This window comes from Balaenoptera ricei, chromosome 3 (assembly GCF_028023285.1).
Source record: "Balaenoptera ricei isolate mBalRic1 chromosome 3, mBalRic1.hap2, whole genome shotgun sequence".
In the NCBI taxonomy this organism is placed as follows: Eukaryota; Metazoa; Chordata; class Mammalia; order Artiodactyla; family Balaenopteridae; genus Balaenoptera; species Balaenoptera ricei.
The window spans coordinates 179,032,651-179,093,598 of NC_082641.1; the positions used below are offsets into that span (position 1 = coordinate 179,032,651).

The 60,948-nt window shown below is 56.3% G+C and overlaps 1 protein-coding gene and 1 non-coding gene across 5 annotated transcripts; one reads left to right on the forward strand and one right to left on the reverse strand.

Moving 5' to 3' along the window:
• Window positions 1-19,058: 19,058 nt before the first annotated feature.
• Window positions 19,059-19,130, reverse strand: TRNAG-UCC (transfer RNA glycine (anticodon UCC)). Its single transcript has one exon. It is a non-coding gene; the product is annotated as a tRNA-Gly (tRNA).
• Window positions 19,131-19,367: 237 nt separating this feature from the next.
• On the forward strand, window positions 19,368-60,262 carry DPP9 (dipeptidyl peptidase 9). Of its 4 annotated transcripts, XM_059918702.1 has the most exons (22): window positions 19,369-19,552; window positions 20,541-20,593; window positions 23,183-23,270; window positions 26,942-27,195; window positions 32,782-32,894; window positions 34,096-34,269; window positions 34,353-34,521; window positions 35,277-35,390; window positions 38,425-38,553; window positions 39,840-39,901; window positions 41,507-41,607; window positions 42,275-42,452; window positions 42,673-42,835; window positions 46,334-46,413; window positions 49,205-49,357; window positions 49,759-49,894; window positions 51,889-52,034; window positions 52,977-53,123; window positions 54,065-54,217; window positions 54,844-54,986; window positions 56,323-56,434; window positions 59,122-60,262. In XM_059918702.1, exons 3-22 carry the CDS (start codon window positions 23,215-23,217, stop codon window positions 59,212-59,214), a joined length of 2,676 nt encoding a protein of 891 aa, XP_059774685.1. In that variant the 5' UTR covers window positions 19,369-19,552; window positions 20,541-20,593; window positions 23,183-23,214; the 3' UTR covers window positions 59,215-60,262. The 4 variants fall into 4 exon arrangements, with proteins under 4 accessions (XP_059774687.1, XP_059774685.1, XP_059774686.1 ...); XM_059918704.1 differs by lacking the exons at window positions 56,323-56,434; window positions 59,122-60,262 and adding an exon at window positions 54,343-54,474 and having other exon boundaries at window positions 19,368-19,552; window positions 54,844-54,932; XM_059918703.1 differs by lacking the exons at window positions 56,323-56,434; window positions 59,122-60,262 and adding an exon at window positions 54,340-54,474 and having other exon boundaries at window positions 54,844-54,932.
• Window positions 60,263-60,948: the final 686 nt, after the last annotated feature.

The following is a 60,948-nucleotide window of genomic DNA, read 5'->3' on the forward strand; positions in this document are numbered from 1 at the left end:
AGAGCCCCATAGAGGAGGGGGTTGAGGGTGTGGGCCCTGGATTGGTTGGTTGGTTTTTGAAAAGTACACTCATGGTCAAGTTGTTAACTATCTCTAGGAATTAGCTAGCCCTGGGAGGGGCCATTTTCCAGGGTCTGTGAGGCCCCAGATGTCAAAGCATCAGAAATAAAAAGGCATGGTTAATACAGTGTCCCTAGAGGGGACGTCTGGGTCCTGGGGAGAATGGCTTTCCAATTGGGAAGAATGTTTCCAGGTTTCCTCCCAAGCCACTGTTCTTTTAGGCCACTCCAGGTCTCTCTTGTGTGCTAATAAAGTCCCTGGGGGGGTGGGGCAGGTAAGGCCTGGGAAACACAGTTCTTTTTAAGAACTTAACTCTTTCTGGGCCGAATTTAAAACCAGCCACTCCGCTCAATATTATGTAACAACCTAAATGGGAAAAGAACTTGAAAAAGATTAGATACAGGTACATGTATCATTGAATCACTTTGCTGTACACCTGAAACTACCACAACATTTCTTTTTTTTTTTTAATTTATTTATTTAATTTTTGGCTGCATTGGGTCTTCGTTGCTGCACGCGGGCTTTCTCTAGTTGCAGTGAGCAGGGGCTACTCTTTGTTGTGGGGCGCAGGCTTTGCATGTGGTGGCTTCTCTTGTTGCAGAGCACAGGCTCTAGGCGCGTGGGCTTCAGTAGTTGTGGCACACGGGCTTCAGTAGTTGTGGCTCGCGGGCTCTAGAGCGCAGGCTCAGTGGTTGTGACGCACGGGCTTAGTTGCTCCGTGGCATGTGGGATCTTCCCGGACCAGGGCTCGAACCCTTGTCCCCTGCATTGGCAGGCGGATTCTTAACCACTGCGCCAGCAGGGAAGCCCTACCACAACATTTCTAATCAACTACACTCCAATATAAAATAAAAAGTTTACAAAATAAAATAAAACCAGCCACTGATGTGACTGCCCAAGTTCAGGGGCCATTAGGGGAACCAGGAGCTCTGCTGAGATGAGACCAACAACCACCATTTTATCATCCAACCTCCTGTGAGTGGAATCATACAATATTTGTCCTCTCTGTCTGGCTTATTTCACTCAGCATCATGTCCTCAAGGTTCATCAATGTTGTAGCAGGTGTCAGAATTTCCTTCCTTTTTAAGCTGAATTACATTCCATTCTTGTGTATATACTGTGTTTTGTTTATCCATTCATCTGTCAATGGACACTTGGGTTGATTCCGCCTCTTGGCTATTGTGAATTATGCTGCTATGAATATGGGTGTGCAAATATCTGTTTGAGCCCTTCTTTCCAATTCCTTGGGGGTACATGCTCAGGAGTGGGATTACTGCATCATACAGTTTAATCTTTTGAGGAACTGCCATACTGTTGTCTACAGTGGCTTAGCACGAGAGATGTTTGGTGTGATAAATCTTCCTTTGACAAATAGCTAAATTTGAAAACAAATCTCGGTGGCCCTGTATTGACATGAGAGTATGTTTCTCCTACATTAAGGGAAGAAGCAGATTCCAAAAGAGTGTGTACAGTGATTTTTTTGATGTGTGTTTGAAACACACATACATCCCTCAGGGCCTTTGCCTTTCCTCAGAGACCCACACGATTCACTCATCCCCTCTACTCAGGTCTCTGCACAAATGTATCTTCCCTGAAACCTTCTAAAAAGCATCTCCCCCCTTGCCCCACTTAATTTTTCTTCCTTCACTTACTCCTTCCTGTTGTATTATACTTGATTCTACTTATTCATAGGGGTTCTGTTCTATAAAGTTGCCACAAACACGGACCTAGCCAATGCTGGACCACTGCTCCTGGGGGAAGTACGAGGTTAGGTTCCTGGGAGCCTCTGGGTCACAAGATTTTCATCAACCAGTCAATACATAGCCTTGTTTTATGTGTGTTTCTGTTTAGGGACACCTCATTTAATATATATTGTTGATTCATTAGCATTGAACTCCCAACCAGTAGCACTATAATTCATGCCTGAATGAAGCTCATCTAACACACGTATTTTCCCCATAAGCTTAGGACACTGGGCGGCACTTCAGCACGACGCTTGGGGCCACTTTAGAGAGCCAAATCACCACCACCACTGCCACCAACACAAAAAACACAACACAACACTCAGATCACTCAGAAAAGGACACTTGTCCACAATCTGAGCTGAAATCAGAAGACGGGCATTGCCTGGTTCAACCTCAGCAGGGAAAATGCGTGGTGGGTGACACATTTTTTCACCATTCTGCACATGTCCACGAATGATTGTGAAAGTCAGACGTATTCATTTTGGAGTTACAAATAAATGTTTAGCAACGAGGTGATTTTGCATATACCAAACCTGAAAATAATGAGGACTGACTATATAAAGAATGTGTATTTAGGGACTTGCCCGGCGGTCCAGTGGTTGGGACTCCACGCTTCCACTGCAGGGGGCACAAGTTTGATCCCTGGTCAGAGAAATGGGATCCTGCATGCCATGTGGCGTAGCCAAAAAAAAAAAAAAAAAAAAGAATGTGTATTTAAATTTCATTATTGTTGTCTGTATTCCCCTGCTAAACTATCACATGGGCAGGGGTCTTGATCTCTCTTGTTCACAGCTGTGTCCCCTAGCACCAAAAAGAGAGACTGGCACACAGTAGGTGCTCAGTAAATATTTACTGATAGACAAAAAAGAACAGATAGATACATTTAAAAACAGCTATCTTGTGGTATAATTGACATCGAATGAGCTGCATTTAAAGTGTACAATTTGCTAGGTATTGACATCCATGAAGCCGTCACCACCATCAAGATAGTGAACACATATGTCACTCCCAAAACTTTCCTCCTGTCCCTTTGTCATCCCTCCCTCCTACCCCTCCCCATCCCCAGGCAAGCACTGACCTGTTATCTGTCACTATAGATGAGTTAGCACTTTCTGGAGTCTTCTATAAATGGAATCTAACCGTATGTACTCTTTCTGGCTTATTTCCCTAAGCATAATTGTATGTGATTCATCCGTGCTGTTGTGTGGATGTATAGTTCGTTCCTTTTCCTTGGTGAGTAGTATTCCACTGTGTGGATGTAGCACAGTCTATCCATTCACCTGGAATGACATCTGGCTTTTCCAGGCTTTTTGTGATACAATACAATGCAATTCTGACACTAACCACCTGGAGTTAAGGCAGACCCCACAAGTTAAGGGCATAGTCGCCAACAAGATTGTCTTCACTTCAGATGCATTCACTGACCAACAAGCTCTGCTGAGCCTTGGTGCTCAGAGTTTTTACTGGAGTTTCATTATATAGGTATGATTGATCAAATCATTGGCTATGAGATTGAACTTAATCTGCAGCCACCCTCCACCCCATCCCTTAAGGTCAGGTTGACATCTTAAGGTTGGTGTTTCCTGCATGACCAGTCCCCATCCTGAGTCATCTCATTTGCATAAACTCAGGTGTGGTCACGCCCCACCATGAACAACCAACACTCCTATTGCTCAAGGAAAATCCAAGGATTTAGAAGTTATCTTTCAGGAACCTGGGACAAAGACCAGATACTTTCTTTACAATACAACAGTTGATTACAAATAAAGCTGCTGTGAACATGCAGGTACAACAAGTCTGCATATGAATATAAATTCCCTTTTCTCTTAGGTAAATACATAGGAGTAGAAAGAGTGGGTCATGGCATCTTAAAAGCATTTGATTATGGGAACTTTCAAAGACACACAAAGGGAAGAAGACAGAATAGTGAGTTCCCATCCCCTGTCTCAATTTTGTAGCCATTCCCAGACATTACGTATCATTCACAAATATTTTAATGGTCTCTCAAAGATATGGACTCTTTTTAAAAAGTATAATCCCAATATCATCACCACTCTTTTAAAAACTAGCAATAATCTTTAATAAGCTTAATATCATGGAGTAGTAAGTAGCCTGTCAGGACGCATAACGTTTTTGCACAATTGGTTTCTTCAAATAGCCCACATGTGGTGCTGGAGTACATTTTTTTTTTTCATCTAAAAGAATATTCACCAAAAAGTTACCAGTGGGGAAAGGAATTAGGAGTGGCTGCTATTTTCTTCTGGTTGTAGATGGTAATAATGATTGTTAAAATTTATTTTAAAAATGTGCTTACCTCAGTGTCTGTCACCTGTGGACTTTCAACTTTTACTGTCTGAGCATTTGCTGTGTCCTCAGCACCAAGTCCTTTAGAACATGGTTTATCTTATTTAATCTGAACAGCTGCCCTCTGCAGCAGGCTTGGTTATTCTATTTTGCAGATGAGGAAACTGAGGCTCAGAGAGGTGGAATGACTTGCCCTCGGGAGCACCCAGCTAGTTAGAGACGGGGGTCAGCCTGGAAGCCCAGGTGTGCCCAACTATAATTTCTTTTTTTTTTTTTTTTTTTTTTTTCAAAGCTTGGGATGGGACCCAAGCCTGAGTATTTTTTTCTTTTTTTTTTTTTAAATTTATTTATTTATTTATTTATTTATTTTTGGCTGTGTTGGGTCTTCGCTTCTGTGCAAGGGCTTTCTCTAGTTGCGGCAAGCGGGGGCCACTCTTCATCGCGGTGCGCGGGCCTCTCACTATCGTGGCCTCTCCTGTTGCGGAGCACAGGCTCCAGACGCGCAGGCTCAGTAGTTGTGGCTCACGGGCCTAGTTGCTCCGTGGCATGTGGGATCTTCCCAGACCAGGGCTCGAACCCGTGTCCCCCGCATTAGCAGGCAGATTCTCAACCACTGCACCACCAGGGAAGCCCCCCAACTATAATTTCTAAATCGAATCTATATTTTCTAAAGATTCTACAACAAATATCTACAACTTTGGGGAAAACAGGGTGTATTCATCTCCTGTGGCTTCTGTAACAAATTATCCCAAACTCGGTGGCTTTACAACAATAGAAATTTCTCCTGTCACAGTTCCGGAGACCAGAAGTCCTAAATCAAGGTGTCGGCAGGGTTGGTTCCTTCTGGAGGGTGTCGGGGAGAAACTGTCCCATGCCTTCCTCCTAGCTTCTGGTGGTTGCCCGAAATCCTTGGTGTTCCTTGGTGTGTAGATGTATCTCTCAAATCTCTGTCTCCATCTTACCATCATCTTCTCCTCTGTGTCTCCCTGGAGGTCCCCCTCCTCTTACAAGGACACCACTCATTGGATCTAGGGGCCTCCCCAAATCCAGCATGACCTCATCTTAACTAATTACATCTGCAAAGACCCTATTTCCAAATAAGGTCACACTTGGAGGTTCCAGGTGGCTGTGAATTTTGGGGGGGACACACTGAAGCCAGTACATAAGGTTAGCTTTTTAGACACAAAAAGGCAGAAAGGAGGACCCTTCACCTACTCTCCATAGCCTGGTGCCCCAAGAGCTCTGTGCCTGGGTCCTCTGGCTGGGATGGGGCCGAGTGCAGAGCCAGCAGCGAGATGGGGAGTGTGGACCGATCGCCCCAAATCATCGGTGACACAGCCAGGGAAGGAGCCAGTCGTCGCGGCTCCAGGCTTCCAGGGCCCTGCACTGTGGGTTTACTGACACTTCCAACCCCCAGCCAAGCTCAGGATGGGGACACAAAAGTGGCCAAGCAGGGCAGGGACATTGGGGTTCTAGAGACACTTGTCCCACCTCCTCCCTGCTGCCCCCCACCTGTCGTTGTATGAAGTCGCCAGAGGGACCTCTTATGGTATTTCTTCTACTTTTGATGGAGACATCACCTGCACACGTGAAGCAGACAAATCTTGTGTGTTCAGCACACTGAGATCATACATGTGTGTTCAGCACACTGAGATCATACATGTGTGTAGACAGTGGAACCACCATCCAGCTGCTTGTATGGAACACTCTGGGCTCCCCAGAGGGGGCTCCAAGGAAGTCTTTCAAACGGTAAATCTGGTCCTGTTCTCCCTCACCTAAAATCTTTCCACGAGTCCCATCACCGTGAGAATCAAACTCACAATAATCATAATGATGACAGCAGTGTGGTGGGTGCTCAGTGTACACCATAGAGCTTGTCTGCACGGACTACCTTTCCCTCCTGACATCCTTTAGACGCAGGTACTCTTACTATGCCCATTTTATAGATGGGGAAGGTAAGGCATGGAGTGTTGAATTCATTTGGGCTAAATTTGAAGCCACGTCGTCTGGCTCCATCCCCACCTCCAGATGGTCACGCGGCTTCTCCTTGTTACACAGGTGTGTGCTTGAATGTCACCTCCTCTGACCCCTAGCACCTAGCAGTCCGGGGTTAGGGGCTCAGGCCAGAGATGGGGAGAGACAGAGATAGGGTAGGAGTAAAAAGACAGAGAGAAAGAGGGACTTCCCTGGTGGTCCAGTGGTTAGGACTCTGCGCTTTCACTGCAGGGGGCGAGGGCTCAATCCCTGGTCCAGGGGGTTCGATCCCTGGTCAGGGAACTAAGATCCTGCATGCCGCGCGGTGCACGGCCAAAAACAAACAAACGAAGGCAGAGAGAGAGACAAAAAGAAGCAGAGACGGAGAGAGAGTGCAGAGAAAGGGAGAGAAATAGGCATAAAGGGGAAGCAATCATTGGAGACAAACAGAAGAGCTGATGCTCCTAGCAGGACCTTCCTATATGTGCATGGCTGGGGGCCGCTGATGAGATCGACAGGCACCGATGCCAATGGGGGCAGGGGAGAAAGCGGCAAGACCCCAAGCCCAGGCACCTGGGCATGGAACACGGTGAGAGGGGGCGGCGATGCACCAGCGTGTGTGCACATGAGCGTGAGGGAGAGCCTGCGTGGGTGCAGCTCTTTGGCCTTATGGCCAGGCTAGCGTCCTCTCTCCTCTCTCCCCGTCTCTCTCCCCTATCCCGGGTCTCCCAGCTTTTCCCCATGACTCTCTGTCTCTTGTCATTGAGTCTCTGTCTCTGGGTCTCCCTGGCAGCCAGTGCTGTGGGTGAAGGGGCGTGTGTCGGTACAGAAGGCAGCTCCTGGGGGTGGGGTCACCATGGCAGCGGCTGACGCCTTGCACGCCATCATTCACGTTGAAGTGGACCCACCCACGGCTGACAGTCACCTCGTGGTCCCAAATGGCAGCCTCCACCCCATCTCACCCACCCAGTGTGGACTGCAGACCCACAAGCAGCCTGCTCTGACACTGAGAAGGGGAAATGGATGGGAGCCCCCTTCCCCCCAAATCCCAAAAACCCGGCCAAGGAAGAATCATGGGGCCTCTCAAGCCAGGCCCAGCTGAGGACTTCCATCCCCAGGTCCCCAGGGAGGCAGGCTGGTGGTGGGGGGGCTCAAGAGGAGGAGGAAGGGGGGGAAAGGAGCTCAGGGAGGAGAGGGGGCTCAGAGTGGGTAAGGGGGCTCACAGAGAGGGAGCGAAGTCAGAGAGTGGCTCAGCGAAGGGGAGGGGGCTCCAAAGGTGAGGGGGTCTCAGAGGTGGGCTCCAAGAGGGGGAAAGCTCCAAGAGGGGTGGGGCACCTGGGATTGAGGACTCCCCAGAGAGGGCCTGCAGCAATCCTGGAGGGCTTCCAGGAGGCCTGGCCTGCTTCCCCCTGGGAGAGTCCTTCCCACCGCCACCTCCCAACCTGGAGGAGTGGACCCTGGACCCCACGAGTAGATGGCCAAAGGGACTGACCAGCTGACCCTGGTTTACCAAAGAAAGCTGGCCGCCAGTTCAGGTTCTGAGTGGCACACGGGCGTGTGTGTGTGTGTGTGTGTGTGTGTGTGTGTGTGAATCTCCATCTTCCTAATGAGGTCTGGGGGGAACAGGCATGGTGATGGACAGAACTCAACCCCTTCTGTGCTTTGGGGGGGGTTTCAGCTGCCCCCACTGGTACAGGTCCCCATGGGCCTGGGAGCCACAGCCTAGGTGCCCCGACCCTGCCCCACCCTGGATCACGTGGTCCCCTCCCTTCCCCCCTCTTCTTCCCTCCTCCTTCCTCAGCCCACTGGGCCCCCTGCCGACTTTAATTGGCTTTCGTGGAGCTGAATTCATTGGGACTCTGCACAGCCCTGTGAGGTGCGGCCGGGCTGCAGCTCTCCCGCCTCCCTGCCTGGCTAATTGGGGGGCTTCATTGTCGAGAGAAGGCCCCCCCAGCCCCGCCCCCCCGCTCCCCACCGCCGCCTGCTCGCTCCCGCAGACAATGCTGGGAGCCCGCTGTCCTTAAGGGCGGGCTGCTGTAATTTGGTCTAATTCAGCCGGGGAGACAGCGATTAGAGCTAATAAATGGACCCCAACCCTGTTTTGTCTCACCCGCACCCCCGGCCCGCTTCCATCCTCCCACAGCGGCCCAGCTCCTCTCCCCTCCCCCAGCCAGGAGAGGGCCGGAAAACAGAAAGGCCCTCCAAGCCTCAGTTTTGCCATCTAGGAAATGGTTATAGCGTTGGTCCCCAGGAGCTGGGGCCCACCTGTCTTCGCCGCAACTTGGAGGCGGGGGCAGCAGCGGGCTCAGATCGGCGCCCCTCCCCCATGTCCTGGAGGCACCAGTGGGCCCCATTCCTTAATGGAATCTCTCTTACTCCACCCCCCAAATTCAAGGTCATGGTTTGTGAATCTAGCAAAGGGCTGTGGGCCCACCAGACTGGGCACACCTCCCCTCACAACATAGATTAACCCTGACATAAAGCCACTCTTTTTTTTTTTTTGGCTGTGTTGGATCTTCGTTGCTGCGCTTGGGCTTTCTTTAGTTGTGGTGAGCAGGGGCTACTCTTCGTTGCCTTGCGCGGGCTTCTCATTGCGGTGGCTTCTCTTGTTGCCGAGCATGGGCTCTAGGCATGCGGGCTTCAGTAGTTGTGGCACGTGGGCTCAGTAGTTGTGGCTCGCGGGCTCTAGAGCTCAGGCTCAGTAGTTGTGGCGCACAGGCTTAGTTGCTCCGCGGCACGTAGGATCTTCCCGGACCAGGGCTCGAACCTGTGTCCCCTGCATTGGCAGGTGGATTCTTAACCACTGCGCCACCAGGGAATTCCCATAAAACCACTCTTGATGGTGGCTTGAAGCACCGAGAGGGTCAGTAGCATATCCGATGTCACACAGCAATTAAGGGGCAAGGTTGAGGGAATTCCCTGGTGGTCCAGTGTCCAGTGGTTAGGATTCCACGCTCCCACTGCAAGGGGCATGGATTCGATCCCTGGTCGGGAGCTAAGATCCTGCAAGCCGTGCAGCATGGCCAAAAAAAAAAAAAAAAAAAAAAGGCTGGGGCAAGGTTCAGATTTGAACCAAGGCTTCAGGGGTCCAGTGCCTGTGTTCCTAACCACTAAGATATAGTAGCTTAGGGGATGAACTTAGCTTAGGGGATGAATTAACTTAGGGGATGAACTTTGAATGTAGTAGACTCATGGGCAAGTTGGCCTTACTTCCTCAAACAAAGGAAAGAGATTCCTAGAAGGAAGACAGGAAACATTCATTCATTCATTCACACAATTAATGTCTTTCCTGAACACAACAGGCTGTGTACTGTGGACAGAGCAGTGGCTAAGACAGGTGGGCATGGCTTGGGGAAAAGCAGAAACGGCAAGGAGACATCTGAAGGGACAATCTGGAGACCACGGTGTTTCCCTGCCTGAGTGGGGACAGGTCAGGGCACAACTGGGGAGGGGGCTGGGCTGAGCAACAGGGGAAAGGGCACCACTGACTCCCTGGGGACCGGGGGCCTGCGATGGGAAACCCTTCCTGCGTGTCACTGCCGTGAGCCGTTCAGTGCTTGAGACAACCCCAGGGGGCAGGTGCTATGGTCACCCCCATTTTTCAGATGAGAACACTGAGGTCGTCACAGGACCCTCCTTGCCCAGCATCACAGGCAGGGCCCAGCAAGCATCAGGTGCGCTCGTTGGCACATCCGTGCTTTAGCCTCTCCAGCCGTGTCAGGGGTGGGGGTGAGGAGCAGGCCTGGTGCACACAGAGAGGGCAGTAAAGGAGCTGGAAAATTCAGCTGAAGATTCATGGTGGGAGTTGTCACATGATGGTCCCACCTGGTCGACGGATGGGGTGGCGGATTCTTTCTCATTGTGGGCTCCAGACGGCGTCAGGGATGAGGATCCCTATGTTGGATCTGAGGCACTGACAAGTGTCCGTGTGATGACACTCCCAGTCAATAGCAGTATTCATACCAGTGTCCCCACCCGGAGGGGCCCTGGGCCAAATAAAAATCGCCACAGATGCTATGTATCAAGGACCTACTTTGTGCCAACCCCATAGTTAGCCTTTATTTTATTTAATCCTCCCATCACCCTCCATGAGAGAGCGTTATTATCACCCCCATTTCACAGATGAAGAAGTTGAGGCTCAGAGAGGGAAAGCCACCTGCCCAGTATCACACAGTGAGGCTGAGTTCACCAGGATACCCAAGAGTGAGTGAGACAGAAACGCAGTCCTGGGGAAATTCCAGTGGGGTGTGTGTGTGTGTGTGTGTGTGTGTGTCGGGGTGGGGGAGACAGATATGGGGGATGAGAAAAGCTTTCTCACGTCCCTCCATCACCGTCCCCCCCCCCCCGCCACATCCCATCTCCCCCCACATTTAGCCTTCAGACAGTGACGGTTTGATTGTGCGGAGCTAAGAATAACCCTCAACGGCAAAGTGCCCTGGAGATGCAGGGAGGTGAGAGGCAGAGATGAGGGGAAGGAAGTAGGGAGGCAAGTCTCATCCACGCATTCCCCCCACCCCCGCGCCCAGACTCCCTGCTCTGTAGCTTCTGTCAACAGCCCAGGGCTGCTTCTTCTCTTATCTACCATTCCGGCAGCCCCATAAAAAAAAATAACAAGCCGACTTTGTCATCATCTCTTGATTAGGAGGGCCCTTTCTATATTTATAGGTACTGGGCTAGCTGCGGACAGGTTTCGAGACTTGCGTTCCGGAGTCAGAATGCCAGGGTTAGAATCGCCACTCCCCGGCTGGCTGACAGGTGACTTCATCTCTTTCAGCCTCAGTTTCCCTATGTATAAAATGGTATTAATGATCACACTTCACAGCGTCGCTGGAGGATGAAATATGTTAGAAGGGCACCCACGAGGTCTTTGATTAATGTTATCTGCAGTTATGGTTGTGGTGATGGTGGTGTGTGAGATAGAATTTAGGGACCCCTAAACACCAGGGATTGTGTGTTGGCGGGGGGACTCCACATGGGCTGCGGAGGAAAAGGCATCATTTCATAAATCGATGAAAATTGCAAAGATAAGGTGAGCAGTGGAGTTCCCAGCTACTGCAAACCTCCCCAGGTAATCAGTCAAAGAGTTGATTCATTCAAACATGATCATTGTGGTTCCAACACCCAGGGAACAAATAGTTTAAAAGTATTTCTCAACAGCAAAAAAGGAGTGAGCGAGGTTGTTTATGAAATTAATCTCTCTCTCTCTCTCTCTCTCTCTCCCCTTCTCCCTCCCTCCCTTCCTCCCCTCCCCCCATACACTGCTTTTTGTGTAACTTAAGTTGCCAAGACTCAGTTTCCCCACCTGTAAAATGGGCATAATGAGAGTCCCGACCCCCATAAATGTGGGTTCTGATAAGGAAGTGATTAAAACAACTAGTTCAGGACCTGGCACCTTAACTATCATTATTTAACTACTAGTTAACCAGTTCATTAGCTAGGAGTTAACTATCATGATTTTCTTAATTAATATTTAATTAAAAAGGTGATCCCAGCTCACAGAGGACATCAACTGTATCAGAAATGACTTATTTATTGATTTCAAAAGACTCACAGCAGGGCTTCCCTGGTGGCGCAGTGGTTGAGAATCTGCCTGCCAATGCAGGGGACACGGGTTCAAGCCCTGGTCTGGGAGGATCCCACATGCCACGGAGCAACTGGGCCGGTGAGCCACAACTACTGAGCCTGCGCGTCTGGAGTCTGTGCTCCGCAACAAGAGAGGCCGCGATAGTGAGAGGCCTGCGCACCGCGATGAAGAGTTGCCCCCGCTTGCCGCAACTAGAGAAAGCCCTCGCACAGAAACGAAGACCCGACACAGCCAAAAATAAATAAATAAATAAATAAACTTGAAAAAATAAACTTTTTTTTGGCCACAAGCCAAAAAAAAAAAAAAAAAACGACTCAGAGCAAATATCCTATATTCTTACCATTTTAATGGGTTTTAATTATGACACGTGGCTCATCAAAATTCAACAGTGCATAAGGGTGTGGCATGAAAAACGAGGCTCTCTCCCACCTTGTGAAAAAGATTCGATGGCCTTTTATTTTGTGTTTCGTTATCTTGATGACCTTGAATTTTATCTATATAGAAGGCCGTCTAGTTTAGTTACTGCCAGAAATTACTTTCCTCGGTGTCTCCTATTCGATTCTAGCAATTTCCAAAGCACGTCTATTTTCACGCGTCTGCCCATGCAAAGGGGAGACCCATCTGTTGTTTGCTCTTTTTAATTGTAAATGTCTCGAGGTTGCTGGGGGAGGGGGGGTTGTCTTTCTACATCAGCACATCCCCTCTGCTCCTTCCCTAACTCCACTGAAATCGGGGACGCGGGGGGAGGGGGGGGGCGGGGTACCATTCTTTATTTAATTTAATTTATTTATTTGGCCGCGCTGCGCGGCTTGCGGGATCCTAGTTCCTGACCAGAGAGCCGACTCACGCCCTGGGCAGTGAAAGCACAGAGTCCCAAGCACTGGACGACCGCCTGGGAATTCCCCGGGGCGGGGTGGGGTGGTGCCATTCTTTAAATGAGCTGTTGAAGAGAATAGGTTTTTGCATTAGAGCCGTGATTCTACTGTCCCACAAGCTTTTCTGTATGTTTGGAATGGTTTCCACTACGGAATCTCAATTTGTATACAAGTTGAGGAGTAGAAAGTCAGTCTTGCCCAACCTCCCAGCCCCCAGCCTCCAGGAGCCTCACCCAAAGGTCATGGCCAGCCACCCCTGCTGCCCATTTCATGGATTCCTTCCAGGGATATTCCGTGGATACACCCGACTGTGTTCATATACATTTGTATCCTTTCTGGATCGTGATTATTCTGATAAATGGTGGTGTAGGACATACACCTCCCCAAACTGTCCCAGCTCAGAACACAAAGGGCCTCTTAATTCATTTTATGGCTGTGAGTGGACAATTGGGCTGTTTCTGTTCTTTTGCCCAGAAAGCTCTTGGGCTACACTGTCTTAATATACTCATGAATGACCCTGGTACGGCCCAGGCTGAATGTTCCAATGGCTGGTTCTGATGCAATGACTTTTATTTTATTTTTAGTTATCTTGATTACCTTGAACTTCAACTATGTAGTACACAATCTAGTCTTGTGCCATGGACTTTGGAGCAAGACCATCTGGCTTCGAATCTCTAGTCTGCTACTTATAAGCTGTGTGACCTTGGGCAAGTTATTTAACCCTTCTGTGTCTCCTTGAGCGTGTTACTAACTTCTCCATGCCTGGGTCTCTTCACCCATTAAAAGGGGGCTGCTGCTGATGATAGCGCCAGTATCACGGGGTTGTTGGGAGGACTAAATGAGTTTAAAATGTGACATTTTCTCACATTTCCATTATTCTATGCATGCTATTCCCAGACATACAAAGGGATCTGTTGCAGCCAGCATTTGCAAGCAATGTTTCCCAGACTGGAAACATTAAACCCTTACCCCCTTCCCTTCTTTCTTTCCTCTTCCTTTTCTTCCCCCCAACCTTCCTGAAGGCTCCTGGAAAGCTAGACACTTTGGTAGGACAGGCCAGCAACCCTGCCTGCTGAGGCCACCTGCTTCGGGACAAGGACACTTCTGCAAATACTGGGGGGCGGGGGGGTGTAATATTAGGGGTGTCTGACTCTGAGATGCTGAGGTCTGGGGCTCAGAGTGGCGCTGGAAGGGAAGATGGGGTGGATGGCAGTCAGGGGATAATGTTGGGTGGGTGGCGGAGATACTGTGTGATGCCCGGGGTCTGAGCTCCTGCTGCCACCTAGTGGAATGACAGAATTATCTTCTTTTTTTATCCAAGGAACCTGAGTTTGTAGTCTCCCCAGGAAGATGTACCTGACCTCACACAGGCAAACACAGGCTCAGAGAAGGGGAGCAACTTTCTGGGCATCACACAGTGCACTGGCTGCCTTGAGTGGGTTGGAAGGACACAAGAGATAATTTTAAAGGAAGTTTTTGTTTTGTTTTGTTTTGCAGGTAAGTGAGCTCTCAGGCCTCGATGGGGCTCATGGGGGAGAGAACATGTTTTCGGAGGTTCTCCCCCTCCACCAGGAAGCCCACCTGCATTACTCCATCCCCACTCCCAGGCATTTTCTCTCCACTGGCCAGCTGTTCATTTGTTCATAATTTCAATAAATGTTTACTGAGCCCGTAGTGACACATAGAGAACAAAATAGATTCAAACAAACAACAAAAACCCTGAGCTGGTGGAGCTCACAGCCCAGTGGGGTAGGCAAAGGAGAAACAAGTAAACAAATCTACAAATGGGATTGTTTCAGAGACTGATAAGTCATTGAAAGAACAATGAACTGATAGGCACTGAATTTATGGGTGCCAAGGTTGGGGGAGAAGATTAAAGTTAGCGGGGCTCAGGGAAGTCACCTCTGAGGAGGTAACATTCAAACCAAGACTTGGAGGAGAGGGAGTGAGCCCTGGAAATAACTGGGAGAAGCCAGCAGGCACAGCATGTGCAAAGGCCCTGGAGCAAGACCATGCCTGGTGTGTTGGAGGAACAGCCAGGAGGCCTGTGTGTCTGGAGCAGAGTGAGTGAGGGGGAGAGAGGGAGGAGGGGAGGGCAGGTCGTGCAGAGCCTTGTGGGCTTCGGGGAGGATTTGGGCTTTTACCTCGAAGGAGGTGGGAGCCCTGGAGGGCTGTGGGCAGAGGAGGGGAGAGAACCTGAGTCCGGTGCTCACAGGTGCAGTGGCTGCTGTGGGAAACAACAGGCTGTGGGTGGGAAACAAGAGGTGACTACACTTGTCCAGGTGGGCCATGATGGGGAGGACCAGGGAGATGTCCATCAAAGAGGGAAGAAGTGATCAGATTCTGGGTATATTTTGAAAGCAGCACCAGTTCGATTTGCTAAGGGTTTGGGTGGGGGTGGGAGAGCAGGTTCTGGCTGAGTGCCTGGAAGGAAGGAGCTGTCCTCCACTGGGGCAGGAGATGGAGGGAGAAGCAGTTTCATAGTTCGTCTGGGCTACTGTTACAAACCACCATAGGCTGGGTGGCTTATACACGGGAGACATTTATTTCTCACAATTCTGGATTGCTGGAAGTCCAGGATCAAGGTGACGGCAGATTCAGTGTCTGGTGAGGGTTTTCTTCCTGGTTCACACATGATGTCTTCTTGCTGTGTCCTCATTGGAGGAAGGGGTGAGGGAGCTCCCTGGGGTCTCTTTTATAAGGGCACTAATCCCATTCATGAGAACTCCACCCTCATGAGCAAATCACCTCCCAAAGGCCCCACCTCCTCAGACATCACATAGGGGGTCAGGTTTAACATATGAACTTTAGGGGGAGACAAACATTAAGTCCTTAGCAAGCAGGTTGGGGAAGATAGGAGCTCAGTTAGGGCCACGGTAAGTGTGAGTCCCCCATGAGCCCTCCAAGGGCAGACATCCAGGGGCAGTCGGATCCCGAGTCTGGAGCTCAGGGGAGGCCTCGGTGTCATCGGGGTATAGATGGGGTTAACGTCCTAGGAGTGGAGGAGGAGAAGGCTGCCAGTGGGGAGGGGAAAGACCTGAGGACCCAGCCCTGGGCCAACAAGGGAGAGAGAAGGAAACCAATGGGGCCATTGAGGAGAGGAGGGTCCCTGAGGATTTCCCAGGAGGAGGGGGCAGTTGGATCAGATGCTGAACTTAACATGAAGTCACCAATACATTTCCCCTTTTTATGGCTGAATAATATTCCATTTTGTGATGGACCACATTTTGGGTATCCATTCATCCATTGATGGACCCTTGGGTTGTTTCCACATTTTGGCTATTGTGAATCATGCTGCTATGAACATGTGTGTACAGGTTTTTACATGGATGTGTTTTCACTTCTCTTGGGTAGATACCTAGGAGTGGGATTGCTGGCTCAGATGATAATTGTTTAACCTTTTGAGGAACTGCCAGAACATTTCCCACAGCAGCTGCCCCATTTTTCACTCCCACCAAGCAAAGTCCAAGGGGTCCAGTTTCTCCACATCCTCAGCAACACTTGTTATTGGTTTTCTTTTTCCTGTATGTACATATGTATTTCTGGCCAGGGAATTGAACCCACGCCCTCGCAGTGAAAGCTCGGAGTCCTAATCAGTGGACCGCCATGGAATTCCCTGTTATTGTTTTTCTTGATTACAGCCCTCTTAGTAGGGGTGAATTGGTAAGTCTGGTCAACATTAGGTTCCAGATATCCCTCAGGAAAAAAAAAAAAAGGAACTCCCTGGCAGTCCAGTGGTTAGGACTCCGCAGTTCCACTGCAGGGGACTGGGTTTGATCCCTGGTCAGGGAACTAGATCCCGCATGCCCCGCGGTGCAGCCAAAAAAAAAAAAAATCCATCAGATCAGCCCACTCATCACCAGCTCCGGGTCAGCTTGACTTCTGCCTTACCCACTCCACTTTCCCCAGTTCACATAATACGTGTCAGTAAATACTTGTTGAATGAATGAATGAATGAATAGATGGAATACTATGCAGCCGTCAAAAAGGATGTCACAGAAGAATGTTTAATGATGGGGGAAGGTGTGGCCGCTAGAATAATGCCCCCCACAATGTCCACATCCTACTCCCCAGAACCTGTGAAGATGCTCCCTTCCATAGCACAAGGGACTTTGCAGGTGGGATTAAGTTAAAGATCTTGAGATGGGGAGATTATTTTGCATTATCTGGGTGGGTCTGATGTAACAAAGGGGTCTTTGTAAGAAGGAGGCAAGAAAGTCAAAATCAAAGAAGGAAATGTGACAACAGAACCAGAAGTTGGAGTGATGTGGGACCATGAACCCAGAAGTGTGGGCAGCCTCTAGAAGCTGGAAAAGGCAAGGAATGGATTCTCCTGGATTCTCAAGGAACAGCGCCTCCGGAAGGAATGCAGCCCTGTGGACACCTTGATTTTAGCCCCTTTGGACCACTTTTTGGACTTCTGACTTCCAGAACTGTCAGATGATAAATTTGTGTTGTTTTCAGCCAGTGTTTATGGTAATTTGTCGCAGCAGCAGTAGAAAACTAAAACAGAAGATCCTCAAGATATATTACTGTGTCACAGCGCCCTGCTGAGCCATATTGGGATCTGATGCAAAAGGGAAACTGTGTGCTTCTTGGTATGTTTTATGTGATTTTTAGTAGTTAATTCCTCCCCCCAAAAACATATGTTGAGAATGTTATCGATATGTTTGCTTCCATTAAACACAGAAAAGTAAAATTATTAAAAAAAAGAAAAGTAAAATTGTAAGTTCTTAATGTTGTGAATTCTAATATACCTATTTTAAAGTTTCAATATTTTCAACGATGTCCTGGGGGAAAATGACCATTAAAAATGCGTAAAAACAGACATATGGGACTTCCCTTGTGGCCCAGTGGTTAAGACTCCACCTTCCGGCCTTCCCTGGTGATGCAATGGTTAAGAATCCGCCTGCCAATAGAAGGAACACGGGTTCGATACCTGGTTAGGGAATTAAGATGCTGCCTTCTGTGGGGCGGGGCCTGTCCTGTGTCTGTGCGTCTGTCCTTCCGCAATGATTCCTGCTCTGTGGTCAGACACCTCCCTACAAAAAGATCCTACTTTCTTTAAATAGTCGTGGACTTTTAAGGTTTCCTTTAAAATGTTTACCATTGTTATTTCACATCTAACTGTAGAAAAGTTTCACTATTGTATCAGAACTTCTCCAGAAAAGTGTCACAGACATTTTCTCCTTTGGGAAATTACGCCTAAATCATGGTCTCTATTAAAAAGCAGATCTTAGTTGCTGCAGGGCAACTAAGCCCAGTGCAACGCAACTCAGACCGGATGCAGCCAAGTAAATAAATTAAAAAAACAAAAAATAAAACAAACCAGACGTAGAGGGGCACACGTTTTTGCTCTTGCCTCAGACTCCAATATGGCTTGGTAAGACACTGTCAGAACCTGTCTTGCTTTAAGATTTTGATATTTTGTTCAGCATGGGGTTGCTTTTTGCCATTAATTTGATATTTTAGAATAATGCATTAAAATATTATTTATATTGATTATTGAGTTTTTTAGAGCCACCTTAATTTTTGCACTTGAGGTCATTGCCTCACTCACCTTCTAATCCTGGCCCTGCAAGGGGAAAAAACAAACAAAACAGATTTTACAGCAATCTGATCCTAACTCCTTACCATTACCTCCCTTCCTTCTACTATCTCTCTTAAAAAAAAAAAAAGAAAGAAAAAAAGAAAAAAGAAAAAAGATTGGTCCAAAATGAGTTAACTCTGGGTTATAAGATGAGAAGTCATTTAAATTATCTTCTTTCCATGTCCGGCTTGTTTTGGTTTTGTTTTGTTTGTTTTTTTTTTCCCTTCGCAATTTGCTGCACCTGACGTCCTTCAGAGGTCTTACAGAAAGTTCTTGCAGAAAGTGGTTTGGGCTGAAGCAACAACGTCAACATTTGTAGACAGGCAAGAGTTTAAAATCTATCTATGAGACGAAGTAATGAAACATTGTTGGGCTTCAGGGTGGGTTTGAGAGCAGTTTCTCTCTTGGATTGTTTTAATAGTGTGTTTGTGCGTGTTGCGAAGGGGGTTATTGGATTTTTTTTATTCTGTACTTTCCTCCTTCCAGCTTCCATTGCATCAAGCAGAGTGATGGATATTCAGGAAGAGCGGAAACCACCGTGAAGGAAGGAAAGAAAGAATGTTCATTTCAGGAGCTACAATGTAACAATCTCCGTAACATTGTTTATGATAAGCTTAAGAAGGGCGACCCTCACCTGTTTCCCTAGTGCTGCGGTTATCACGTTCTCCTCACAAGTGAAAGGGCCCCGGTTCGATCCCCAGCGGAAACATTTCTAAATCTTTACTGTAGAATTTTAAAACTTGCTTCAAAGTAATTTCAATAGAAATTCAGCGTCGGTGCCTTTTTCTTTTTTCTTATTTCTCTGGTCTTTTTTAGATATTATGGAATTTAAAATGTTATTGCGAAATAATACAAATTCTAGGTCGATGTTTGACGAGAAAGTTTTAGGTGGACGGTAAAACTAAGAGAAAGCCGTAAAAGGTAATTGCGTTGGCCGGGAATCGAACCCGGGTCAACTGCTTGGAAGGCAGCTATGCTAACCACTATACCACCAACGCCCAGGCAATGCAAGTTTTCTCTCAGAGCCTTTAGTAGAAGTATTATCGGTTAGGCCGGGCGATACCAAGTTACCGGGGGTGTCTCTCCCAACGTCCCTGCTCGCACAGGAAGACGCCACGTTTGGGACGTTTCACCCCACTTGCCGCGGGGGCCGTGCTGGCGCGTCCCGCCCCCCCAGCGCCCCGGACTCCTTGGTGCCGGCCGGGAGGTGGCCAATCCCAGGCCGCCGCCTGGGCCGCTCGACTTCCGGGTCAAAGGGGCCTGAGCTGCCGGGTATCCCGTGTCCGCTGCTGCCGCTGTTCCCTGCGCCCGCCACTTCCTGGGCCGCAGTCCCGGGCATGGAGTCGCGAGCTTGAGGCGCCGCTGGCCCCGGGACGCCCTGCCCAGCCCGGCCCTCGCCCCGCGCTGGCCCCGATCCCCGGTGAGCAGTGCCCGCGCGCCCCGTCCGGCCTCGGCCGCGACCCTGAACCCGCCATTGACCGGCCCCACCTCAGTCCCGACTCTGGATCCTCCACTGACCGGCCTCCCCGGTGCCCTCCGTCCCGGCCTCCGCGCACCCCGGCCCCGCCATTGCCCAGACTCGCGGTTCCTCCAGTCCCCGCCTCCGTTTCCCCTCCGCCCCGGCCTCTCCTCACTCCTTCCCCGCCCGTCCCCTCCGCCGGCAGGGCCACCTCTCAGCCTCTCCAACGCCCGGTCTGTCCCGACCTCCTCTCCCATCCCGTTGCTGCCCAGACCACCTGGCTCTGACCCCTTCCGGGGGTGGCCGCACCCAGTAACGCCTTCCCTTCCTTGTCGGTTCTGGAGGTCCCTACCTTCTCCTCCTCCCCATGTAAACACGCTATCTATATGAGACCAGAGCCCACTTCCTTGACCTGCTCCCACCCCTTCACCCCTCCCCAGCGCTCGGCTTCCCCGCCACCCGCATCCCCACAGGTCCAGCCCCTTCCCTCAGCTTCGCTCCCAGGCCAGTCCAGCCACCCACCTTCTTCGCACAGAGGCTCCGACCAGCCTTGACAACTTCCCCATCCATGGGGCAGCTGAGCCTTCAGAAGTGGCCCGTTCCCTTTGAGCCCATCCCTGTCCCCCTCCCCCCCACCGCGAGGAAGTCACTTGCCTCAGCGGCAAGAACAAACCTTTCCAGGAGCTGGGACTAAAGCCCAGGAGGGGTGCCCTGTGGCCACCAATCCCTGTCGTCCCTTGCTGGATCCTGGGCGAGTTGGGCCCCGTGGCAGGACTTTCCTCCCTGGTGTGGTTCAGACAGCGCTTCAGGGCTGTGAGGCATCCTTAGGAACTACTGGGTACAGAAAATCAGGCCCGACCATCAGGGACTCCCCGAGTGGCAGGAAAATGAGTAGTTAGCCGGTCCTTCCATTAAATCGCCGCGTTAATAAGACATTTACTCTGTCAAGGTCTGTGTTCCACGTCCGCGGCTGGAATGGAGGCTCTCTGGACCCTTTAGAAGGTCAGTGGTGCTGGGCTGGGGTGGCCGGGAAGGCTGGGTGTGTGCTGGTGGGATTCATTTGCCTGCTCCTGGATACAGAATTTGGCAGGAAGTGGTTTTCTGCAGCCCTGGGGTCACTGGTCTTGGGGACAGTTAGCCAGGCCCCAGGCCAGGGGCTGCAGCTTCGTGTGCTCTTGCTGGAGACTTTTCTTTCTATCCAGCATCGTATGCTAGATGTCCATGGACAGACGCCCTGGAAGGACTGGGGGAGAAAAAGGAGGGAGCACTGATTCCAGCTGGATTTGGTGGATGTGTGGCTGCATCTCCCCCCCCCCCCCCCCCCCCCGCCACACACACACCTTATACGGTGCCTGGCGCTCAGTCTGTAAATGGTGTGGATTCTGGCTCTGAAAGGAACTTGAGTCCAGTTCTCCCCGTGGTGTAATTTTAAGTAACTTGGTTAGATGACAGTACTAGCTGGCCCGTAGTTTCTGCTATGTCAGCTACTTTACCAGTGCAATCTCATTTAATCCTCTCAGTAGTCCTAGGCGTAGGCACTGCAGTCCCACTTTTTTTTTTTTTTTAAATTTATTTATTTATTTGTTTATTTTTGGCTGAGTTGGGTCTTTGTTGCTGCACGCAGGCTTTCTCTAGTTGCGGCAAGCAGGGACTGCTTCTCGTTGCAGTGGTTTCTCTTGTTGCGGAGCACGGGCTCTAGGCACGCGGGCTCAGCAGTTGTGGCTCACGGGCTCCAGAGCGCAGGTTCAGTAGTTGTGGCGCACGGGCTTAGTTGCTCTGCGGCATGTGGGATCTTCCCGGACCAGGACTTGAACCCATGTTCCCTGCGTTGACAGGTAGATTCTTAACCATTGCGCCACCAGGGAAGCCCTTCAGTCCCATTTGTAGCTGGGGAAATTGAAGCACAGAGAGGTTAGGCGGCTTCTCCAAGGTCACATAACCCAGTAGTGGCAGAGTCAGGATTTGAACCTAAACCTCTCTGACACCAGAGCCCACAGTTTTCACCACTGGACTGAGGTGAAATCAGTGCTTCTTTATGGTGACATTTTGCTTCACTTCTTCCATGGGATCTCTGTCCTGGGACCAGGCGCTGCTTTCTTTTCCTTTAACCATCAGGGCACCTGTCTCGTCAAGAAGGGGGTGGGATGCCCACCAAACCAGGGGTCCCTTTGACTTTGTTCAGCGTTCAAGTGAGGACAGGGACACTCGTTCATTCAACCTGAGATGTTTGCTGTACTGAGTGCTTCCTGTGTGCCGGGGCCACAGCAGGAACAGGACAGATGGGGGCCTGCCTCCATGGGACTGACGTCCTGGTGCGGGGTGCTCACCCACCCAGAGAGGGCTTCTCAGCCTCAGCACTAGCGATATCTGGGGCCAGATTATTCTTTCTGGCGGGGGAAGGGCATCCTGCTAATTGTGGGGGACTTAACAGCATCCCTGGTCTCCACCAGCCGGATGCCAGCAGCATGCCTCCCAGTCGTGACAACCAAAAACGTCTCCTGGGAACACCAGCCCTCCTCAAGACCCCCTGGCTTAGGGGATTCACTGACCCCCCAAGAGACTCTGCGCTCCATGACCATCTGACCCTCAGAGGTCCTAGGATGCTGCACCCATTTAAACACACAAACCAAGAGTGAGGGACAGGAGGTGACTCACAGACGCCGGGGGCCACCCTGATTTATACCGTCTGAACCATTGGGGATTTATTTTGGTGTCTAGTGTGAGCCTAAGGATCTAACTCCATTTCTTTCCCCCAAACAATGAATACAGAGCTTCTCCCCTTGGGCACTGTGGACGCTGGGACCAGATCATTCTCTGGGGTGGGCCGTCACGGCCACGGTAGGGTGATGAGCGGCGTCCCTCGCCCCACCCACTGGATGCCGTGGCACCACTCCCCCAATCAGGGGTAACAGCCAAAAGTGTCTACAGACATCACCAAGGGTCCCCTGGGCAGGGGGGCGGGGAGAGGGGGAAAATCACCCCCAACGAGAACTACCATTTTAGAATGAGTGCTTACAGAAAGGCCCAGGTGTTGAGATGGGGATAACAAGGTAGCACCTTTGGACTTCGTGCCAGGAAAGACCCCTGAAGAGGTGATACTGGGACCCAAAGGATAAGAGGGAGCACGTCATACAAAAAGCAGGGCAAGGGTGTTGTAGGCAGAGGGACTGGTAAGTGCAAAGGCCCTGAGGTAGGACTGAGCGTGTTTAGGGGAGATTAAGGCCAGCGTGTCTGGAGATCATGGTCAAGGAGGTGGGGTCAGGAAGGTCATCAGGGAGCAACCACAGTGGAGAATTTGGGTTTATTTGATTTCCAGCAAGTGCCGTGGGTGGCGGCCCCCGAATCGTTTGAAACTCTCATCTTCTCAGGGACTCTCATCTTAGGAGAACCACCCGGTTTCTGGCAAACTCCCGGACAGGTGTTTGAATTTCGAATTTCAGGACAGGGCCTGCACCATCTGCCTCATGAGGAGGCCCTTGGCATTGGGTGTTCCCCGCAGACAGGAGGGCGGCCTCGAGGAATGGGGGCGGGGAGGGGGGCCCACAACCCCACACTGCCAGAGTTGCAGCCCCTCGGTCTGCCCCCTCACAGGCTCACCCACCCTGAGGTCAGCCGAGTGGTTAATGCGGAAGGTTAAGAAGGTGCGGCTGGACAACACAAACACAGGACGTTGGAGAAGGTAAGGGGCGTGCCATGGGAGCCGTGGTCGGTGGGGACGTGGTAGAGGTTCCCGAATTTCCAGCGGAGTCTTAGGTCTGGGAAGGCACCTTGGCCACCCCGACGTTTCTGCATTTCCCCGGGGTGCGCGTCTGGCTGTTCTGCGTGGGCGGCAGTGTGGGCTAGGGAGGGGTTGTTCAGCCTTGGCATTTTTGACACTGGGGCTGGGTCATTCAGTGCCCGCGCTGGCATTGTAGGGTGTGGAGCGTCACCCACCTGTCACAACAGCCACAGATGTCCCCAGACATCACCCCGTGTCCCCTGGGGACGGGATCAGCCCCAGGTGAGAACCGCTGGCCAGACGGTCAGGATGTGGGTTTGGGGTCCAACAGACTTGGGCTCCTGCCCTTCCTCGTGGGTTTCTTTGGGCGAGCCACATGACCTCTGAGCCTACTTTCCAGTCCAAATGAGGACGAGCCCAGAACTCACTAACCGGGGTTGCAGCGAGGATTAAACGTAATCATCCACACAAGGCCCAGGCGCTTGTAAGTTCCACGTGTGGGGCCCGGCACGGGAGGAAGGGACCACAGGAATTCCGCAACCTAGCCGACCTCTCTCACTATCAGTTTTCTGATCCTCAGGCTCATCTGCTTTTAGGGAGCGCAAGGCTCGGGGAGGCAGGAAGGGGACGGGAGACGGTTCTGGAAGACAGGGCTGACGTTAAGCGCGGTCACTCGTTTCCCGGATGTGGGCTCTGAAAGCGGGTGGTGTGCGTGCATTCCGGTGTCGGTTAGTGATGGGACCCCGAGTCTCGTCTCTCATGTGCGCTAGGTACCACGTGGGCACGGGCTGGGCTGCACACTGACTTGAAGAAGCTGAAGGCCCGGGCAGTGCCAGGGCATGGCCTTCATAGGGCAGAGGATGGCCTGCTGCTTCCAGGGAACCCGCAGCACCCGCAGGCATGCGCGAGTTCCCTGAGGGCCACTCTGAGGCATTTCCGGAGTGTGGCGGGCCCCGCCCCTCCCCTCCCCTCCCCTTGTGCCTTATGAGAATCTGCTTTCCTCATCACCGGCCCCGCCTGGGTCTCCACCAGGTGCCCCTGTGGGCGGGTGGTCCCAGCCCGTGAAGCACTGGCTCAAACAGATCACAAAATGCCATCGGGCCTCGACTGTGACCGCACCAGCGGGTCCCGAGCCGTGCGCTGGCGGTGTCGCGGGCTGTGAGGCGTTCTGCCGATTGGCAGAAGGAGAGCGTAGGTGGACCTGGCCTAAGTGGCTTAGAATCCACTTTCATTTCCCCAGCTGTGTAAACTCTTGAGTCAAGAAGCCGAGCCCCAGCTGGCACTGAATGAGATGGGGCCGGCACAGGCTTGCTTCCTATGGGCTGCATTGCATTCACCTGTTCCCCCTCCGAGGCTCCCTCTGCGTCTGGGGAGGAGAGGGGCGAGCGGAGGGCCGGGGTGTAGCAGCAAGCCTTAGCCTGGGAGCTCAGGCTGCCTGGCCACATCTAGAAGATTCCTAGAACTTTCTCCCGATGTTTCATCTCGTTTCTCATCTCCTGGATCGTGTTTTTGCTTCCTGGGCTCTCTGCGCGGATCGGAGGCAAGATCATTTTTATCGTTTTTTGCTGCGGAAGGAAGCCATGAGATTCCGGGAGTGCTTCCGCCAGCCTCTCCGCTTCTGGGGTTCCCCGTGGGAGCCCTGGAGGCCACGGTCTGTTCTTGTGCCGTGAGCGGGGCTTGAATTGTGGCAGCCGAGTCGGTGGGGGGGCTTGGCGGGTGAGAGGACATCCCCTGCCTTGGTTTTCTGGGCTTGGTGCCAGCAGCGCTTGGGGCCGTGTGGGCTCCGCAGCGCTCAGCCGGTCCTGGCCCGGCCCCTGCCCAGCACCGCCCGTGGCCCCTGCCGCCCTCGAGGTGAACCGCAGCTCTGGGCAGGCCGGGACGGGCCATGCGTGCCCCTTGGCAAGGCTTCCGTCCTTCCAGAGTTTGCTTTATTTGACCCGAGGGCCCCGAAGGCTCTGACGGCCTGTGGTCCGTGTCTCCAAAGCCGCCATGGGAGGAGCTGAAGTGTCTGGGGGACAGGACACGCCAGCTCGTTGCCCCGCCACCGCTCTTCCCCGAGCCCGGCTGGGTCAGGGAGGACTGAACAGGGGGCGCGGTTGGAAAGGGCACTCTGATAATCAGCCCGCAGTGGGTGCTCAGGAGCCAGGGGAACCGCCTCGTGTCTCTTTCTCCCCTTGCCTCTCAGAGCGGGCAGGGGTCCTTTGTCCTGTGGTGGTCACTGCAGGGTCTCGTATTGGCAAGGGGCAAAGCCTTCTGGGAGTCTTAAGGCTCCCACTGGAAGGGGGAGCACCAGCTCTGTCCATGACTTCTCTAAAGCCATCCCCTCCTACAAGGGAACACCGACTTGTGCCCGCAAAGCCGCTAATCCCAGAGGATAAGGAATCCCAGCGTCTGGCGAGGCCTTCAGCCATTCGGTGCCCTCGCAGGAAATCGAGCCTGGCCCGCTCACATTGGCTGGCCTCGCTAGACGACCCTGGCTCTTCCAGAACCGGGTCACCGTGGCCATGTTTAGATTTCCCTAAAACAAATATTTGTCTGGCCAGTCCTGTTCAGTCAAGAAGTGTGCTGAGCAGCGGGGGTGGGGGTGGGGGTGGGGGGAGCCCTTGCACAGCAGCCGCTGCCCCTGGAGGGGGAGGAGAGAGTGGGATGGCCTCTGGGGGAGGGTTGCACATCCATCCTCTCATGTGGAGCTCCCCCGATGTCCAGCGAATATCTGCCTGGGCCTCTGAGCACCTCTGGTGAGGCGCGAGAGGTTCCCCCGCTGGCCAGCAAGCTGACGGCACCAGTGAGGAGGTTTGCAGACCCATTGCTTACGCTCAGTTCTTGGTGCGGGAGCGAGCGTGTCTCCCAGCGGGCTGTAGGGGAGACCATGATTCTGTGGCTCTCCAAGGAATGCCTCCTGTGTGCCGGGGCCGTGTGAGGTGCTGGGATGCTGCTGTGAACGGGACAGACGTGGGGGAGACAGGAAGGGGACCTGTGAACAGCCACTGTGACGAATGCTCGGAGGGCAGGGCGACCAGGTGGCAGGTGGAAGGTGAACGGAGAGACAGGTTTCGGTGCAGGTGTTCATCTGAGGACCCGACAGGTACTTAAGCTGAGATCTGATGAGACGTTAGTCCAGTGGAAAGAGGGAAAAAAGTGTTCCAGGCAGAAAGGATAGCACATGCAAAGGCCCCGGGGCAGGAAGCAGTCTGGCCTGTTTGGGGAGCTGAGAGAAGGCCAGTTTGCCCGAGGCCTAGTGATGAAGCGGGGTGAGGTGTGAGGGCCTGGCAGAGGTCAGAGGGCAGAAACCATCGAAGGCCGTGGTGAGCGCTGGTTTTTAACCCTGGAGGGTGTGGAAAACCAAGGAAGGGTTTTAAGTTAGGGGATCAGATTTGCAGTGCGTGTGCAGTCAAGCTGAGAGACGGTTGCAGTCATTCATCTGAGAGGTGATGGTGGCCTGGATCTCAGGATTCGTGGATGGAGAGAAGATGAACGATTTGAGAAATACTTAGGGGGGCGGGGAAGGTTGCACGGGGCTGGGGCCCTGCCAGGGGAGTCGGAGAGTCTGATGGGAGGCAGCTCGTAAGTGGAACCTGGGTACCACCCCCCCCCTTCTCATTGTCTTCCCGCCTGTCCCTCCCTCCTCGTAGCTTCTCGCTGAATTCCGAGGGGGCGGAGAGGATGGCCACCGGGGCGCCGACATCCGACCGGGGCGACGCCGTGGAGATGGAGGACCCAGCCTCCCGCTTCCAGGTGCAGAAGCACTCGTGGGACGGGCTCCGGGGCATCATCCACGGCAGCCGCAAGAACTCGGGCCTCATCGTCAACAAAGCTCCACACGACTTCCAGTTTGTGCAGAAGACGGACGAGTCGGGCCCCCACTCCCACCGCCTCTACTACCTGGGTAAGCCCCCGGGCTCCCCTCGGACCCCCCAGGCTGCCCTCGAGCCGGGCAGCATTTCTGGGACAGCTGTTACTAAGTCCTCTAGTCTCCAGATGTTGGCCGCTCCAGTTAGTTAGACGGTCCCAATAGAGGGCCTGGCCCTGGGCAAACTGTCCCACGAATGACGCAGTGCTGCCCATGTTGTGATGCCACCCGTGGGTGACATGTGTTTACAGTGAAAGTCTGGGGCAGGCGTCCCCCACGGGGCTCAGATGTGTATGTGACCAGAGCAGAGGGCAGTCCTGCCCCATCTGTGTTACAGCAGCACCATGGTTCGGGCCTGGCCTGTGGGTCTGAGGCCCTGAGATTGTTTCCAGCCCTCGTCAGCGGGGCCCGCCCCCTGAGTCACTTCCCCACCACCTGGGCTGGGCTGGGCCTGGCTAGTGAACAATTTGACTTCCCCCCAGTGGGAGTTGAAAGTAACTCCAGTAGATGCTTGCCGGCTAGCAACGCGTTAAGAAGGAACCTGAGGCTCAAGGAAAGGTGCCACGGTGGCATAACCGTGTGCGTCGTGGGCTGACAGTTGGGGTTTGCTCTCCCTGCCCGAGATCCCTGGCGGCTAAGCACGTTAATGGCTAATCACGTCTGCCTCCTGGTATGTGCCTTGCGAGCAGCACTTTCTACGTCATTGGCAATTATTTATGTGTTTGTGTTCCCTGCCGGCCTTTGGGGCACGGATGAGGCCTCGTGTACACCTGTGGCCTCAGCAGCTGGGCCAGGGCCTGGCTCCTGGTAGGGGGACAGCAAATATCTGTTGAGCAAATGAATTTCGCCTAAAGGTCTTCCAAGGCAGGAAGGAACAGTGCCAAGCATGTCCCTTTGTAAGTAGCCTGACACGTTATTGTTGATCCAGGGCAGGTTTTTAACCTCAGCACTGGACGTTTGAGGCCAGCGCTTTCTCTGTGTATCCTCAGCCTGCCCCCAGTCAGCCCTCAGTCAGTACTGGAAGCGAGTGATGGAGTGAACGAATGAGTGAAGGTCATCCCCTGCCTGAGGCTGACCCCACGCCGAGGACCGTGAGAGTGACTGAGATGGACGCCAGATGGCTCTCCCTTTCCCACAGTCCATGCCGTCTCTCCTCCTAGAGGCCCATGTGGAAACCAGATGGCGGTTTGGCAAGCAGAGGCAGAGAGGGGAATGGCCTAGAAGGGTCAGCAAGCGACGGCTGTCTGTTTTTAGCAATCTAGTTTTGCCGGTGCACAGCCATGCCCACTGGTTTACCGACCGTCTATGGCTGCTTTCGAGCATAATTGCAACAGAGGTCATGTGGTCCGCAAAGCCAAAAATACTTACTGTCTCTGGCCCCTTGCAGGAAAATGCTTGCCAACTCTAGCCTAGGAGAGATTAGGGCATGCTTCAAGTTTCATTTACCCAAGGGAGAGTTGGCTGTTAGGACCGAAAGTGGCCAAGGCCCTGGGACAGTGGTGAGCTGCTGCCTCTCTCTTCTTTTTTCCTGTGGTTCCGTGGCCCCCAGTCCCTTTCTCCCAACGCAGTCTCTCTTGGGCCTCTCGCTCTCTCAAGTTCAAGGTGCCGTCCTGGTCACGGTACTTATATGCGTTTCCTGGGGCTGCTACTGAAACAAATGCCCACCGACTCAGTGGTTTAAAACAACAGAAACGTATTCTCTCTCAGTTCCGGAAGCCAGAAGTCTGAAATCCTTTTCTCTGGGCCAGTCAAGGTGTCCGCAGGGCCAGTCTTCTTCCGGAGGCTCTAGGGGAGAATCCGTTCTTTGCCTCTTGAGGCTTCCGGTGGCCACCGGCATTCCTTGGCTTGTGGCCGCGTCACTGCAGTCTTTGCGTCCATGGTCTCATCGCCTCCTCCTCTCCTGTGTGTCTGTAATCTCTCTGTCTCCCTCTGATAAGGCACGAGATTACATTCAGGGCCCACCGAGATAATACAGACTAATCTCCCCAGCTAGAGGTCTTTAACGTAATCCCATCTGCAAAGGCCCTTTTGCCAGGAAGGTAACATACAGTTTCCAGGGATTAGGACATGAGCGTAGCCATTGTTAAGCCAACCACAGAGCTGCCGAAAGGGACAGAAATGCTCCGAGCTACTTTGAGCCACCAAGGACCCCTCATAGTAAGGACACGGGTGTGTCAGGGAGCCCCCCAGCCTCATGAGCAGCACTGAGAAGCCCAACCATGTGGAGTCCAGGCATCTGCCCTCGTATGTTTCTCTCCGTGGATCCACCCTCACTGCCCACCTACCTTCCACTGCCACACTCCCGGGATTGCACGTCTGGTTCTGGCCACCAGCAGAAACGGACCAGCTTTCTCTGAATTTCTGGGAGAGTGAGTATGATTGGCTCAGACATCCACTCAGCCAGTCATCCTTGGCCTGGGGCGGGCGGTCCCTGCCGTCTATAGCAGGTGCTGAGGGCCCACTCTTGTAGGGGGCGGCTCCAGACAAGGAGTGTGGACCCACTGCAGCTCCAAAAAGTGCCTAGAACAGCCCAAAGCCATCCTGCTTCTCTTGGGGTGACGTTGCTCACCCTTCAGCTGATGCAGTCTGCATCACTCAACACCCTCGGGGTACCCTTGACCTCACTCCATGTCCAAGTTCCTGGGGCAGGTCTCCCCAGAACCCCCGTATATTTATAACCTGTCTGCACTAGCCTGGTGCTGGGGGAATGCTGGCAGCCAGAAGCATTTATGGATTGAACAGAAAGGACCTCTAGGGGCAATGCCCAGCCCGCCCCCTGCTCCCCTGGGAACCTGCCTCCTGGGCGGGCCCCAGGCTTGCCAGTCACCGTCCCCTGGGAAGGCTCATTGGGAGCCCAGTGCACGTGGGATGCAGCAGAACAGGGAACACGCCTGCCGCTCGGGCGCGTCCCCGGAAGACGGTCCCAGGGCTCAACTGCTCCTAGCGGGTCAGCTCCTCCCCCCCCCTGCAGACGGGTGTCCTGCATTCGGTGGAGGAGGGCACGGGGCCCCAGACAGCACTGGGGGTCCCTTAGGGGGTCCCTCCTGTCCTGTGTCCAGGTCCAGGGTCACACACCCCACGTGGCCCCTCATCCAGGCCACGCGGTGTTTGCCCAGGCCCCTGGGCCACCTGCCATGCTGGTGGGCTTTGGGGTGGGGTGCTGTCCCCAGAGATGGAGTGGAGCTGGTAAGAGGAGGCATGGGAGGGACCGTGACAGCAGAAGTCCGCGGCCGTGGTCAGCCGTCCCAGACCCTCACCGTGCGCACCGTCGCAGGTGCCGAGGGCAGCTCCTCCAGGGAATGTGCCGTTTCGTGTCACTGCTCATGAATCGCTGGCGGGGGGAGGCGGCGCTGATGTCCTTGGCGAGGCCGCACCGTTGATTTCCTGTTTGGGAGGCTCCGGCTCCCAGAGAGCCTGCGGACACGGGCTGTGCAGAGCCCACGGCGCTCGGCCGAGAGCGGCCACCCGCGCCCTCCCAGCCACCACGCTGGGTGGTGTTTGCTTTTTTTTTAAATTGAGATGTAATTCACATCCCATAAAATTCTCTCTCTTAAAGGTGGAGAGCTCGGTGGCTTTGGGTACAGTCACAGCATTGTGCAACCGTCACCACAGTCAAATTCCAGAACGTTCCATCACCCCAGAAAGCAGCGCTGTGCCCATTAGCAGTCACTCCCTATCCCCCTCCCCCAGCCCGTAGCAACCACTGACATGCTTCCTGTCTCTGGATTTGCCTGTTCTGGACGTTTCACAGAAATGGAATCACAGGGAATTCCCTGCTGGTCCAGTGGTTAAGCCTCCGCGCTTCCGCTGCAGGGGGCGCGGGTGCCATCCCTGGTCTGGGAACTAAGATCCCACAAGCCGTGTGGCCAAAAAAAAAAAAAAGAAATGGAATCATGCACCGCACGATTCCCGTCCCAACTTGTCTTGTGAACTTAGGAAGATGGCCCCGTGGGCAACTCGGACGGGCGGCGTCACATCCGTGCCTCTAGCTGGGAATGAGTCCAGCTGTGGCAGCTTAGAGAGTCCTTAGAAGTCGAATTGTGAATGCTTCCCACTTGTAGCTTTGCGTTTTCACTCTCTTTTTGCTAACTATACTTCACGAGGAAACTTTGTCATGAGTGGAAGACGCGAGTCGCTTGCCATGTTGAGAAGCTACCCGTAAGAGTTACTGTGGTGGAATAGGTATTATTTATGAAGCTATATCTAGCTCTGGAGGCGCCGAGCTTGGGGTGCGGCCCTCCTGTTCTCCCTCTCTTAGAAGTGAGAGCGCCTACGAGGAAGAGAGGCCAGCACCAAACCGAGCCTTCCTCCTGGAGGAATTGGGGTTGAGAGGGGTCAAAGCAGCGCGCCTGCTTTCTGTGACCTGCTGTCGGTCACAGTGCATTCCCGGGCCCCCGCAGAGCATCCCGCCTGCTGCCGGGGGGCTCTGCCCCAGTCCCTCACCTCGTTGCCCAGAGCGTGGGGAACCCGAAGCTTCCCAAGAGAACCATTCTGCTCCCGCCATTAACTTTGTTAACAGCCGTAGTACCGTCATCCATCGAGGCAAAGGCACTTCCAGTTGGGACTTCCCTGGCAGTCCAGTGGTTAGGACTTGGCGCTTCCACTGCAGGGGGCATGGGTTTGATCCCTGGTCGGGGGAACTAGGATCCCACACACGGTGTGGCGTGGCCAAAAAAAGCCTAGTTAGAAGATAACGTCCTTGTTTTATTTGCCACTGTTTGTGCTGAGTGCTTTTTATCTCTTACCTCACTTAATCCACACAGAGGTCTCACTAGGCAGCTACTGTATTTTACAGATAAGGTTAGATTAGCTCAGTGGTTCTCAGTCAGTCGGGCTGTTCCTGCCCCAGGGGATGAAGCTCAGCAGTGTCTGGGGACATCTGTGGCTGTCACACTGGGGGGGCTCTTGGCATCCAGTGGGCGGGGCCAGGGAGGCTGCTGCACACCCCCCAGTGCCTGGGACGGCCCCCCAGAGGATGACCAGTCCCGGTGTCAGCAGCACCGAATGGGAGAGGCTGGATTGGATACACGTTTCCCGGTCCGTCTGGAGCTTTGCCCGTTCTCTGATCCTCGATTAATTCCTGGACCAGAGCCCAACCTGTGGAGAGTTGGGAATCACTGACCAACCCCCCTTTTTTCATCCTCTTGTGTGCTATTTCTTTTTATTTATTTATTTATTTATTTATTTTGGCTGCGCCGGGTCTTAGTCGCGGCACGTGGGATCTTTAGTTGCGGCATGTGGACTTCTTAGTTGTGGCATGCATATGAGATCTAGTTCCCCAAGCAGGGATCCAACCCGGGCCCCCTGCATTGGGAGCGTGGAGTCTTACCCACTGGACCACCAGGGAAGTCCCATTGTGTGCTATTTCTTCAGTAACTGAGGCTAAGACATTCAGCACTAACATCTCAGGTGGAATTGCCTGCTGCTTCTGCTGGCGGGTGTAACCCAGGGTCCGTGGCTTCTCTGGGGAGGGGTGTGCCGTCAGGGTGCTGTAGAAGCAGGAGGAACCAGCCGGGCCCAGCCCCAGGGAGCCACGGGGAGTCCTGAGGCCGGTCCCGCCCGAGTCCCTCGCCCCGACCCTGGCAAGGGCGCCCATTCTGGTTTTCCTCTCTTCCTCCCAAGGGATGCCCTACGGCAGCCGAGAGAACTCCCTCCTCTACTCCGAGATCCCCAGGAAGGTCCGGAAGGAAGCGCTGCTGCTCCTGTCCTGGAAGCAGATGCTGGATCACTTCCAGGTGAGCCGTGGGAGTCGGGCCCTCCCCGTGGGCAAGGCAGGCGGGCGCACGGCAGCCCCTTCTTCGGCCTCACTCAGCTTCCTTGGGCCCTGCACCCACCCCACCCCCCGAGGGGGGTCCCAGCCCGTCCCCTGCTTAACGGTAGCCCCTCGGAGAGGAGCGCCTGGCCCTGGACCCCTGTGCCACGCCCGCCCCCTCCCTTCGGTGCACACCCGAGCCCCAGCGTGTAGCTTGCGGTGACAGCTCCCGTCAGAAGCACGTCTTCCTCTTAAATGCCTCACCAACGGCGTGCAAGTGACTTGGGCCGAGACCCTTTTATAGAAATTTAGCTAATAATGGATGTCGCCCAAAGTCATCTCGCTTCCAGAGGGGGAGATGGCCGGTGAGCAGCGAGAGTGCTTTGTGCACTGGTATATGTTAATTTATTTTTGATCAAAAATAAAATATGACAGTACGCAGGGGAGGGAACCCATGCAGCCCCTCTCTCTTTTGCCTGTCCCCTGTCCCAAGCTGACCGACTCCTGTTTACATGGCTTTCCTCGCAGCGTGAGGCTCATTTTGCTTTGGATTCTGCTCTTTAAAAATGCATTTCTGGGACTTCCCTGGCCGTCCAGTGGTTAGGACTCCGCGCTTCCACTGCAGGGGGCGCAGGTTCGATCCCTGGTCGGGGAACTAAGATCCCGCATGCCACGCGGCGCAGCCAAAAAAAAAAAAAATAATAATAATAAATTAAAAAAATAAAAATAAAAATGTATTTCTTCCCTTTAACGTTCCTCTGAATTTCCACATCATCTTCAGAATTCTTCTTGGGGCAGCTGCATGGTGTCCACCATAGTTTACCTGCCCGCCCTGCCCAAGGTCAGGCGTTAGGGTGGTCAGGCGTGGAATCTGCCCCACCCCTACCCATGCCAAGAGCAGGAATGGCTGGTGGTGGGTGGCTTCAGCTCCAATGCTCTCGCAGGAAGGGGCTGTGACCTGGGAGGGAGGGCGGGGGTCTGTAGGGTGTAGGGTGGCCCTGAGGGCGGAGGAGGGCCTCGTCTGTCTTAGAGCGATTTGGTGGCGGGGGGTGAGGAGGCTGGAACTACAGGTGAGCCCCGCAGCCCTGCCAGTCTGTGCCGCTCTGTGGCCAGGGTGCTGGGGCCTCCAGCTGCTGATGCCGGTGTTCCGCCCCGCCCCCCCGGCCCCGCCCAATTGTCCCCAGGCCACGCCCCACCATGGGGTCTACTCCCGGGAAGAGGAACTCCTGCGGGAGCGGAAGCGCCTGGGCGTTTTCGGCATCACCTCCTACGACTTCCACGGCGAGAGCGGACTCTTCCTCTTCCAGGCCAGCAACAGTCTCTTTCACTGCCGGGACGGCGGCAAGAACGGCTTCATGGTGAGCCCCGCTTACTGGTGGGGGGGGGGCGGGGCAGGTGGCGGCCTCCTGACCCCCTGAGCTGGGTCTCTGTGTGTCCCCAGGTGTCCCCCATGAAGCCCCTGGAAATCAAGACCCAGTGTTCCGGGCCCCGGATGGACCCCAAGATCTGCCCCGCCGACCCCGCCTTCTTCTCCTTCATCAACAACAGCGACCTGTGGGTGGCCAACATCGAGACGGGCGAGGAGCAGCGGCTGACCTTCTGCCACAAGGGTGAGGCCGGGCGGAGGGCGCCGGGAGGAGGGCGGGGCGGACGGGAACCGCACCCCTGGTGTGGTCTGTCCTCACAGCCACCAGTCCAGCTTCTAGAAAGATGCCCGCCCCCGTCACTGTGCTCCCCGCCGGACCACCAGGCGCCTTCCCAGACCGTGATCTCACGGCCCCCCTCCCGTGGCTTCCCCTCTGGCCCCACAGAGAGTCCAGCTGCCTGGCTCAGGGTCTTCCTCCGCGTGAATCGCCCCGGCCACTGGGGCCTGGCCTCCGTGCCGGACACTGGTGCGCCTCTGCTCCCCTCAGCCCCTCCTGCCTCCGCTGTCCTGTCCCCGCGCCATGCTTCCAGCCCAGAACTCACCAGAGCCGGCCTGCCCCTCAGGCCCCTGCTTGCCGACAGTGACATCATCACCCCTGTGCAGATGTATCTGTGGGACTGCATGGGTTGTGACCTCCGACCCCGATCCCTGCCTCCTGTCCTGCCCCAAGGCCCTGGTGCCCTTTCACTAAACCTCACTGAGCTTCTCAGCCAGGGGCGACTGGGGTACTGGCCATGTGCCGAGACATTTTCAGCTGCCCCAGCGAGGTGAGGGGGCTCCTGGCACCTAGTGGGTGCGGCCAGGGAGGCTGCTGCACACCCCACAGCGCCCAGGACGCCCCCACAGAGAACGGTCCGGCCCCGATGTCAGCCGTGCCAGCGGAGAAGCCCTGCTCTAAACCAGACTCCTCGCCTCTCGCCCGGCCGCCTCCCCCTCCAGGCTTGTCCAGTGTCCTTGACGACCCCAGATCCGCGGGTGTAGCCACCTTCGTCATCCAGGAAGAATTTGACCGCTTCACTGGCTACTGGTGGTGTCCCACAGCCTCCTGGGAGGGTAAGCGCCTTTCTGTTTTTAGAAACACTTCTGCAGACACTTCTTCTGTTAGCAGAAGCACAGTGTACATGCTAGTCTGCTCTTTGCTCTTTTCATTTAAGATAAACCTCAGCAACCTTCCCATCAACATCCGTGTCTCAGTCCTTTGAGGCTGCTGTGACAGAATACCACAGCCAGGGCGGCTTATAAACAGCAGACATTTATTTCTCACTGTTGCCAGGGCTGGGAGTCCAAGTCCAAGGCAGATTCGGTGTCTGGTGAGGGCCTCTTCCTTGTTCATGGATGCTGTCGTATCACCCTGTCCTCACATGGTAAAGGGGCAGGGAGCTCTCTGGGGTTCCTTTTTATAAGGGCACTGATCCCCTTCATGAGGGCTCCACCCTCGTGACCTAATCACCTCCCAGTACATCACACTGGGGGGTAGGGTCTAACATTTGAATTCTGTGGAGACACAGACATTCAGTCCATTGCTGTCAGCGCCCAGAGAACCCTTTAACTGTGGATGTCCTGGGGGCATGTATGTACCACAGTTTATTTAAGAAGCCCACACTGATAGGCACTTTGGTTGTTGCCAGTTTCCGGTTTTGGTTTTGCTTTGGTGTTGTAAACAGTACTGCAGCGAAATCTTTGTACATTTATCCTCATGACCTCCTGGGAGTATGTTAATGGTCCTCAGCCAGGGGTGGTTCTGCCCCACCCCCCCCATGCCCAGGGGACACTGGTGATGTCTGGGGACATCTGTGGTTGTCACGACTGGGGGTGCTCCCAGCATCGAGGGGGTTGGGGGCCAGGGGTGCTGCTCCACACCCCACCCCAGGGTGGCCCCCCCGCAGAGCATGAGCCGGCCCTAATGTCCGCAGCCCCAAGTATCGAAAATGCTGCCTTAGAGAAAATTCCCAGCTGTAAGAGAGCTGAATTGAAGCTACATGCATCTTAAATCTTGACGGATTTTGCCAACAAGTTAGAAAGAAGCCAGATCAGCAGGCCCCTTTGTATCTGTTTTTCTGTGCTGTGCGTGAGGCGAGGGTGTCTTATCTCCCCTGTTCAGTGGACCAAAGTCCGTTTCCTGAGCGCGGGGAGAGTCGTTTCTTGGGGTGCGTGAGTACCATCACACCCTCTGCTGCACGAGCAGGAGTGGGCCAGGCCTCCGCTGCGCATAGAGTCCTCCCTGGCCTTAGCGCCTCGGTGTGCGTCAGTGGGTGAGTGGCCACGCAAGCCAGGATCCCGGGGACCAGGCACTGGCCATCCACCGCCGCAGCCGAGTGCCACCCCATCTGTTAGTCACCCCTGCCTTTATGTCAAAATCGATTTGAAAAGAAAATTTCATGGTCCTACCATGAATAGAAGCTAGGCATGAAAACTGTGCAACGGAGAGAAACCAGCGCCGAACATTCTAGCCGGCACCCAGGAAAAGGGTGACTTGCCAGCGTCAGGCGCCTAAGGGCTGCTGGTACTGCCGAGACGGGGCCGGGATCGGCACGTTTCTGGGGAGGACGCCGCACGCGCTCCCCCTTCGTCTGGGCCGGGGTCTTTCACCACCGCAGCGCTGTGTGTGCCTGTGGTCTGTGTCTCTGGGGAAAAGGGCTCCAGGTCAGGAGTCAGGGTCCTGGGTCAGGTCACTCAGCTTGTGACTCTGCGCGCCTGAAGCAGGTGACCATCCACCCTTCGACTTCCGGCCTGTAAAGTGAGGTCTCTCCCTCTCGGCTCTGTGGACACGGAGGCTGGGTCATTCTCTGTGGGGGGCCGTGGTGACTCAGTGTGTCACCTGAGTTGTGACGGCCACAAATGTCCCCAGACATTGCCACATGGCCCCTGGGGACACAGAATGGCCCCTGGTTGCCATCTACTGGTCTCAATGACATCAAGATACTCACTCTGCTATTCTTAACAGCTCAGAACCCCTCAGATAGAGCCCCTGAATTCTGAGGCCAAGGGACGTTCACCCCGCTTGCTGTAGCCCCACTCATGGCATGCGCCCATGGAGCTACACGACCATGACAACCCAAGAGGATCTTTCCTGGCCAGAAAACTCAGGGCCCCGGAACGACCCATGCCCAGTGGACAGACATAGAAATAGAAGCCCGTAGCGCTGAGTCTGAGCTGCAGCACTTCCGCTGCCTCAGCCCTGTGGCCGCCAGCGCCCCATAGAGCAGGTGTGGAGACCTGAAGGCAGGGTGGGCTTGGCCGAGGTCGGCGGGTGTCATTGGTCCGTCCTAGTGAGTCAGGTGAGGGTACAGGAAGCAGATGGGGACCCTTCTCGGCAGGCGAAAAAGGAACAGCCGTGGGCTCCGTGCCCTTGATGTTGGCATTGCCAGTCCCCACGCCCCTTGCTAGGCTGTCAGCTCCCGGTGATTCGCTTACTTCTCATGACAACTTTCACTGTACCCCTTCTTGAGCCCTGCCCCAAGTGCTAGTCTGCTCGGGCGGCCGTGACCACGTCCCACAGATGGGGCAGCTCAGACGTCACAGCCTGGAGGCTGGACGTCTGAGATGGAGGTGACAGCAGGTTTGGCTTCTTCCGAGGCCTCTCTCCTCAGCTTGCAGACGGCTGCCGTCTCCCCTGGTCCACACGTGGTCTTCCCTCTGTGTGTCTGTGTCCTAACCTCTTTCTATAGGAACAGCAGTCATACTGTATCAGGGCCACCCTCAGGGCCACATTTTAACCAAATCACCTCTTTAAAGACCCCCATCTCCAAATACAGTCCCAATCTGAGGTCCAGGGGTTGAGACTTGAATGTAGGAATTGGGTGGGCGTGTGGTTCAGCCCATAAGTCCCCACGTGGCCATCTCCCTTGCCTTCCTGTGCTGGGAAGAGCTCCTTTCTTGCTCCGGTTTTACAGGGAAGGAAATCGAGGCCCCAGGAGGACATGTGACTGGCTTCAGGCCTAGTACACAGCAGAGCTGGATTTCCAGCCCCAGGGACCATCCTCGTCTGGGCCCTGCCATGGCAGAGCAGAGTCCCCGTGTGGGCAGGGGGGTGCGGGGCGGCAGAGGCGACGCCCGCACCCTCGGCAGCTGCCCCGCCCCCTCCCAGGTTCAGAAGGCTGCAAGACGCTGCGGATCCTGTACGAGGAAGTGGACGAGTCCGAGGTGGAGATCATTCACGTGCCCTCTCCCGCGCTAGAGGAGAGGAAGACGGACTCCTACCGGTACCCCAGGACAGGTGAGGGCCCAGGACAGGTGAGGTGAGGGCCCAGGACACATGAGGGCGGCTCGGCAGTGGTCTGAATCCTCACAGAACACGGTGAGGCACCAACCAGGATGGGCCCACAAGACCCAGACAGGGATGGACCCGGAGAAGCAGGCTGCACTCGGGAACAACAGCCAGGCCAGCGCCACCGTCAGTGGTGACTGGTGTCCTGCCTCGGGGCCCAGGAGACAGTAGGAGCCCTGGGGAGGCAGTGGGAGGTGTGGGCCCCCTCCGGGGGCGCATCAGACACTCACTGCCTTGTGAGAATACAGGGTTTGCCCAGAAATACAGGGAAGTCCCAGAAATCTACCAATTCTTAAACGTGGCTCGAATCATTTAAAAGTACTTAGCAGGACTTCCCTGGCGGTCCAGTGGTTAAGACTCCACGCTTCCACCGCAGGGGGCACGGGTTCGATCTCTGGTCGGAGAACTAAGATCCCACATGCCACACGTGGCGCGGCCAATTAAAAAAAAAAAAAAAAAGACTTAGCCACACAAAATACGCGTGCAGGCCAGGTTCAGCATCTTCGGGACCTCCGTGGAAGCCTACGACAGACTCGTTCTTGCTAACTGTGGGCCATGCTAGGCAGAGCCTTCCTAGGGAAACTTGCAGTCCCTGGTGTGAATGGGGAAGTCGGTCCTTCCCTTCCCCTGTTGCAGAGACGAGGAAACAGAGGCACCGAGACATTACCTGCTGAGCCGTGGGGGCCAGAGTTGAGATCTGTCGTAGGAATAACAGGGGCCTGAACCAAATCCCACCCTGGAGGGCATGTCTCGGTCACCCCAGCCTATAGGCCACCTGCCTCCCGACAGCTGAAGACTGGCTGTGTTGCTGGGACATGGGCCACCTTTCTGCATCATTGGTGCTTTTGTTACGAGCGTGTGCTGTCTTTGCAGCCGGCATTCAAGCTCTCCAGTGGCAGGGAGGCATCTTCCTCGTGTTTGTGTCCCCCCTCATGGCCCTCCCACCAGCCCAGGCCTGACCTATGTTCTTAAACAGCAAAGTTGTTGCCACGTCACTGTCGGGACTGAGGCCCAGGCCCAAAGTCAGACAGTCCTACCTGGGGGACTTTGTGCCTGGGCCAGAGAGGGTGACGCACCTACAGAGAGACCTTTGGCCACCTGGCGCCTTCCTCCCCTCCCCCCACGCCGGCTGTGTCACTGCCTGTGAGGGTCACCCCCCCAGCCGCCGCCCCCAACACCTGCTCTCAGCCCTCTTGGCAACACCTGCCAGATCCACCTCGCTTTCGTTTCTGCAGGCAGCAAGAATCCCAAGATTGCCTTGAAACTGGCCGAGTTTCAGACCGACAGTCAGGGCAAGGTAAGAGGGGCCTGGGCGCCCGGGAGAAGCTTCTGGATGAGGAGAGGAGGGCCGGGGTGTGGGCTGGGAGACGGGTCCGGAGGCCGCTCGCCCCCGTTGCATGGCAGGTGCTTCTCTTGGCCAACTGAACCCGAAGAGGCTCTGCCCGGAGCCCCAGCTTTCGGGCTGGGCCCTGCTGCCCGTCACTCTGAACCTGGACTCCGAGACGGGGAGTGGTGAGCCCGGCCCCACCTGCCTCCAGGTGGCCCCGAGGCGAGCGTGAGCTTTAAGCAGAGGCCCCGCAGGGGTTGGGCTGCGCAGGAGGGCGGTGGCTCGCAGAGCTTCCAGAACAGAGAGCTCAGAGGGGTGGGGAGCAGTTGCCTGGGGCACCCCGACCTCAGGCCAGGGGTGCCCCACCCCAGCCTCTGGGCAGCTCCTCACATATCACTTCACCGACCCCATCAGTGTTCTGCCTCCTTCCCTCTGTCAGCTGGTCATCGTCGCGGACAAGGGTCCCCATCACCCAGGGAGTCGTTCCTCAGGGCCCCACAGCCAGGAGGGCAGAGGAGGCTAGGGGGAGAAGGGCGGTAGGGATGCCCAGCCCCACGTGGGGATGTCAGAGGGCGACGCCCCTCGCGGCAGAGGTTGGAGCAGGCAGACGAGCCGGGAAGCCCCTGTGTATGTTTGCCGAAATGGCTTCTCGTGTAATGTTTCATAAAAAAAGCGTGAGATTAAATACACCTGTTTTCATGATTGAGGGGGATGGTTTTTGGTTTGGGCATGATTAGGCCCTAACCAAACCCCTTCTGCACTCTTGACCAGAACATTCCGGCAGATTCTACAGGGATCTGTCCTAAGTGGCTTTGCCGAGCCCCCAGCTGTTGCAAATGGTTACTGGCCCCGTCGGATGGGCAGGGTCCTGAGGCGGCCATGGGTTTTGCCCACTGAACAGGCAGCTGGGGCAGGCGGGGGTTGGTGGCGAGCCTGGGTGTGGGCTGTGCTGAGCCCCTGCCCGCCTCTCTCCTTTCGCCCCTCCCGGGGAGACGCGCTGCCAGCCCCATGTCACCTCCAGGAAGCTGCAGCGGCCAGAGGCTCTGTCTTACCCAGGGCCACCCGGCTCTTCAGTGACACCCCAGGCCAGATCCCTTGGTTTCCAGGCAACAGGCTGTCATAGCAAAGTACCACTGGGAGGTTTAAGCCACTGAAGTTCTTCATCTCCAGGTTCTGGAGGCTAAAGGTCCAAAATCAAGGTGTCAACAGGGCTGGCTCCTTCTGAGGCCTTGCGGGAAGGTCTGTTCCAGGCCGCCCCCCTTGGCTTGGAGACAGCTGCCTGCTCCCTGTGTCTCGTCACAAGACGTTCTCTGCCTGTGTGGTGCCTCTGTCCCTTTTTATAAGGACACCCGTCCTGTTAGGTTGGGCCCCCCCCCCCACCCCAGTACGACCTCATCTGAACTAGTTACACCTGCGACCACCCCGTTTTCAAATAAGTCCCCCTTCTGAGGTACCAGGAGTTAGGGCTCCAACATGTGGAGCCGGGGGGGACACAGTGCCCCCCAACAGTGGCTGTCTCCTCCTGGGCAGCACATGGCCAGGCCGGACTGTAACCCAGGTCTGCTTTGCCTTTAGATTGTGTCGACGCAGGAGAAGGAGCTGGTGCAGCCCTTCAGCACGCTCTTCCCGAAGGTGGAGTACATCGCCAGGGCCGGCTGGACGCGCGACGGCAAATAGTGAGTGTCTCCCTCGCAGGGTAGAAGGTGTCCCTTCGCAGTCATTTTCTAACCCTTCTGCCCAAGTTGGGGCAGACACCTCTAAACCAGGGCCCCAAACCGCCACCCGGGGGCCAAATCCAGCCCGGTGCCCGTTACCGTACAGCCCATAAGCCAAGAATGGCTTGTCCGTTTTTCAGTGATGCAGGGGGAGATGCAAAGACGAGTATTTTGGGGACTTCCCTGGTGGTGCAGTGGTGAGGTCCCTGTGCTTCCACTGCAGGGGGTGCGGGTTCGATCCCTGGTCGGGGAACTAAGGTTCCACATGCCGCCCAGCACGACTGGGGGGAAAAAAAAAGTTAAGAAACTGTCCACTTAGAGTAAAATATGAAACAAAGGATAAATAAAGGCTGAGGACTTGGCAGAAATTGGCCAGGTTTACAAATGACGTGAGGTGTTTGCAGAACAAGCTGGATTGCGCAGTTCTGTCGGCAGCCCCGTCTCCCCCTGAGCGGGCGTGCCGGCCAGGGACCCTTTGCGTGCTGCAGGGTCACCTGCTCAGGTGTCAGTGAGGTCAGCAAAGGAGGCACCGTTCTGATCAAACACAAGTGTGGAAAGGGGGCCGTCGGGCCCTGGCTGGCCTCTGCTGGCCCCTGAGGTGCCGGCCCTCTCTTGTCTTGCCCCCCAGTGCCTGGGCCATGTTCCTGGACCGGCCGCAGCAGCGGCTCCAGCTCGTCCTCCTGCCCCCGGCCCTGTTCATCCCCACTACCGAGAACGAGGAGCAGCGGGCAGCCTTCGCCAGAGCCGTGCCCAGGAACGTCCAGCCGCACGTGGTGTACGAGGAGGTCACCGACGTGTGGATCAACGTAAGGGTGGGGGGGTGTGCCCCGCGTCCCCGCCCCCAGGTCCCCAGCTGGGCAGGGGCTGGCGATGTGGAGAAGCCAGCTCAGGAGGGAGAGTCGGCGGAGTCTGACCTCTAGCCAGGCTGTCGGAGCCTCCCCTTTCTCAAAGGGATGTGTGCCGCCCGCCCGCCCCCCCCCAGCCCCCTGCTTCTGACACGTCCTCTCTCTCTCTCTGCCCGGACAGGTTCACGACATCTTCTATCCCTTCCCCCAACCAGAGAGAGAGGACGAACTCTGCTTCATCCGCGCCAACGAGTGCAAGACCGGCTTCTGCCACTTGTACAAAGTCACCGCTGTTTTGAAGCCCCGCGGCTACGACTGGACCCAGCCCTTCAGCCCCGGGGAAGGTGAGCAACCCTGACTAACACCTTGCTCATCGCCTGTGGTTCAAACCTGTGGTTTGTTCCCTGGTCCCGCCCCAGAGGGAGTGGGTGCCAATGACTAAGAGGCCGGCCTTTCCCAACGCCATTCCTGGTCTGGCAGGGTTATCACAGCCAGCTCCAGGCTTATTCAGTATTTATTGAGCACCGACCTCATGCCAGGCCCTTTGCACACCAAGTCTGTGCTGTCTGGCTCTGTATAGGAAAAGCTGCCCCGCCCTAGGTGCGGGGGTATCACTGTAGGAAGAGAAAAGCGAAGACCTCTGCTCTGGTGGAGGAGGCAGGCATCATCCAAATACAGTGAAAAGAGGCCAGGAGGCCAGGGACAGAGCAGTGGATAACGTGCCACAGAGCAGAGACCGGGTGGAGGCGGAGGCAGCCGCAAGCGCTCCAGGCCGAGGGACACCCCGTGCAAAGGCCCTGGGGCAGGGCAGGGCTGGGCCTGGCGTGTTGGAGGGACAGCCAGGAGGCCTGTGTAGCTGGAGCAGAGTGAGCAATGGGGAGAGAGGGAGGAGGGGAGGGCAGGGAGGGGACGGGGCAGGTGGCACAGGGCCTCGTGGGCGGCCGCGGGGAGGACTAGGGCTTTTACCATTGACCTTCGGCCGGTTTAGAATGATTCTTGTGGCTGTTCATGGAGCAGAGCCTGAGGGAGTGGGGAGGTGACAAAGTTGGGGTCAGGCAGTGGGGCTGAGCTGACTCTGCTGTAGATCCAGGTGGGCCCGATTCTGGATGTACTTGACTGCTGAGCTGACGTGGTGGATTGCACCGGGGTCTGAGAGAGAGAGAGAGGGAGGGACGGCGTGGACGTCTGAAAGGGTTTTGGAGTTCCAGTCTGAGATGGAAAGACTCTGAGGGGACAGTTTAGGAGAGAACTATTGAGTTGGGTTTTGGACGTGTTCAAGTTGAAGCTCCGTGCAGTTTCCGGGGACCAGGGTGGATCCGCGGTGGGAACGTGGGCGTCCTCACACATGGATGGCATCTCAGCCTGGGGACAGGCTGGGGCACCAAGGGCGGAGCCTGGGTAGGGAGGGTGTGGTCTGAGTGCCAAGCCAGGGCTCTCCGAGCTTGGAGCAGGGTCTCCCCGGCACTGTGGACATCAGGGCCGGGTCACTCTCTGGGGGGTGTCCTGGGCCCTGTGGGGTGTGGAGCAGCCTCCCTGCCGCCACCCACCCGATGCCAGGAGCGCCCCCATCGTGACAGCCACAGATGACCCCAGACACCACCCAGTGTCCCCTAGGTGTGGGACTGTCCTGGATGAGCCGCAGGGCTTCGAGGCCGTGCCCGCTAAGGAGCCTGAGGCCGCCACAGTGTGGAGACGGTCACCCGAGGGAGGGGGTATCCGGGGGGCTCAGGCACCACAGGAGCCCGAGGGTCAGGAACAGATGAAGCCACAAGATGCCGAGGCATCCGGTGAGATGGGGACCAAGGAGTGACCACCGTCTGGGCGTTGTTGTCCTTCAGGGTTGAGCGCGGCCGTCACAGGCCAGCTGAGCCGTCTCAGAGATGCTCGTCAGCGTTTGCTTTTCTGTTTGTCTGGAAACCCCCTCGCCTTGGAGACTTCACTGGAGCAATCCTCATCCTCCCTCTTGAAACGGGCAGCCAGGAGCTCTCGTTCTGCCTGGTGGCTGTTGAGTGGCGCTCACGGCAGGTGCCCCCAGGGGACCCCTGCCTCTGAGGTGGGCCCTGCTGGTTTCCCCTCCGCCCTGTGGCGCCCCGACTGCATCCTCTCCACCGCCCTGCCTCTAGGCCTCCGCCTGCTGCAGGCGACTGGACGGTCCAGAAGGCGAGGCCGAAGGGGTGGGTTCCTTAAGGGCGTCCCGGCCGAGTGGGAGGGCGGTCAGGAGGCTGGGGGACCCGGTCAGGAGGCGTGTGTCCAGGTGACACAGGCGGCTCCCCAGCGGGGGGCCGGGAAGGGAGGAGGGAGGGGCCTGGCATGGTCGGCGGGACCCTCTGGACCGTGAGCAGCGTGGGCTTGAGCCCGGAAGATGACTGAGGACAGTCAGAGCGAGTGGGAGCAAGGCAGGGGGACCCGCAGGTTGAGCCATCGCCCAGGCCTCCTGGGGGCCTCCTGGGGGCAGCAGGAGAATTGAGGGCACAGACACTGTGGACTGGGAGCAGGCGTGTCGGCAGGGCCAGCCCCAGAGGAGGCCTGTGCAGCTGGGCTCCCTGCCTGGGCCCAGCAGAGTGGGTGTCAGCAAAGGCGTGAGTGGGCATGAAGTGGCGCATCCGGCCCCCGGTGAGTGAAGGGCGGAGGAACAGCCCTCCCTCCCGGGTCTTCTTGTGACAAGTCACTCGGCCCAGGTCTCTGCACTGGAAGTTCCTGAGTGTGCAGCCCTGTGGGTCTGTGCAGGGACATCTGTCCCTCCCTAGGTGACGTTGGCAGTAGTTTGCTTCAGGTCCAAGAGGACAGAAAACAATTTTAGGGACTTCCCTGGTGGCGCAGTGGTTAAGAATCTGCCTGCCAATGCAGGGGACATGGGTTCAAGCCCTGGTCCGGGAAGATCCCACATGCCGCGGAGCAGCTAAGCCTGTGCGCCACAACTACTGAGCCTGCGCACCTACAGCGCATGCTCCGCAACAAAGAGAAGCCACTGCAGTGAGAAGCCCGCGCACCGCAACGAAGAGTAGCCCCTGCTCGCCGCAACTAGAGAAAGCCCGTGCGCAGCAACAAAGACCCAACATAGCCAATAAATAAATAAATAAATAAATATTAAAAAAAAAAAAAGGAAAGAAAACAATTTTAGCCAGCGCTCATAAACTGTCTTAATAATTTCTAATACGTGGCAAGACACATTCCGTATTGTTATTTACCTGGTAAAAATTCAAAAGCGAGACCTACCCACCAGAAAACCTCCTGTAACTCCACTGAGTCTTTGCTCAGCCCCAGAGTTTAATCAGGATCTGGTTCCCAACATGTCCTAAGCGGTCACAGGTCCAGGGCATGGAAGACCTACCCACCAAAAAACCTCCTGTAACTCCACTGAGCCTTTGCTCAGCCCTAGAGTTTAATCAAGATCTGGTTATGTGGCCTAAGCGGTCACAGGTCCAGGGCATGGAAGGTGGCGGTTTGACCTGAAGGATTCTGAAATTGGGTGCTTATTTTTTTTGGCTGCATGGCATACGGGATCTTAGTTCCCAAACCAGCCATTGAACCCGCGCCGCCTGCAGAGGAAGCACGGAGTCCTTACCACTGGACTACCAGGGAAGTCCTGGAAATTGGGTGCTTTTGATTAAAATGCAGATCCCTGGTTTTTCTGGGGAAATGCTGGCACCCCATCCACACGGTGGGAACCCCGCACCTCGCTCCCTGGGCCGTGGTGTGGCGGGCCCCTGTACCGTCCCTGGGGCCCAGCCGGTGTACCCGCCCATCACCTGGCTGCCTCGGGTCTGCAGAGAATTCGTTGTGTGCTTTGAGTCCCCATCATAGCTTCCCGGGCCCCCTTCACCTCTTTTCCTTTCTTCCAGATGAATTTAAATGCCCCATCAAGGAGGAGATCACACTGACCAGCGGCGAATGGGAGGTTTTGGCCAGGCACGGCTCCAAGGTACCCGAGTCTCCATGCATGCTTGTACACGCATATGTGCACAGACACAATGCACACGCGCTCCTGCCACCTCCAGACCCCGCGGGCCTGTGGCTTCTCTCTCCGCCCCCCACCCCCGGCCACTCCCTCCTGCTCTGCACACCAAGGGCCACGGGGGCTGTGCTTCCCACCAGCTGGAGACCCTGGGTCCAAGAAGCAGGCTGTCCTGAGCATCCTTTGTCGGATCCTGGTGGGTGAGGCCCAGCCCATTCTCAGTGCCACCTGGAGCATTCACTTAGCCTCCGTCCACTCCATGAAGCCACCTGTCCCCAGGACAGCAGTCTGTGAGTCTGTGGGACACTGGTGGTGCCCACCGTAGAACTGTCCCGCAGCTTCCGACGGGGGCCCACCCCCATGCCTGCCCCGGGAGGTTCGGGAACAAAAGATGCAGCTGCAGGGCTGAGAGGTGTACCTTCCACTCCCCGACCCAGATGCTCCATCATAAAAACGTGGTGACCAGAGTACCTTCACCGGGGTCCAGGTCTACAGAATTCCAGATTTTACAGAGAGACCCCTTAATCAGACCTCCTGGATCCCTACCTCACACCAGCATAAAGGCCTCCTGGACCAAAAACTTAGACGGAAAAAACTAAACCATACAAATAACCAGGAGAAGATGTAGGCCAACCCTTTAACAACTGAAAGGTGGGCCACCCGTGTGCTGCCCAGGGCTGCCAAGAGAAGGGGGCCAGGCACCCCTGGGCAGCGCGGCCAGGTGACGTGGCTCGGCCTTTCTGGGGTGCAGAGGCGGCATCTGTTACAGCATCAACCCACGTCTCATCCGACCCGGCAGCCCCAGGTCTAGGCGTGGACCTTACGAGGCCACCCCAGGGCACACTCGAGAGGTTAACACGCAAGTGTACGTTGCTGTGCTCTTCATACAGTGGGAAGTAGTGGTTAGAAAACACTCGAGCAAGAGAAAAGTGTCATTGCTGGGTTCTGGTTCTGTAGGTAACCGTGTCCATTCCAGTATGACCACACCTGGCCCTACTCAGCCGCTCTGCTGTGGTTGAACCTCACTGGAGGCCCCTCGCTAGCTGGGTGCTAAGACTCAGTTTCCTCACCTGTGAGATGGGACCATCAGATAGCGCTGGTCCTCTCCACAGCAGTTTCTCCCTCGGTGCCGTGGACACTCGGGGCCAGAGATGGGCACTGTGGGTGTGGAACAGCCTCCCTGGCCCCCACCCTGGGGGTGACAACCACAGATGTGTCCAGAGGCTGCCAAACGTCCCTGGGGGGCAGAACAGCCCTGGCTGAGGACCCTGCTTTAAAGTACTTTGAGGCCCTCAGCGTAGCATCTGGCAGACACACAAGACAGTATTAAAACCTTTCTCTAGGGACTTCCCTGGCGGTCCAGTGGTTAGGACTCGGCGCTTCACTGCCGAGGGCCTGGGTTCAGTCCCTGCTCAGGGAACTAAGATCCCACAAGCCGTGTAGTGCGGCCAAAAAAAACAAAACCCAAAACCTTTCTTTAACGTGAAAGTTTTACCCTCTGCACGCCTTATCTTTTTACCCAGAAATTTTCTTTTAAAAAAAAGCATTTTAAGAATTAAAAAGGGAAAGAGAGCCCTCTGCCGCTGCCACGACCACCACGGCCGCATGCTCCGTGTGGCCTGTGCCATGGCCCTGGGCCTCGGTGGGTCCCCCGCCTGGAGATCCTCCTTCCCGCCTGCATATCTTCTCACATGGTCCTTGTGACAACACCAGCGCACAACTTAACTACGTGTGGTGTGGGGTTTTCCCATGACCTCCTCCATTTCTAGAAAACCTGCATTTATTTTTCAAGGACAGTGACAGCGAACACATCAGTGTTTGTTGTAAAAATTGAATCGTTCTAAATAATCCCCTTCCATCCTCATCCCAGACCCCTGTGACCTCCCCACTCCGCCTCAGAGGTGACCAGGGGGGGAGATCACTGCACATCTTTCCTATTTGCACACGTCTCCACAGGAGTATCATAATGTTAGAGGATGTATAGGGCTTTTTTAGGCAGTGCAGCTTTATGTGGCCGCGGAGGACCGTGCCGTAATTATGGAACCAGTCCGTCTTGGGCATTCAGGGTGTCACCTCTCTTTAGTCTGAAGAACACTTGGAGCATCTTTGTGCCTTCGTTTTGAACTCACCTCTCTGGTGGAGTCCTCAGGAGCAATTCCCAGGGGTGTAATCGCCGGTTCAGAGGATGTGCCTTTTTGAAGTGCCTCTTTAAGCGTCTGTGCTGCGCGGTCAGCCCCAGCAAGGCAGTGCCTCTTCCCGGCCCCAGAGCAAGGTTCCTTCCTGCTCCTCCTGAGGACACTGCCTAAGAGCCATGCCAGGGGTCTGATGGGCGTTCCCCCAGGAAACCGGTGGGGCAGGGAGTTACCACTTCTTAACCCTGAGCACCTGGGTCAGAGCACCTGGGCTGTCCCCACTGGGGACCAGGGCCGGGGCCGGGCAGGCCCAGAACAGGCCCTCCCTCAGCCTCTGCCCCAGCATTGGGGCCTCAGCCCCCCTCAGCGGCTGCTCTGGGTCTGCCTGGAAGGAGCTGTCCGGACCTGGAGTTCTGATTCCAAGTCAGACCGGAGAACATGCAGTTAGCCCAGCCCTAGTGGGGTCTGCTCCTGCCCCACGGGGTCTGTGAAGCCTCCCAGACAGGTCTCCAGCCGGCGGGCTCAAGCCAGCTCGGGGAGAACGGGTCCCCTGTCCACAGAACGCTGGGCCCTCCCTGGGGGTGGGGAGGGCGGCCCTGTCACCAAGAGCCCCCGTGCCCCCGCAGATCTGGGTCAACGAGGAGACGAAGCTGGTGTACTTCCAAGGCACGAAGGACACACCCCTGGAGCACCACCTCTACGTGGTCAGCTACGAGTCGGCCGGCGAGATCGTGCGCCTCACCACGCCCGGCTTCTCCCACAGCTGCTCCATGAGCCAGGTGGGCACCTCCCTGATGCTCCCTCCCTTGGAACATTCTAGAACATCAGGCAGCATTCTGGAACATGAGCACAGGGCTACCCCCATCCCGGGCAAGCAGCCGGTGGCCGTTTGCTGGCTGCAGAACCAGCAAGATGGGCACGCTCTGGCGTCGGGCAGGTCTGGCTCTGACCCCCACCCCCGATGGGTCCAGCGGCCTCCGCCTGGGGACCCCTGGCCAGGGGACAGGCTTCTCTCGCCTCAGTCTGCTTATCTGCAAGGCGGGGCTGGTGGTAACAGCAGCAGAGTTAGGGGAACACACCACACGGGGTGAAGATGGCATGTGGTTGATGCAGGTGGCGGGCGAGCAGGGAGGGGGAGGGGGAGGCGCCCCGCGGTCTCAGCACCCCGTCCCGCCCGCAGAACTTCGACATGTTCATCAGCCACTACAGCAGCGTGGGCACGCCGCCCTGCGTGCACGTCTACAAGCTGAGCGGCCCCGATGACGACCCCCTGCACAAGCAGCCCCGGTTCTGGGCCAGCATGATGGAGGCGGCCAGTGAGTAGCCCCAGGCCCCCAGGCCCTTGAGCAAGTCCTTCCCCTTGGGAGCCCCAGCTTGCTCGTCGTGGGCCTGGTAAATAAGGCAGGTGAGGGGGCCATCTGGGCGAGCACAAGGCATTGAGCGGCGCGGCCCCGAGAGCGGGTTGAGCGTAACCACAGGCCCCGAACTGTCCTATGGGCCCCCCGACACAGTCTCTGGTTTCTGTGCTGCTGTTATGGGTGGAGCACATACTCAGTGCAGGAGCCGACTCTGCCAGACGGATGGGGTCCCTACATGGGGCACCCTCGTCCTCAGGGGCGGCCATCTCCAAGGGCGCCTGTGCAGAGCAGACGCTCCAAAGCCTTCGTTTGTGGAAGGAGCCGGGGGTCGGTCACGAGGGGCCTTGGGGAGCACGAGGCAGCTTGTCAGTTTGTCCAGGAGCCTCCAGGGTGGCCAGGACTCTGCCCGGCTGACCCCGGGTTTCAATTCTGGCTGCGGGAAGCGAAGGCAAGTCAGCTTATCTCTCTGAAATGTTTCCTTATCTACCGAACGGTCCAGTGGCAGCCCGTGGGATGTAAACCAAGCGCTCACGTAGCGCCCAGCTCATAGGAAGCGCTCACTAAAGAGGACGCCCTTCCCTGAACCCAGCCCTGCCACTTGCAGATTTCTAGAACATTGTAGGAAATAGGAATCCCTGGAGTTTGGGGTGTGTTTTATGGGCTGGAAAGCAGTTTGTCACATCACCGCCCCCGAAAGCTGAATAAGTAGGCAGCCCCCTCCATCTGACAGCTCAGTCCCTGACTCTCCCCATGTCACCATGGATGTGACAGCGTGGGAACTCTGGCCCTGGTTCACACAAGAGGAAACTGAGGGAAGGGAGGGGCCTGCCAAGGCACCCAGCACAGCCAGTGGGGCAGCAATGGGGGCGCAGGTGTCCCGATGCCCAGCCCCGGGCGTGCAGGCAGGCGGACGGGGGCACCGCTGCCCCAAAAGTCCACTCTCGCCGTATTTGTGGGCCACATCTGTGAGAAGCTGGCAAGCTGGCCCGTGGGCCAACTCCGGCCACGTCCAGTCATTTCGGCATCACCCGTGGCGGCTTTGGGGCTGCAGCAGCAGCAGAGTCAAGTTACCGTGAGCCCCTCCCTAGCCACAGGTTCCGCATGCATGGATGCAGCCAACCGCAGAGCGTTCCAAAAAGAAAAACTTGAGTTGTGCGTGACAACTATTTACATAGCACTTGCATCGTATTTACAACTATTTACATAACATTTGGTATCAGGTATTATAAGTAACCTAGAGGTGGCTTAAAGCACGCGGGAGGGTGTGCATAGGTTATATGCAAATACTATGCTATTTCATATGAGAGGCTTGAGCATCGGCAGGTTTTGGTATCTGAGGAGCACCCTAGAACCAATCCCCCGAGGACACAGAGGGATGAGTGTGGTTACAACCCAGAGACACACGATGGCTCTTCTGCATGTAAAGCCAAAAATACTTAACTACTTAGCCTTTTACAGTAAATATTTGCAGACCCCTGACCTACATCGCTATTTACTTATTTTCCTCTTAAATCGACACCCTGTTTAACTTAAATGAACTTAAAGGAAGAGTTGTCTTCACCACTGGATTGGAAAACCAGTGTTGCTTTGCAAAGATACAGGTAACCATAAAAATCAGAGAGAGCCCCCTTCCCGCCATAAAACTGGCCGTTAATCAAATCCCAGAGCTGTCGTCACCTCTGTACTAGATGAGCCAGTGTCGGGGCTCTGGAGTCGGTTCTGGCCAGACTGTGGCCTGGCCCGAGCCGGCTCACAGGGTGCAGGGTCACTTCCGCCCTCAGCCTCTGATTTTAACTGTCGGGCAGCGCAGGAGATGGGGTGCCTCCGGTCCACCCTCCGGGGCTGGGGGAGTGTGGGCGTCTGCCAGACGTGGGCCCCGCTTCGAGGTGGGCTTCCCGGGCCTGCCCTGGCCCAGCCCGGCCCTCGGAGCCACAGCCGCTCTGTCTCCGCAGGCTGCCCCCCGGATTACGTGCCCCCGGAAATCTTCCATTTCCACACGCGCTCGGACGTGCAGCTCTACGGCATGATCTACAAGCCGCACGCCGTGCAGCCAGGAAAGAAGCACCCCACCGTCCTCTTCGTGTACGGAGGCCCGCAGGTGGGCGCTGCCCTGCTCCCCACACCCTCCTCCCTCCACCGGTGCCCCTCCCCATCCCCACTGACCACGCAGGGTCCTTGGGGGCCCCTGGCTCTCCGCACACCCCACCCTCTGCCACAGCCACCCTTTCACCTGCTAATACTCCCGTGTCCCTCTGGGAAGCCCCCCTAAACCCGGCGTGTGTGTCTGGGCCACCTGCCCAGCAGTGACCCACTCTCACCCCTGGTCGCCAGCTTGGGGACAGAGGTGGCCAAGGGCCCTGGGCCCAGCTCTCTGAGAAGGGGACAGGCCAGGCAGGCCGGTTGGCAAGCAGGTCCATCTAAGAGGGAGGTTCTCTGCTGGAGGTGGTCTGTCCCCCAGGTGGTACTTGGCGATGTCTGGGGACATTTGTAGTTGTCGCAGCTGGGGTGGGGGACGCTCCTGGCGTCTAGTGGGTAGAGGCCTCGGATGCTGTCAACACCCTGCAGCCAGCGGGATGCCCCCACCCCCAGAGGACGATAAGGCCCCGAACCTTCATCGTGCCAAGTAAGGGACTAGCGTAAGTGACGTTACTTGGGGAACACACTGCCCGCCCCCCCCGGCAGTTTTTGTGTCTGTTTTTAGAGATAACTGAGGGTAGAAAAGAAAGAGGCTGAAGAAATAAGGGAGTAATTCCACAGAGGGCCTGGGGCAGAGGCCCTGGCCGAGAAGGGAGCCTGGCCGGGGCCTTCCTCTCTGTATCACATCCCAAGCACAAGGCTTGGTGCACAATGGGCCCCCGTCTGACCTTCCCCTCCCCCCACGTCCACAACCTGCCCGGGGCCATCCATAGCCTTCACGATAGAGCACAGGCCCCGTCTTCAGGCTGTAAGCCCCCGTCCCGTCCCGCTGGCGTCTCGCCCGTCTAGCCCATCCTGCTGGTGTTGTATTTCTCACACTCGCCTCGTCTCGCCTTCCCCACAGGTGCAGCTGGTCAATAACTCCTTCAAAGGAATCAAGTATTTGCGGCTTAACACTCTGGCGTCTCTGGGCTACGCCGTGGTCGTGATTGACGGCAGGGGCTCCTGTCAGCGAGGGCTCCGATTTGAAGGGGCCCTGAAAAACCAAATGGTAACATCTCTCCCCAGTCCCTTCCTGTGTGGTGAAGGGGGACCTGGGGCTTGGGGGCGGCCCTGGGGCTCCTTCATCAAGGACAGTCCTGGCCAGGATGTCAGTCATAAGTGGGGCGGCCTTTGGAACCAGAGGGAACATCCACTGTGTTGCTCAGCTCTGAGCTGGGCCTGTGGGGAGACAGGTAGACACACGCCCCACCTGGTGCCCAAAACCCAGATGCAGCCAGACACGTCAGTATAGGCCTGATCAGCAGGAAGTCCCAAGGGTTGGGCAAGACAGGCACTGGTGGCTGTGGAGGCGGTGCTGATGGTGGTGATGGTGATGGTGATGGTGGTGGTGGTGATAATAACGATAGTGATCGTGATGCGGATGTGGACGGTGGTGATGGTGATGAGGCTGATAATGCTAGTGATGGCGGTGGTGATGCTGATGATGATGGTGATGAAGATGGAGATGGTGGTGATGAGGATGATGACGGTGATGAGGACGTTGACGGTGGTGGTGGTGGTGATGATGGTGCTGGCGGTGGTGGTGCTGGTGGTGGTGATGACGGTGATGACACCAGCTGTTCATCAAGCCTCAGCATACGCCAGGCCTCAGAGTACAGGACACTCAGCATCTCGTTTCATCCTCACACCCACCGTAGACTTGGTCCTGTTCATGTTAACGTCCTCCTTTTGGGGATGAGGAAACTGAGGCCCAGAGAAGGGACATGACTTTCTCAGAGTCAGCCAGGGGATGGCGGGGCAGGGTTGGTGCCAGGCCGGTCTGACCGCCACCCCAGACAGCAGATTTGCATGGGGCCTGGAGAGAGGGGTAGCTTCCAGAGAGCTGCTTTTGATCCAAGAGGAAGAGGGCTCCCTGCGAGGGAAGAGGTGGGACAGCAGGGCGGGTGCCTGGGAAGAGGCCACTGAGAGGTGCCTGGCCTCGTCCCCCAGGGCCAGGTGGAGATCGAGGACCAGGTGGAGGGCTTGCACTTCGTGGCCGAGAAGTACGGCTTCATTGACCTGAGCCGGGTTGCCATCCATGGCTGGTCCTACGGAGGCTTCCTCTCGCTCATGGGGCTGATCCACAAGCCCCAGGTGTTCAAGGTGGGTCCTGCCCCCACCTCCTCCCTCCTGTCTGCCAGCGCCCACCCGTGCCCCTTGGAGCCCGCCCCCCCGGGGGAGGCATCTTGGCAGGGGCCTTGCCACGTGGCTGTTTCTCCCCGCAGCAGCCCCATGGGGCCGAGCCCCCCTCCTCATTGCCCGCCACTGCTGACCCCAGGATGGCGTCCGGCTGCACAAAACCCCGCCAGCAGCTCTCTGTGGGAGGCTGAGCCCGGGACCCCGGCCTCGGATGGGCAGAGGTGGGGCATGGTGTGAAGAGCGTCGGGGGAGGGGCCCCCAGGCCGGCGGCACTGTCAGGGCACCGCGGGGCGGCGATGAGGAGGCGGAGGCGGCAGGAAGGCAGTGGGCCCAGGGAGGGGCCGATCCCGGCCCCGGCGCGCTCGTTCAGCTCACCCACCCTCCCGAGACAATGCACGGTCCACGGGGGAGACACGTCTGAGGGCCCCTCCCCTGCCAGCCCCCGTGTGCATGCCCGCTCCTCACGTCCTCCGGGGGAGGCCCCGGGACAGCCGGCCAAGCGCAGGCTCCCAGGACCTGACCTTTGTGTGTACATGTCTCTCTCTTTCTTTCTCTCTCTCTCCCTCCGCTCCATCCACTGTGGCCCTCAGGTGGCCATCGCAGGCGCTCCGGTCACAGTCTGGATGGCCTACGACACAGGGTACACAGAGCGCTACATGGATGTCCCAGAAAACAACCAGCTTGGCTACGAGGCGGGTTCCGTGGCCCTGCACGTGGAGAAGCTGCCCAATGAGTAAGGCCCCCACCCGCCCTGACTTCAGGGTCGCCAGGGCTGGCCGTCCATGAAGCTGGCCCGCCTGTGGCCGGCTGGACGTGGCTTCCGCACCTCCCACCCTGCCTGCCCCTTGGTCCCCTCTGCTCCCGCAGCCCTCCCTCCTCAGCGCTCCTCACTGAAAGCAGGTGCCTGGGTTCTCTTGGAGCGAGGAGGGAGGGAAGCCCCCCAGCCCTGCCCCCAGAAAGATAGAAGGGAAGGTCTAGAGTCGCACCTTGCACGTGCTGGCTCCCCTCACCCCCCAAACACGCGGCCCACCATGGACCCCCTGAGTTAGTTTTGAACCTGAATGGCCTCTGTCTTGTGGGTTTTGACACCATGGTTCAGAACACAGGTCCACAGTGGTTCTAACATATAGGTGTGTTGGACCAGCTCTGGTGTCCCATGTCACGCTTTGGGCATTGGCTTCTGATTCGCCGATCAAAAAGAAACTGGCGTGGCCAGTTTCTGGTGTGGCTCTGTCTGGTGAACCTGGGCCCCATCTTTAGTGCCAGGGCTCTTGTCACAGGCTGACCCCGCCAGGGCCCCTCTCCCCGCAAGGCTGCTCTCTAGTCTGGAGGGTGGCCTGGGCTCCACGGTGGCGTGCCATCGTGCAGCCGAGCTCAGAACCCACTGCTCCGTGGCCACTCCGATTTACGTTCACATTCATCCCAATTCACTAGAACAGTAAAACCATGGAGACAGACGACCAGTCGTTGCCCGGGGTGGGGAGTGACTGCTCATGGGCATGGGGGTTTGCTCCAGAGTGATGGAAGTGCTCTGGAACTCAGGATAGACGTGATGGTTGCACGACACTGTGAATGCACCAAATGCCCCTAAATCCCTTTAAAATTAGTAAATTTTAGGTTGTGTGAGTGTCACTTCAATAAGTTATTTTTATTTATAAATCAAAAATTTAAAAAGTAAGGTTCCTCGACCACCCTTGCCACATGTCAGGCACTCAGTAGCCACCTGGCGGCGATGGCTGGCTCAGGTCTAGAACATTCCATCGTCTCAGAGTGCCCGTGGGCAGCACTGCTCCAGAAGCTTCCCCGAGCTCAGGACATTCCAGCCCTGAGCACACCCCTGCCCTCCTCGCCTGGAAGGAAGTGAGGGGTCTCCCAGATCCGCCAGTTGTGCCCGGGCTTTGAGTTCCGCCACGTTCTGCTGCTGAGCCGCTGCTTCCGCCCTCGCTGTCCTGGGGCTGGGGCGGGACCCTGGGCCCCCAGCCCTGGCTGAGCGAGGACTGTGGTGCGACTGCCTACGGGCGGGAGGAGGGGGTCTCGCCCCAGGTGCTCACGCCCACCTTGTCTTCCAGGCCCAACCGCCTGCTCATCCTGCACGGCTTCCTGGATGAGAACGTGCACTTTTTCCACACCAACTTCCTCGTCTCCCAGCTGATCCGAGCAGGAAAGCCTTACCAGCTCCAGGTGGGTGGCTCCTCCCAGGAGCCCGCAGGGTGGGCAGCAGTGGGTCGGGGCACGCGTGGCCCCGCCGCCGTCGCACACCTGACTGCCTGGCTCCACGCTTAGCCGGCTCCCTGAGTCCCGACCGCCCTCCAGCAGTCGTGCGCTGATCGCTCCCGGTCCGCGCCGCCCTCTGCTGGCGACGCCTGGGAACTGGGCCCGGTGGAGGGAGGCTGATGGTACCGGAAAGATTGCGCATGCGCGCCAGGAACCTTGCTTTGAAGGAACTGTACAGAATGCTGAAAGCATCTGGGGACGGGGCGGGGGGGGCGGGGGGGGGTGCCCGGTGCCCCTTGACAGGGGTCAGAAAACGATTCCCCGAAGAGGTGACATTTAAGGGTGCTAAGGAGTAAGTGGGGACTCATCTAGGCCTGGGGGGGCGGCTGTGGAAGACACCAGACAGGAAATTAGTAGGAGGGAGCAGCTCCAGGACGGGAGGCCACGGTGGTTGGAGCCAGCAGGAGAACAGCTGGGGAGCAGGGTGCGGTGACCGGCATGGCAAGCCGCGTGACGCCTCCGGTGATGGGCGGGGCTTCGGGAGTAAGGGGCGGAACCTCGTGAGAGGGCGGGGCTTCAGCGGTAAGGGGTGGGCCTCGGGAGGGCTGTGTTTTGTTCCGAAGGGTGAGGCGAGGTGTCAGGCATCCCTCTGGCAGCCCTGTAGACAGAGGCCCATGGGGGCCAGTGGGACATGAGCCACAGTCAGTTGTCCCGGCAGGAAAGGGGGCGGGAGTGGGGAGCAAGAGGCCTGGTGGATTCGGAGGTGGGGGGCGGTGTGTGCTGGAGACGAGAGGGACAGATTTTATTACCTGCTGCCGCCACGCAGTCTTTCTGCTTTCTGGACGCCTCCATGCGCTCTGACCTGTCAGGGGAAGACGCGTTGCCATTCAACAAATGGGGAAACTGAGGGTCACCGGGCAGGAGGGACAGGCCGCAGGGGCCTGTGGCTGGGCATGCGCTTGCCAGACAGGGCAGGAGGGAGGCGGGGCTCCCTGTGGGTGAAGCTGGGTCGGGCGCCGCTTGTCAGTCCCGCCCCCAGCTGCACATGCTCTCCAAACACGGGCCAGAGGCAGCTGCACATCAGAGCAAAGGAGTCAGGCGGGTCCAGGATGGATCCTCACCTGTCCCTTCTGAGCCTGAAGCCCTGAGCCTCGTGGCTGGGATAGCCGCTCCCTCCCCGTGCGGCCATTGGTGGCAGGTCCTTTAACCTTGGGCCTTGTCTCCTCATCTGTGAAATGGGCATGATAACCCCTGCCTCCCAGAGGTTGTGAGGGTGAAATGAGTTCTCTCAGGAAAAGCATTTGGCACACAAGGGGGGCCCAGAGGCTTGAGCCCCTGCCTCCCCAGGGGAAATTGAAGGTGAGACAAGACGGTCCCTTGGGGGCTGCGCGTGGGGGAGATGGAGCACGCCCACCTTCCTCTTCAGACACCGGGCAGCAGTTGGCCTGGAGGCTGACAGCCCCAGCTTGTTGGTGCATCACGTTTGCTGTCGGATGTCAGGCCTGGGACTGGGGGCTGGGAGCACGGTGGGGAGCCGATGGACCCTCTCCCTGCCCTCATTGCCCAGAAGGAGGAAGTAACCAGACACCCAGGACCCAGGGTGGCATGAAGGGGTGGGTGCAGCGGGGTCTGTCCCAGGTAGTGCCGCTGCCCCGGGCCCGGAAGGAGTGGGGCCCGTGAGGCTGTAGGGGCAGCAGGACCCAGGAGTCCAGGTCTTGATCTCAGGCTGGCCAGTCCTTGCGGACCTCTGAGCTGGGGACCATATGATCAGACTTGTGATTCATCCAGGATGGATTCATCAAGGCAAGGGTGGAGGAGGGGAGATCTCTGGGCAGTTTGATGCATTCCTAGGGTAATGCATTCCTAGAGTCTGGAGCAGGTTTCACACCTACCCCATGAGCTCTTAGGGCTCCTCCGAGAACTGTTGGGGTGTAGGAGCCCTCATTTCATAGCCAGAGGCAAGACCTGCATCCTTGTCACCATCTACCCAAGAGCCTGGACATGCGCTCAGCCAGGTCTCAGGGACTGGGTGATTCCTTGGGCATGGCCCTTGGCACCAGCGTGCTGCCGCTTCTCTCTGGGGATGACCCCCCCCTCAGGTGGTGAGCAGACCCAGGAAAACACCTGGCACAGCCTGGGGTGGAGAGGCTGTCCTGGGGCCTTAGCGTGTATAATCCCCAACGGGGCCTGTTGATGAAATGAACGTGGCTCAGGCGGAGGCACCAAACGTCTGTGACACATGAAGCCCCAGCCACTCCGCGGAGCTGGGTTCCTTGCAGCTCCCTGGGTTTGGGGGATAGAGCAAGCAGCACAGTTTCTTAAGGCTTTCGTATGTGCAAGTGCTCTGTGTTTGAGACCTTAGCTTGCCCAGGCCACAAAGACCCTACAGGGTCTGAATTCTTCGCTCAGCTTTCATGGGGGGCTGCAGTCAGGGAGGCTGTCACTTGCCCAGAGCTAACACAGCAAGCTGGCCGTGGAGGGGGGATTCGAACCTGGGTCCCTCAGTGCCCTCCCCGGGGGGCGGGGGGCCGGGGGCGGGACCGAGGCCCTGAGGAGAGATGCTCTGAGCTGGGGGTGGAGAGGTTCGGGGATAGCGGAGCACAGGGTGCAGGGGTGCCTCGGTGCCACCAGCCTTGCCTTCTCTGTCCACCCAGATCTACCCCAACGAGAGACACAGTATCCGCTGCCCCGAGTCCGGCGAGCACTATGAAGTCACACTGCTGCACTTTCTACAGGAATACCTCTGAGCCCGCGGGCCACCACATGCGGGGCCTGCACAGTCAGAGCACAAGTGGCTTCGCCGCCGCCGCCACCGTTGCAGGATGGGCGTGGGGGACGAGGCAGGAGGGACCGAGCGGCCCCGCAGGCCCTGCGCAGCGCCTCCTCCCACCGGCCCCGCCAGACCGCCCGCCCCGCCCGCCCCAGGAGCTGCAGCCTTCGCCCCAACGCCTTTTACTTACTGTTTTCGTTAATGCTCCTGGGGTTTCTGCCTGCTGCTTCTTCGTGGCCAGGGTGGAGAGATGAGGCCAACGTCCACGAGGCACTTCCTCAAGCCATCCCTCCTCTCCCTGTCGTCCAGGAGCAGGAGCCTCAACTCCACTGGGCACTGGAGGCCAGAAGAGACTCGGAGGGGCCGGGCCTTTGCCCCGGAGACCCCCAGGCCCAGCCCGGCCACCAACACAGACACAGAAGCATGCGGTTGCCTTTCCTCCCCACCCGCCCACTTCATATTTGTGTTTCGTTTTGTTTTTCTTTTGGAGGGTGGGCATTTTTCTTAATTATTTAAAAGACAGAAAGCAAGGGGTGCCTAAATCTAGAATCGGGGTCTGCCGCCGGGCCACAGGATTCACCCCAGCCAGCACCCGAAGCCCACAGCGGGAGTCGTGCCCGGCAGGCCGTGAGCGGTGCGCGGGGAAGCGGGGCAGCCGTCGGGCCCGGCTTTCAGGCAGGCTCTGAAGCGCGCCCAGCCCCGTTCTCGGCTGCTCAGCGGCTGCCGCCCCCTCCCCAGCCCAGCCCTCCGGGCACACGTTTCTGCCTGGCCCGCCCACCCAGACCGGGGTTCCAGGGCTGGGAGTGGAACCCTCCCCGCCTCAGGGTTATCCTTACTCCTTCCTTTCCCTCCCGCCAAGAGTTCTGCCAGGGGCGGGTAGGAAAAAAAACAATACAAAAAAAAACCCCACCAGAGACGAACCACCTCTACACATTATGGAAAGAAAATATTTTTGTCGATTCTTATTCTTTTATAATTACGCGTGTAAGAAGTAGACTCATTAAACGATTCCAGATGGAAGCGTCGCCACCTGCCTGAGGTTCCTTCTGAACCCCTGGGGCTGGTGATGGGGGCTCCTTGAGTGGGCGGGGTCCTGGGAGGAGGCTGAGCCAAGGGCATGGCAGTCCTTGCAGTCGAAGGATGGGGGCGCTGCTTGCTCAGCGGTGCTGCCCTGGCACGAAGTGGGGGTGTGGGGTGCCAGGTCGTGGCTGGAAGATGCCCCACCCCTCAGTCAACTGGCCCAGTAAGGACAGTCCCAGAGGTCCTGAGGCAGCCTGTGGGTGCCTCCAAGGTGCCCAGCCCAGGGCGTCACGGGTGGCCTGGCCCTTACTTCCTTTTGCACCTCTCCTTGTCCGGAGACTTGACTTGGCGGTTGGGGGTCAGGACACACCAACAAGGGAGGGCAGGCCGTGCCCCTCTTCGTGTCTGTCCTTACAGCTGAGAGACTACGAGACCTGAGACCATGCCTGCGCAGAGGGCACTCTTGGTACTTGAGTTTCTAATAGCACGGTAGCCTCTCCCTGTGCCATCACCCGCTCCATCCTTTCGGAAGGTCCAGTTTTATTTTTAATGGCTTAAAGAATAAAACAAACCAGTACAAAAGGATATAGAGAGGAAAAATACGCCCTCCCTCCTGAGAGGTAACCCCTCCCCAGTCTCTCTTTTTAATACCTGCTTTCTATTCTGCCCTGTGAATGTGCCATAATTTATT

Excerpts from the sequence above, each read along its gene's own strand:
- DPP9 (XM_059918702.1), top strand. The coding sequence starts at position 23,215 with ATGCGGAAGGTTAAGAAGGTGCGGCTGGACAACACAAACACAGGACGT. Across the intron at positions 38,554-39,839 it reads CTACCGGTACCCCAGGACAG|GCAGCAAGAATCCCAAGATT; the intron begins GTGAGGGCCCAG and ends TCGTTTCTGCAG. Across the intron at positions 54,218-54,843 it reads ACAAGCCCCAGGTGTTCAAG|GTGGCCATCGCAGGCGCTCC; the intron begins GTGGGTCCTGCC and ends TGTGGCCCTCAG.